This window comes from Amaranthus tricolor, chromosome 6, assembly GCF_026212465.1.
Source record: "Amaranthus tricolor cultivar Red isolate AtriRed21 chromosome 6, ASM2621246v1, whole genome shotgun sequence".
Lineage (NCBI taxonomy): Eukaryota > Viridiplantae > Streptophyta > Magnoliopsida > Caryophyllales > Amaranthaceae > Amaranthus > Amaranthus tricolor.
Genome location: NC_080052.1, coordinates 22,355,556 through 22,417,789, shown reverse-complemented (window position 1 = coordinate 22,417,789; position 62,234 = coordinate 22,355,556). Strand labels below are relative to the sequence as shown.

Sequence of the window (62,234 nt, the reverse complement as noted above, 5' to 3'; positions counted from 1 at the left end):
GGTTCGACTTATTGAAGTCTCGAAACACTTATCAAGACTTGGCTTGATTTGGCCCCAACTCCTTTGTTGGGCCAATAAGGGGGTCTGACTTATTGAAGTCTCAAACCATTTATCAAGACTTAGCTTGGTTTGGCACCAGCTCCTTTGTTGGTGTAAAAAGGGGGTCCGACTTATTGAAGTCTCGGAGCATTTATCAAGACTTGGTTTGTTTTGGCTCCAACTTCTTTGCTGGGCCAGTAAGGGGGGTCCGACTTATTGAAGTCTTGAAACACTTATCAAGACTTGGCTTGATTTGGCCCCAACTGCTTTGTTGGGCCAATAAAAGGGTCCTAACTTATTAAAGTCTAGGACCAATTATTAAGACTTGACTTGATTTGGTTCCAACTTTTTTGTTGGGCCAATAAGGGGGTCCGACTTATTGAAGTCTCGGACCACTTATCAAGACTTGGCTTGATTTGGCCCCAACACCTTTGTTGGGGTAAAAAAGGGGTCCAACTTATTGAAGTCTCGGAACACTTATCAAGACTTGGTTTTATTTGGCTCCAACTTCTTTGTTGGGCCAGTAAGGGGGTCCGACTTATTGATGTCTCGGACCACTTATCAAGACTTGGCTTGATTTGGCTCCAACTTCTTTGTTGGGCCAATAAGGCGATCCGACTTATTAAAGTCTCCGACTACTTATCAAGACTTGGCTTAAGTTGACCCCAACTCCTTTGTTGGGCCAATAAGGGGGTCCGACTTATTGAAGTCTCAGACCACTTTATCAACACTTGGCTTGATTTGGCACCAACTCCTTTGTTGGGTAAAAAGGGGGTCCGACTTATTGAAGTCTTGGTGCACTTAACAAGTCTTGGTTTGATTTGGCTCCAACTTCTTTGTTGGGCCAGTAAGGGGATCCGACTTATTGATGTCTTGGATCACTTATCAAGACTTGATTTGATTTGGCTCCAACTCCTTTATTTGGGTAAAAAGGGGTCCGACTTATTGAAGTCTCGTACCACTGTCAGGTTTCACATTGAAGATGAACAGTGTTTGCCAGAGCATTTATGGTCTTATAAATGCTCACCTACCCAATCATTTTCAACACTTTTCAAAAATATTCTAGTGAGAGAAAATTCCAAGCAAATTCAACTTGAATTCTAATGAGTGAGGCTCTAATAGTTGGCGATTTTCTGACAGATTTCATACTTGGTTAATTTTATAACAGGTTTACCCTAAATTTTTTTTAATTTCTCATAAATTTCTTGAATTCTTGTTTATTCTTCAATTAGTTCTTGTTGATCTTCAATAAATTTCTTTTTTTAATAGCCTTTGATTTTTTAAATTTTCCCATATTCCCAATTTTGTTGTTTGATTGTACACGTCGCTTGGTGAAATGAGAACTTCTAGTATAGACCAATTGTGTAATGAAATGTCCCAACTTAACATAAATAAAGAGCCCGATAATAAATCTTTTAAAAAGAAGAGTGACGAATCTGATAAGTCGGATGATGATAGCCCTAGTTATCAAGTGAGTCTGCATTATAAATCAATTTCGAGCGATGACGAGTCTCATACCTCGCCCTTTTATCCCCTGGAAAAGTAAGTTCCTTTCCCTTGGGAAGTCTCTTTAGCGTTTTCCTCAGGACACTTGAGAATTGATCCTAAACTTTTTGAGGTGGTACATGTAGATAAAGAGAACATGACGGAACAAGAATGTTCACCAAGCCGAAAAAGCACAGAAAAGCCTCCTCCACACCCGTTTTACATTCCTGACGGTGGCCAGCTAAACTACTTCATTGATTTTCTGACTATAATTTTATTAGATAGTGATAGGAGGAGTATGGCGAGGAGATGGGGCTTACTGGATGGTTATGACGTTGTTAAAGCCGGACTATATGACACAGTTAGATATCCGCCTTCAGGTTGTATAGTAGTTTATGATCCAACTTTTAATTTAGACATAAGATTTTCCCTTACATCTATTCGCACGAGAAGTTTTGGAGTTTTTGAATATCACCGTTGTGGAATTATACCCAAACGCCTGGGGTTGTATATACTATTTCGTTCTTATAAGTAGAATTATGGAGTTAAAGCCTAGTCTAACAGCTTTTCGTCATATTTATCGGGCAAGACTATGCAATTCCCAGAACCATGGTGCTGGCTGGGTTACTTTTTCACATAGAAGGTCGTTTAGACTTGTAGGATAATTGCCTGACAGTCAAAAGGGTTTCAGGACAAAATTTGGTTTTGTGTCTCATACACACGGATGGAACTTCAAGACCAGTTATGATATATATCTAGAATTGGAGGAATTCAACAACTCGGTTTCCGTTTATAACCACAATGAAGAAATAATTGTCAACTATGCTAAGATGACAGTTAAACTGGCCCAGAAACCAGTTCTTGTACAAAGAAACTGGATCCCCAAGAGAATGGATTTCAGAAATAAACTCCTTCTTTCTGCATATGACATTAGTTTGAAGGTTGATACGAGTAAGTGTCCCATGTTACTTTTTTCTCTTATACTATGACTCGTTGCTGACTCCGCCTTTTTGTAGAAATTGTAAGGAGCGAATTACGAAATCGCTATAAAGATTTAATGGCAAAATTTTGCAATGAGGGCCATGGCTGAGGCGCTGAAGACTGCCAATCCACCACCACCCTTTCCGAAACCCCCAATAGTAAGTATCTTTGAGGTTGATTTCCTTGTCACGGCTTCAAATTTGTGATTTCTTTTCTTTTACCCTTACAGGACTCGATGACTGTTACAGAGGGTATCAAGGAGGCCCAGAGTCATAAGGAGGATCGGGTTTTGCTTGAAAAGAGGAAAGAGATTCCTCCTTCCTATGAGCTTTCCAGCAGGGCTGAGCCTGCAAAGAAGAAAAGGAGAAAGGCCAAGTCTAAGGCCAAAACTCAAACAACAGCGCCAACACCGGACAATCCGGTTATTGTGGAAGATGAAATAGAGGATTACACGTCGTCAAAATCCATAGAACATGTTTTTGAAGCTGTCCTAATTCAGACTAAATTTCCGGGTTTTAAGATTCGGGAGCCCGAGGTTGTTGTTCTGGGTCCCTCTACAAATAAGCCTTCCTCATCTGACAGGAAAGGGAAAAGGGTCCTCGAATTTATCTGAGATTTTTGCTAGGGAATCCGAGACATTAAACGACGCAGCCTGGGAAGCTGAAGAACGAGAGCAATGGGTCAAAAGGTTGATCCTTAGTTGGAGGCGCGAGCAATGAAAATAGATCTTGAGTCTTTATCTTTAGAGGCCCCAATTGTGCCTAAAGTCCCTGAGAGATCCACTTTTTCAGCATTTTCTGTAACACCCCGTATTTTATCGGGTTTTAAAAATAAACTAAATAAATAGATATTATTAAATTAAATTATTTTACATAGATAATTATAAGAAATAAGGTAAGTTAAGTTTTAACGGTAACGTGTTTTACCGCATACGTTGTTATCGCGTAGCGTTTCTTTTCTGTTCTTTAATAATAATAATAATAATAATAATAATAATAATAATAATAAAATGAAAAAATAAAAAATAAAAATTAGTGGGAATGGGGAAGGGTGGCCGGTTGGAGGGAGTAAGGGAGGAGTTTTGTAACTCCTCTCATAAGTGTGCATTATGGCGCAATTAATTGATTTCTTTTAGTTGCCTTTTTATTCAATTTCTTTCATCATTCCTATCATTTGCAAGTGAGAAAAAAATCAGAAAAATTTTCTCTTCTTGCTCCTTTATTCGGCTACATTAATATTTTTTTAAGGTTCTTTTGTTGTTGGAGTGGGTGTTCAATCCAACCTTTTAATCAAAGGGTAAGTTAGATTAAAACAAAGATTTTATTTATAAAGTTGGGTTGTTATTTATAAATTTTACTTATAAAATTTTCTATGATGAAATTTATTTGTTTTTGTTATTCCATCCAATCTTTTGATCAAAGAGGTAAGTTTAGTTGAATTGTTAATTATAGATTTTATGTATAATTTTTCTAAGATGAATTATATTTTATGTATGATGATATCCTATGACTTTTAGGAGGATTGAGTATTTTTTTTTATAATTTTCTCTAATAATCCTTTAATAAATTTTAATTTGTTAAAAGGATTAAGTTATGTTTATTTTATAAAAAAAAAAAAAAAAAAAAAAAAAAAAAAAAAAAAAAAAACCTTTCTTGACTTATATTCTTTAACAAAGTTTAAATTTGTTATAAGAATTATGTTTATATTGATATTTAAATAAATTTCTTTTACGATCTACATTTCTCTAACTAAATTTCAATTTGTTAGAAGAAATTTAAATAGTATGGATCAAGTAATATAGTTATCCAAGAGTTTATAAATCCTTTAGCAAAATTTGATTTGCTTGAGGGATTGTGTTTATATATATTTCTTGATTCAAAAAGGTGATTTGGTTTTATGATTCTCTACAAAATTTTAATTTGTTAAGAGAATTAAGTATCTAATTTAATTATCATAATTTATGAAATTTTAAGTTTTCTTGAAGGATCTTGTGGATGGGCATGTTTTTTTTTTTTTATTTTTTTTTATTTGATGGCTTTTATGCTTTGATGATGGGGTTTTGTGTATTAATATATGTGTGGAAATATGAAGTGGTTTGTGTGATAGAAAAACTTGTCTTGTTTGTTTTATCTTAGTAGTTGTGAAATTGATCTTGTTAGATTTATTTTGGTCATAAGATTAAAAGGGTTTAATAATTTGAATAATGTATATGTAAAAAAATATATAATAATAATAAAATAATAAGAAATTTCGGACAGCAGCTGCTGCCTCGGCATTGGCGCCCGATCTGAAAAGGTTGGGCGTGTTTCGTTGTTGTTTTATGTACCCGATGTGTTAAAAACTCGTTAAACGCTTAAAATAATTAAAAATAGTAATTGGATATTAGAAATTATGAAATTTGGTACCCAAGGTAATTGATGCGTTCTGGACGCAGTGGTGAAGTCGGATTTTTCATTTGAATTTTCTAAACTGTCCGAAATGGCCATTTAATTTTCTGGTTAAAATTTAAAGTTTGAAACTATTGAAAATTGGATGAAAACATTTAAAATTATCAAGTCTTAGTAATATCTTAGCAGTATGGAATGGATTAAATGTGTAAACACGTTCTAATACGTGATCGTTTTGTGTGTATGTTATTTAGGACCACGATTCATAAGAGGGTGAAATTTCTGTCGTGCTTGAACATCGTTTGTTTGCAGCATTTAAAGGTACACGCTTAATCCATATTGTTTAAGTGGTTGTGCAAGTAGTGTTGATTCATTTATAATCAAGGCATTGTAAATCACATAAGGATTAGACATCTCAAATAATTTGAAAGAAGTTACTTGGAAGTTGAGGATTTATGTGTTTGTTACCCAAAGGGGTTAACGTTTTGGTTTGGATTATTACAATTATTGTTCGCATGACAGTTTTGGATCATTACGCTCACCATGGGGGTATGCATACTTTATCTCTGACGACCCGCACAGGACGGACAACGTCTTAGGTCGGTGGTTGCCTTGGGATTAGCTCTCCCAAGTGTATTCCTCCAAAAGGATAGGAATTTTTTTTTATTGAACGACCCGAACAAGATGGGGTACGTTACAAGTTGGGATTATCTAGTAATGAATGTATTAGAGCCTTTGCATGCTAGGATGAACACATTGCTTGTATTCAACCTGTTTGACAATTGTATGTAGTCTCTAACATGTATTGCAATTTTTCTTTGGAACTTGCTACTTGCTGTCATACGACAACTAGCAGGTTGATTGCAGGTGGGGACTGGAGTAAGGACTCAACCTAGGACCCGTTATCATCAAGACAACGTTTTCTTATGTAATAAAATAATGAGTAGTAGCAATTTCAATTATGTAACAATATTTTAGTTCGGTTTCGTTCTCGTTTCGTTATTTTTGCTTAACTCTATTTAGAGGCCAATAGGCTCTCGAGATGTAAGATAGGATTTTCATAAGTTTGCTACCATCGTATGTTTTATTTCTGTTTATTCATATTTCTTTATCGATGGAACGTTGACGATCCTAGAGAAGATGTTTCTTTAGTGTCCGCTATGTGAATCGGGATCATGTTTTCATATGATTTTCCGAGTCACTTAAGTCGGGCCGTTACATTGGAGCACAAATGTATGGATCTCTCGGGTAATCTTATGACTGAAAAGGAGACTTTTTTGGAGCTTGCCTCGAAATTAAAAGCCAAGGAGCCTTTGATGGTCGACATTGAAGAGCTGCTACGATTTACTCCTCCTCCTTCTCCTCTTAAATCTCCATCTCTCGTGTCTATTGCTAATGAGCAAGCTTATTGATTCTTCTGTCGCATTATTCAAGGGCCTTAGTGCCTTGTATTAGAGTTTAATGTGTTGTTTCTCAAAACAATTATTTTGAAGTAAGATGTATATTAACTTTTTAGAATTATTATATATGATCATCATGCTATATTATTTGCCTTTGTTATTGTTGATTGCATAAACTTGGTTAGGGTTCCGACTTTTTGATGTTTCGGACTCTAAATAAAACTTATGCCTTGGGAACATTTGATTCTCCTTGAGCCTTCAAGGGGGTTCCGACTATTTGATGTTTCGGACCCTGGATAAAACTTAGGCTGTGGAGAAATTTGATCCTCCTTGACCTTTCAAAGGGGGGTCCGACTTTCAAACTAGGTGAAAGTGTTGGACCATGTTGTTATTGAACAAGACCTTGCAAAATCAAACATTGCTAAATAACGATCATATTATATGCTTCAAGTAATTGCAACTATAGAGTTTGAAAAAAATTCTAAAACTCAAAAGAAAAGAAGAACATAGGTTCTTCCTTATTGTCTATTAGCCCCTTGCAAGGGGTTGTTCAGATATAAAACCTTTTGAGGTGATCTCCATTCCAGGGTCTTTTTAAGATTTTTCCCTCAGAGTTTTCAAGTTCGTAAGTGCCAGGCTTGATGATGCGGATAATTTTGAACAGACCATCCCAGTTGGCCCCTAGCTTTCACTTTTCAGTGATCTTGCCAGTTTCTTCTATTTTTCTGAGGATATAGTCATGAAGTTGCAGTTGTTTGGGCTTGACCATTCTGTTGAACTAGCGGGTCATCTTTTGCTTCTGTGCTAATGAACGTAAGTGTTGGGTTCGATGGATGCTTAAAGCGGAATTTCAGGAAACACTTCCCTAACATCTATCTCAGGATCATAAACATAATCAGACATATGAATCATATAAAAGGATTAGTCTATATTACCTTTGTAGCGTGAAATCCACGAAATTAACGCGATAAGATAATATGGAGAGCCTCAAACGTTGCTCCTCTATTCAGTCTACCAGAATCAATTGAATACCAACGTTTGCTAGAACGGAAGAGTATTGTTTCTCTTGCTTTTACTGGTTTTTGTTTCTGTGTGTGTGTATGAATAATTGAGAGTGAGAGTTTAAATTAAAAATATCATTAACACTCACACCCCCATTATCCCCACTTCTCCACTACTAGCATTATATCCTCATATAATACTAGTAACCTAGGTCAAAAGAAACCGATTCTTTTGTTAACCTAATTGGATCGCAAGCCCATACTCCTAATGGGCCCGAGTTATTTATCGTTCAATTGATTCTTTTGTAAGACCTTATAGGATTAATTATATTAGTTGTGGTCCAATTATTATTGACCCACCAATTATATTTATTCTCTAGCAAGCAAATATAATTACTAATAATAATTAACTTTATTATCTTCATAAATATCCTATATATTTATATTTAGTAATTGTCGGAAATGTCTACGGACATATTCCTTCAATCTCCCACTTGTCCGAAGACAATTGCACAATTATAAATTCCTTAAGCCACTTAATGTGAAATTTGACAACACAGTGTTATTTCTCAAATTATGTTTCTTGATCTCTGAGTTCGAATTGTTCAACTAAGGATTAACCATTTAATCTTATTCCGCATGGCCATGCAATTTTCAATTCTCGCTCATCAAGAGGCCTACACACCAATCCTATCACATAGGAGGACTTATTCATTCTTGTATGACCATAACTCCCACTCAATTCTTAGCCCACCTGATCACTGCCTTTATAGCCTCCTTTTACAGCACGACGTTTAACAGCGTCAAGGTTAAACTAATTATTTCGTAGTGATTAAGACATACTCATGTCTAAGGAATCCACTAAATATAAGGATTCGATTCTGCCCTTTCGAATCAGATTAGGTCAAGTCTCAATGCATCAGGTATGCATCCATGTAATCGATTAAACATCTCTATGTTTCCATAGCCCATGGAACCGAGCTATCAATTAATTACATGCTAATCTTTAATAAACCACTTATGTCCAATTTAGTGATTTAGATTAGGGACATTATATAAATTGTGATTTCAGTTCACTTATAGGGTTCCATTATTGAAACGTTTCCAATAATCCTATTGAAAACACAAATTATATGGACATTTTATTTAATACTAAACCAAGCAATTAAATAAGAAACAAACTATTTATATTATTGATAAACATTCCAAACATATGGTAAACATAATTCTTTATAATTGTAAACATGAAGTAAACAACCTAAAGACATTCTCCTATATGCTTAAGCCCCATGGACCTAGTATGACACTCATGCTTCGGCTGAGGGAGTGGTTTAGTCAACGGATCTGCTATGTTATCCGTGGTATCAACTCTACTTATTATTACATCCTGTCTTCTAACAATTTCTCGAATAAGATGGAATTTTCTTTCAACATGTTTAGATTTTTGGTGAGATCTAGGTTCCTTGGATTGAGCAATAGCACCTTCGTTATCACAATACAACTTGATGCCATTCTCAATGCTAGGAACTACACCCAGTTCACTAATGAACTTTTTAATCCAAACAACCTCTTTTGCTGCTTCAGCTGCTGCTATGTACTCAACCTCTGTTGTAGAATTTGCAACTGAACTTTGCTTGGAGCTCTTCCAGCTCACAGCTCCTCCATTCAGACAAAATATGAAACCAGATTGGGATCGGAAGTCATCTTTGTCAGTTTGGAAGCTTGCATCAGTGCATCCAGTGACAAACAACTCATTAGCTCCGCCATATACCAGAAATTTATCCTTCGTCCTTCTTAAGTACTTGAGGATATTTTTCGCTGCTATCCAGTGTGCATCTCCTGGATTGGACTGGTATCTGCTGCACATACTCAAAGCAAATGCAACATCTGGTCGAGTACATATCATAGCGTACATGATTGATCCTATTGCAGAAGCATAAGGAACATTATTCATACGCTTGAACTCTTCTGAACTCGATGGGCACATAGTCTTGCAAAGTTTAATGCCATGTTGCATAGGAATAAACCCTCTTTTGGAGCTTTCCATTTTGAACTTTGTGAGAATCTTATCTATGTAAGTCTCTTGATTTAGTCCAATAAGTCTCCTCGATCTATCCCTATAGATCTTTATTCCCAGTATGTACTCAGCCTCTCCCAGGTCTTTCATGGAGAAATGACTTTTAAGCCATTGCTTGACCGACTCAAGTATGTTTTTGTCATTTCCAATGAGGAGTATGTCATCTACATACAGGACCAGAAAAGTGATATTACTCCCACTTAACTTCTTGTATACACAAGATTCCTCTTCATTTCTGAGAAAGCCAAATTCTTTGACTGCCTCATCAAATCTAAGGTTCCAACTCCTTGATGCTTGCTTCAATCCATAAATGGATCTCTTAAGCTTGCATACTTTCCTTGGATTTTTCGGATCTTCAAAACCTTGTGGTTGTGTCAAGTACACATCCTCTTTTAAGAACCCATTCAAAAAGGCAGTTTTGACGTCCATTTGCCATATTTCAAAGTCATGAAAGGCAGCTATCGCAAGGATTATCCTAATGGATTTTAGCATGGCTACTGGAGAAAAAGTTTCATCATAGTCTATACCATGAATTTGTTTGAACCCTTTTGCTACCAACCTTGCTTTGAAAACACTAATGTTTCCATCCTTGTCTGTTTTCAGTTTGAAAATCCATTTGCATCCAATGGGTTTTACCCCATCAGGCAAATCAACCAAGTCCCAAACTTGATTTTCAGACATGGAATCCATTTCAGATTTCATGGCTTCAAGCCATTTTTCGGAGTCAGGACTCTCCAAAGCATCTTTGTGACTAGTAGGCTCTTCTGATTCTAACATGGTTATTTCAGAGTTTTCTGTCAAAAGGAAATCAATATATCTTCTTGACGGAATTATTGTCCTACTAGACTTACGTAGGGGAACAACAAGAAAAGTTTCTGCCTCATTAGGTAGAGTGACTTCGCGTGGATTTTCTCCACTTGGGGCGGTAGGAGGTAAGTGTGTTGAATGCATTTCCTCCTGGGCATTATCATGCTGGGGCGCCTCTGATGAGGTGTTAACCTTATCCATTTGTTGCTCATCTCGAACTTCTTCGAGATATACATTACTCCCACTTGTTTTTCTAGAAATAAATTCCTGTTCTAGAAAAACACCATTGCGAGCAACAAATACTTTGTTTTCGCTTTGGTTGTAGAAGTAGTATCCCTTTGTCTTTTTTGGGTAACCCACAAAAAGACATTTGTCAGATTTAGGTGTTAGTTTATCAGATATTAAACGTTTTACATAAGCTTCGCAACCCCAAATCCTTAGAAAAGACAACTTCGGAACTTTTCCCGTCCACATCTCATATGGTGTCTTTTCCACTGCTTTGGTAGGTGCTCTATTAAGTGTGAATGCAGCTGTATCCAATGCAAATCCCCAAAATGAAATAGGAAGATCAGCAAGACTCATCACTGATCGAACCATATCTAATAGAGTTCGATTCCTCCTCTCAGTGACGCCATTTAATTGTGGTGTTCCTGGTGGAGTCAATTGTGAGAGTATGCCTCGATTTTTCAAATGATCATCAAACTCGTGAGACAAGTATTCACCACCACGATCGGATCGTAATGCTTTTATTTTCTTCCCAAGTTGGTTCTCTACTTCATTTTGAAATTCCTTGAACTTTTCAAAGGACTCCGACTTATTTCTCATGAAGTAAACATATCCATATCTGCTTACATCATCAGTAAAGGTTATAAAGTAGCTGTAACCACCCCGAGCCATGGTGCTCATAGGTCCACATACATCAGTATGTATGAGAGCTAAGAGGTCATTGGCCCTTTCACTTGTACCTGTGAAAGGTGACTTTGTTTTTTCCCATCAAACAAAACTCGCAAACACCAAATGATTCAAAATCAAATGATTTTAGAATTCCATCTTTATGAAGTTTCTCTATGCGTTTTGAACTTATGTGGCCTAATCGACAATGCCATAGGTAAGTGGGGTTTGAATCATTTGTTTTACGTTTCTTGCTGTCTATGTTATAGATGTGAGTTTCTAAGTCTAGCACATACAACCCATTTAATAATTTAGCTGAAACATAGAACATATCATTTAAATATGCAGAACAACAATTATTCTTAATAGTAAATGAAAAACCTTCCGTGTCCAAAACCGGAATTAAAATAATGTTCTTGGTGATGGCAGGAACATAATAACAATTATTTAGTTCTAAAATTAAACCAGAGGGTAATGTTAAAATATAAACTCCAACAGCTAAAGCAGCAACTCTTGCTCCATTTCCGACTCGGAGATCCACCTCACCTTTGCTCAAGCTTCTACTTCTTTTTAGACCCTGCACATTACTAGTAATGTGAGACCCACAAGCAGTATCAAATACCCAAGAAGCCGAAGTCGCTAAATTAATTTCAATAACATATATACCTAAAGATAAAGCACCAGACTTTTTTTCTTCTAGATAGACGGGGCAGTTCCTCTTCCAATGGCCAATCTTGTGGCAGTGGTAGCACTCATGTAGTGCTGCTACTTTAGCCTTTGGAGTAGCCTTTGGTCTGGGAGAGGCATTAGTGGTAACTACCTTACCATTGCCATTCCATTTAGGAACCCCTTTCTTCTTGAACTTTTTATTCTTTCTGACCATGAACACATCTTTCAGTGCGGGTTCAGAAGGTAAGCTCCTTTCAGCCTGAATAAGCATACCATGCAATTCTGGCAAGGTTGCTTCCCCTCCTTGCATGTAAAAATTTAATCTGAAAGCATCAAAAGTTTCTGGCAAGGATCTGATCACAATATCAGTGGCCAGCTCTTTGGGATAAGGAAAACCCAACTTTTCCATGACTTGAAAATGCCCTATTAAGGCGAACACATGGGGTCCGACGGGTTTTCCCTTGCCCAGTTTGCATTCCAAAAGTTTACAATTAGCTTCAAATCTCTCTAATCGAGCATTCTTTTCGAACATTGTTCTAAGTTGCTGGATTATTGTGTAGGCATCAAGATTGTTAAAACGTTTTTGAAATCATGTTCCATGCAAGCAAGCATCAGACATGTTACTTGCACAGAATTGGCCTCGAGATTTTGCCTAGCTCTTTTCTCTGCAACTGTTGCAGTTTCTGGCAGGGGTTCAGGGAGTGGAGTGTCAAGAACACTTCCCTTCCTTCAGCTCTGAGAACAATTCTCACAGCCATTTCCCATTCAAGGAAGTTGTTTGCATTCAATTTGTCTTTTTCCAAGACACAGCGTAAGTTAAAAGCAGGAGTGTTGTTGTTAGTTGAACCAGACATGATTTCTACAACAATGTAATAAAGTAAAATTAATAGTCTATCAATAAGCAGTAATTAAACAAGTTTAATAATTTATTCAAAATTTTAAAATCCCCTTTTGAATAAATAACAACTAAGATCCTCTCCCACTACAATTAAACGAACTTTGGCCCTGCCTTTAACTATAGTAGTTAAGGTAACTAAACGTTTTACTAATTATAACTAATTATAATTCTTAGTAGATAGATTGATAATACTTGTTCAATCCTATCTCTTAGTTTCAAAATCCAAAACTTTATTTTTGATGATTTTGTTGAGTGAAACCAAACATGAACCTGTAAATTTTCAAAAAAAATTTACCCCATATCCCAAGAATTATGAGCAATACCTCGCTTTGGCAGAATGTATTATTCATTATCAAAGGCTTATAGGTGTTGTTTGGAAAAACAATAAAACTCAATATTATTTATGGGGATTCAAGTTAATTAACATGGTTAATATTAAGTGAACACATAGCATATTTAACCAATACATTAACTTATGCAAGCAAAGACCAAAATAAAATAAACGCTCAAAGCAAATAAAAGATGATCTAGTATGGCCCCTAAAAAAAAAACTTCATGAAGCTTCAATGAATCTCCATTGATCACCTTCCTTGAAACTCCTTTCATTTGTGATTACATACTTTGAATAATAAAAAAAAATTAACGATGCGCAGATCGTATTTAATTACATTCAAAACAAACGATTCGCAGATCGTATATACTTACATTCAAAACAAACGATTCGCAGATCGTATATACTTTCCTAATTTTATATATAAATTTTGTTTTGGGCCATACTAGTCATCACATGTCAAAATAATATCAAATATTATAAACAGCTTTAACTATACAATATATCAAACTAAATGGTCATAACAATTAGCATATAAAATATTCTTATGTTGAGTCAAACTTAACTAATTTAAGTAAGAAATTTTTAGGGAAAAAAAAACTGTTTAAAATTCAATTAAAACTCTATAAATAGTTATATGCACATTAAAAAAAAAAACAAAAAAAAATTCCAAAAAAAAACGAAGCCGCATACTCTTGAATAAGAGCAAAACCAAAGTCTGGAACCATCTTCATTATTTAAAAAAAAAAACTTCATCCTTCATGTTAATGGAAGAAGGAACACAGAGGCTCAGAACGGAACCCAGCAGCCGCCAGCAGCCGCCGGCAGCCGCCAGCAGCCCGCCTCCCTCCGGCCACTAAGCCACCATAGACAGCTCGTGGCCTGCGCATACATCCTGGTTTGTTTTCGGTTTTTCTGTTTTTTTTTTTTTTTTTTTTTTTTTTGATGAATTCGAACATATTCGAATTGATATACAATCTTTGTATAGAATTGCTACAAATTTTAGCGAAAACAAGTTTTTGCATTTAAATTTCAATTTAATTGAACAAATTTTGTGTTTTAACAATTAAAATTGAATTGGGGAAAAAATTAGGGTATAAGCATTTTCGATCCAAAACACTTGAATACCATTACGAGAAACACAATAACAATGAACAAATTTTGTGTTTCATTTCATTGTTTGGATTTCGTGAATAATCAAAGCCCCAAGACAATTAACACAAATATCGAATCTTCATAAAAAAAACTGAATTTTTTTTTTTTTTTTGTTTGATGAATTCGAACAAATTCGAATTGATATACAATATTTGGCATGAATGGCTTCAAATATCAGGAAAAACAAGTTTTTCGCATTTATATTTCAATCCAATTGAAATTCAATATTATGAATAACTTTCAGACAATTAACATAATATATCTTATTTTCATGAAAAAAAAAAAAAAAAACGGTTGTATTACTTTTCAGAGAAATATAGATCATATGAATATTATGAATTAGGCTTAGCTGATACCACTGTTGGGTTCGATGGATGCTTAAAGCGGAATTTCAGGAAACACTTCCCTAACATCTATCTCAGGATCATAAACATAATCAGACATATGAATCATATAAAAGGATTAGTCTATATTACCTTTGTAGCGTGAAATCCACGAAATTAACGCGATAAGATAATATGGAGAGCCTCAAACGTTGCTCCTCTATTCAGTCTACCAGAATCAATTGAATACCAACGTTTGCTAGAACGGAAGAGTATTGTTTCTCTTGCTTTTACTGGTTTTTGTTTCTGTGTGTGTGTATGAATAATTGAGAGTGAGAGTTTAAATTAAAAATATCATTAACACTCACACCCCCATTATCCCCACTTCTCCACTACTAGCATTATATCCTCATATAATACTAGTATCCTAGGTCAAAAGAAACCGATTCTTTTGTTAACCTAATTGGATCGCAAGCCCATACTCCTAATGGGCCCGAGTTATTTATCGTTCAATTGATTCTTTTGTAAGACCTTATAGGATTAATTATATTAGTTGTGGTCCAATTATTATTGACCCACCAATTATATTTATTCTCTAGCAAGCAAATATAATTACTAATAATAATTAACTTTATTATCTTCATAAATATCCTATATATTTATATTTAGTAATTGTCGGAAATGTCTACGGACATATTCCTTCAGTAAGAGTGCATTTCCTCTTGTCTTAGGAAGTAGGTCAAGATTGACCCTCTTCTCTGCATCATTTTCTTCATATGAGTAATAGGCGATCCTTGTAGTAGGGATGCCAATTTCAACAGGTAGGACGACTTTAGAACCATACACTAGAGAGAAGGGTGTATGTCCTGTTACGTCCTTCACTGTGGTTCGCTGACTCGACCTGTTGCTTCCTTCAAGGCAACTGCTCATCCAAAGTTCTTTTGGTTCCTTCAACTTTCTTATTGATACCAGATAGGATGATTTTGTTGCTGACTCGACCTCGCTATTTGTTTGTGGCCTTGACAAAGAACTCAATCTTATTTGAATTTTGAATGTGTCGCAGTATTCAATTGTGTTCTTACTTATAAATTGTCGACCATTATAAGTTATGATGATTCTGGGGATGCCATATCTCGTAATTATGTTGCGCTAAATAAATTGACATACCTGCTTGTCAGTGATGGTACTCAATGGCTCAACTTCCACGTACTAGGAGAAATAATCTACGGCCACAATTATGAACTTCCTCTGGCCTTTTGCAGGGGGGAAGGGTCCCAGTAGGTCTAGCCCTCATTTGTCAAAAGGGAGCACAGTTTGGATCGTGGACAGATAATTTGAAGGCTTCCTTGGAACTTCAACGAAAAATTGGCACTTTTGACAAGATTGACTTAAGATTCAACATCTTCTTTTTGAGTTGGCTAATAGTATCCACTTCTTATGGCTTTGTTGATGATTGTTCTGACACCTTGGTGAATGCCACATCCTCCATGGATTTCTCGGAGAATATTATTTTCATCTTCAAGAGTCACGCACTATAGCAGAGGATGAGTGAATGACTTTTTGTATAGTGTGCCTTCGTGGAATTCGAACCACTTTACTTTTTTCGAAAACAGGGGAACAAGTGCCGGATCATTAGGCAATATTCCGTGTCGAAAATACTTAATGAAGGGATCCATCCAAGTGTCGAATCTATCAACCATGATGACTGATTGGTTTATGCTTGGATTAGGTAAGATTTCCCATGTGATGTTGCGAGCTTTAGGACCATCGGCTGAACTAGCCAACTTGGCCAATGAGTCAGCCTGAGCATTTTCTGATCTGGGAATATGTGATATGCTGAATTGCTCTAGTTGCTCAACCATGGTTTTCACCTTTTGTAGGTACATTTTCATGCTATCATCTTTGGCTTCGAACTCGCCATTGACCTGACCCCATATCAATTGTGAGTCCGAATAGGTTGAGAGTATTCGAGCTCCAGAGTTGCAGCAAATGTTGATGCCTAAAAACAGTGCTTCATATTCCGCCTCATTATTTGAGGCCAGAAACTCGAAGCATACTGCGTCTTCTATCTTTACTCCAGCTGATGAAATGATTATGATGCCTGCTCCACTAGAGGTTCTGGTGGACGAGCCATCAACATATAGTTTTCACTCTTGGTTAGGATCATTTGGACCAATCAACTATTCTGGAGGATTGATTCTTCCCTTTTAAGATCTTTTCAAGGGTTGGCTTGTTCTAACTCGGATAGGGTGTGACTGAAAATATGGCTTCAGCTTTCGGCTAGCCATGACCACAACATTAGTGACCTTCTCGATTTCACTGTATCCACGATATGCATGACTGATGTAGTATATAGGGAATTGCTTTCCCTCTCTCTCGGCCAATAGTACGGCACTCAAAGAGTAATCGGAGATGACCACATAAAGGAATAAAACTTCCCTAGCAATTGGAGATACCAGTTTGGGGATATTGGCGAGATACTTCTTGAGCTGCTGGAAAGCTTCTTCTGCCTCGGGACTCCATTCGAAAGTCTGCTTCTTGAGAGTCTTGAAGAATGGTGAATACTTATCGGCAGACTTAGACATGAACCTTCCCAATGCAGCTACACAATTAGTCAGCTTTTGAACTTCTTTGACAGATTTGGGAGATTGCATGTCAAGGATGGCTTGAATTTTATCCGGATTGGCTTCGATGCTTCTTACATCGACGAGGAATCCTAAGCATTTTCCGCCAGCTACCCCGAAGACACATTTCTCTGGGTTAAGGCGCATAATTTTTTTTTTGAGGGTTGAGAATGTTTCTCGGAGATTATTGGCATGATTCTTCACTTCTTTGCTTTTTGTTATCATATCATCAACATAGACTTCCAAGTTTCTTCCAATTTGAGCATTGAATACTTTGTTTACCATTCTTTGATATGTTGCTTCTGCATTTTTTAGTCCGAAAGGCTTGACTCTATAACAATAAACTCTGAAGCTTGTGATGAAGGCTGTGCGTGATTGATCCTTTTTAGCTAGAGGGATTCGATGGTAGCCAGCATTCGCATCCATAAAACTGAGAAGGGCATGTCCAACAGTAGAATCGACTAGGCGATCTATTTTTGGAAGCGGATAATCGTCCTTGGGACACGCTTTGTTCAAGTCAGTGAAGTCAACACACATTCTCCATTTGCCATTGGGCTTTTTTACCAAGAAGACATTCAAGAGCCAATTAGAGTATTGACATTCTCGAATGAAGTTGGCTTTGAGAAGCTTTTGGAGTTCAACTTTAGCTGCTTTCACCCTTTCATTGCCTTAATTTCTCAGCTTTTGTTTGACGGGATTGTAACCAGGTCGGATTTCAAGTTTGTGGCACATGACTTCTTTCGGGATACCAGTCATTTTCGAGACATTGAAGGCAAAGATGTCTCGGAATTCAGAAATTACGCCTAATATCTTTTGTATTGTTTCTTTTTTCAGGTTTGTGCCTATTTTGATCAATTCGCCTTTGCCCCAAAGGTCTACTTCATATTTTTTGGCGGATTCTGGCCTTTGGGGCGGAGTTTGTATATTTAGAACATAAGCTTCTTCGAGCTTCCTCTTTTCTCCACATTCTTGAACTGGCTCGCCATTTTTCAGAGTATTGATGAGGCATTTTCGGGCTGATTTTTGATCGCCTCGCAATATTCTACTTTGGCATCATCCCTTTCGTACTGCAGGAGCAACTGATGAGTAGAAATGACGGCCTTGATTTTGTTAATCAATATGAGCCCCATAATGGCGTTGTAAGAGAATTTTATATCTATTACAGTGAAGTGGACTGCCAGACTCCGGCCTTTATTCTTCTCGCTGACCCTTACTAGAAGGACTATCATTCTAAGTGGAATGACTCTTCCACCCCCAAACCCAATTAGAGGTCTGTCGATGGGCCGAAGGTGTTTTTCTTCGTACTTCATATGACAGAGACAATCCATGGTGATCAAGTTAGTTGTGCTTCCAGTGTCTACCGGAACACGGCGGACTTTCATTTGGCCTATTTTGAGAGTGACCACCACCTGGTCGGTGTGTGGTTGTTGTAGGGGTATGCTCAGTTTCTCATCGAACTTCATCTTCGAACAAGTGGGATGCTCCTTTGGTGGACCTTTGATCAACGTATGAATGTTGTCTCTTGCCGATTCAAGTATGGGAAATTCTTCTGAGAAGATCCTCTCTATTATATTGATCACACTATTAGTTGCGCTAGAGTGATCCTTTGTTTCAAATTTTTTCTCCAGCTCTGTTTTTTTGGTATTCTCGGTTGTCCGCGCTGTACCTCCTTCCTGATGAACCACAGTAGAGAAACCAATTCAATTTCCCTTCATCAGCATACTAGTCAAGAATTCTCTTCAATTCACGGAAATTCGAAAGTGTATGCCCTTGTTCCTTGTGATATTCACATCATAACTCCATGTTTCTTCGGTTTTGCGGTGTAGGGATTGCTGAAGGAGGAGGTAGTTCATCTTTGATGACATAGAAGATGTCTCTTTTATTACGGTTAAATCTTGCATCATAACCGTCATCTATGAGTTCCCGTGGTGAGTATTTCCTTTCTCCTTCGAATCTGTTGGGACCTCTTCTTGCAGTCTGATTTTGACTTTGGAGTTTCTCCCTTTGAGTCTCAGCCATTTTGTCACTCTTCCTTTTCTTAGAGTTAGGATCCAGTTGATGGCAGATGTCGGAGGCGGTGACAAAGCTTCTGGCTTGCTTCATTGCCTCGGAATAGGTTTTAACTTGATTTTCCAAAAGCTAGAACTTCAACTTGTGAGTTTTCATGCCGTTTATTAAGGCTGACACATCAATAAACTCTTCCAAATCGGTTACTGCCAAGACTCTATCATGGAATCGGTGAAGGTAAGCAGACAAGCATTCTCCTTCTTGTTGAGTTATGCTCAGCAGGTGAAAGTTAGATTTCTTCCGCCTCTTGGAAGCCATAAAATGGCTAAGAAACTTAGCTTCGAGCTCGGCAAAGCTATTGATGTTTCTATTAGGAAGCGAAGTATACCAAGTCAAGGCTAGACCTGTTAAGGTAATGGAAAAGAATATGCACAAGAGTGCTGGGTCTGTGGTATACAATACCATTAGATTCTTGTAAGCTATCATGTGTTCTTCGGGGCACTAAGTGCCGGAGAAGGGAGTAATTGCTGGGATCATAATCTTGGCGGGATTTGGTGTGGCTAAGATGTCCGCAGATAAAGAAAAATTTAGCAGCATAGGCGCTTCATTTCCTTGAATGGGACATCGAGGGGCGGGTGAATTCGCCACGTGGAATGAACTGTTTTGGTCCTTCGTTTCTTAGGACCTCTGACTTCTCCTCCTATCCAGAAAACTTTGGACACTATTGCACTTTTCCTGTCGAATTTTATTGAGATGAGATCTCATGTCTCTGCTCCTTGATTTTTTGGAGATGTTGACATGAGATGTTTCTCTTCTGAAAAGAGTCTTTTTGGAAGTTTCAGCTTTGGAGTAAGATTGATGACTCTCCCCCATAATGTGGCGCTCAGATTCGGGTGTAGCCTTTTTGTGATCAGCGAACATAGTTCGAAGATCCGGGATTTTTTGTGCCATGGTTGCCAAAGTGGCATTCAGTTCGGTGTTGCTATTTTGTTGGGACGGATTTTGCTAGGCCGTGACATTGAGTAGTTGCTCCGCAAAAGTTTGTGAAAGATTATTTGCAAGGATGTCAAGATCCCGCCTTGTTACAGCTTGATTTTCACGATGAGAAGTGGAAGTGTCTGTGCTTCGAGCCACAGATGCTTCCTTGGTGTTAGTTTTTCGAGGTTTTATTGGAAGTTTGAGGTTGAGTAATTTGGGAATATGGTACTTATCGTCCCCACAGACGACGCCAAACTGTTTCTGCTAAGAAATTGTCGAATTTGTAAAGGGGACTTTAAGAGAGAAGTACCTTTGAATTAAGGGAAGTGAGATGATCTGACCGCCACAAGTGGTGTATCTGCAACCACAAAGAAAGACTAAAACGAGGGCTGATGTCCCGGAAAGCCCTCCGATGCTTAAATTAGAACGGAGAAGGTAAGTAATAAGTGTAAGTATGAGTATGAGAGTAGAATTACGTAACCTCATTTCTATAGAAGAATGATCTATTTATAAGAGTTTCAATATAAGAATGGTTACTGCTGGATGGTTATTTCTGTAGTGCTGCCTTGAGGAGCGTGTAACCATAAAAGTGATATAGTGGGATGCGGTTATTTGAGATAATGGGCGGTTACCCATAGAAGTGTCTTTATTTAAGATGAAGGTGAGTAAACTGCTGTGTAATGCCTGACCAGGATAAGCATGCGATTTTGACCATTATTACATTGACTTTATAGGTCAATAGTAACTTATACTTTTAACTCTTGACCCATTGGCAAAGGATATCTTAGACATTTCGAGTATATGAAATTTCTAATCCCCAACAGAACCTATTTAGCTGGAATAAAGAGTAAACATTAGAACAACTACAATCCATATCTTGTAATTTTTGTTTGATTTGTTAAATTTTACTATTAATTATTCCCACATTGTTGTTGTCTTGTTGTAAACTTGCAATTGAAATGAAGAGATATTTTTACTTATAGAGCGGTTTACCATTTTTAATTGCGTAGATCTCTAAATTAATGAGTTTCATATGGTAAATATGATAGGAGTAAATGAGTAATATAATAAGATGAAGTAATTGATTGAAATTTTACTTCCAAGTTATCAAAAGTTTGAAGTTCAAGTCTCATTATTTTAAAATTTAGGAAAAAGAAGGTGGTTTTGACCTCTAATATTCTCAAGCATCCCAAAAGGATTTTTTTTTCGATTTTTATATGTAATAGTCAAATGTTATTTTTTTTATTAGTTTGCAAACAATTCTAATTTGAGATGTCCGCCTTACTTTATACTCCTAGTATTTTTATTCTAAGTGATATCTTCTACACTTTCTTTAATTCCTTATTATCAACACATTTTCACTTTTCACTACTTTTTATTTTATCCATATAATTAAATTGTCTCTTCCGTATACATTTGAGTCATGTGCAATAATGTGTAGTTGCTATTTCATGGGGGGAGAGAGGGAATAATTGATTTTTGTTTTAGCTTATACTTCTTCCGTTCCCGGAAGAATTTCCCATTTGTCATATTAGGTTGTTTTATTTGTTATTGTCATAAAGAATTTTTCTATATAAATCACAAATTTTGGACAAAAATTAATATTGTTTATCATCATTTTAATATTTTAATATAATATTTATGTTCAAACATATCTTTCACTAACTTTATTTTTACTTTTTTAAAATCTTTTTTATGGTCTCCACATTTTTTCCACTAACTTTATAAGAATATTTTTTTATTAATTATCGTCCCCATATTTTTACCACTAACTTTTTCTTTTGATATTAAAAATGTTTATAATTCATATTTTTTTTCCTTTAAAATTTATTATTCAATAACATAATACAACCACTGTCTAAAAGATTTTATTTATCTTAATTTCTCACAATATTCATCTTAATTTCCCACAATATTCATTCCTCGTGAAACTTCATAAAGGTACAGTACGGAGGGAGTAATATGATTTGATATGGTGCTATTACATTTTTTTTCCTTTACACCTCTACTTTCTTTCCCATAATAAATCCATGATTTTATTTAATTACACTTTTTATTTTAAAATAAAACAACAGGTTAACTAATAGGTGGCTAATTGGTTTCCATTTTGAATCAGAGAAATGATGATTGATGGTGAGCACTATATGAATAACAAGAAGCAATAAAGTTAATTGTGATAGCTATCATTTATAGATGATAAATGATTAAACAATAAAACATCCCCAAAATCTGCAAATAATTCTACCAAAAGATGCAAATTCAATACTTTCTGCCATTTCATATTAGTGGTAACATTGACAAAAATAATAATATTCATTCATTACTTGACAAAAACAATACTATTCATTCATTATTTTTAATTTGTGATTAGTTTTTAATTTATAGGTTAAAATACAGTCAAGAGAAATCTTGTTTGATTCGTCTCATTGCAAAGATTATTAATATCAAATTTTTATAATTTTTTATTACATATAATTAGAGATATTAAAAATTAAATTAGTATATTGAACTGCGTGAAAAATACTTTAAAGTCCGTAAACAAACAGATCTGTAAAGCTGATTGAACAGACAAAGATATGATGATATAGATTAGAACAAAATTCCACCAAAAAATCAAAACAATTATCAATTTATTCGAAACCGTGTAAACAGTAGATTACAATTCAATAATCTCCTTTCAATAAATATACAATTCAATAATCAAAAACCAGATCTGGATAAGGGAGATTCGGAATTTACAATCAACAATTGATATACTATGAAAGCCGATAATAGTAACAGCCATCTCGATACCATCGATCGCGATCGACCACGACAATTGCATAGATAGCATAAATCATTCCAGGAATGTACCCTAGCATCGTCAACAGCAAGCATATCAAGAATTCACACTGCAAATCGTTGACAAATTTGTGAGCAATTGAAATTTCTGATGAAACTAATTTTATTAATCATTGAAAATTGAAATAGAAACAGGTAAAAGAGCTTACAGTGCAGCAACCATGGCGTAAGCAGACACCAAGAGGAGGGAGTAAAATAGCGATTAAGATTTCGCAGAAGATTTCGCACCTTGTTGCCATTGTTAATAGGTGTGAAAAATAGTTGTGGAGGTGATGAAATGAGGGTTTATAAAGTGTGGAAACTTTTTCAACTCCTTAATGACGAAGAGTCATATTAGAGGAGGTCGGGTATTGATTGGATGTGAATACGTGATCTTTAATAGTCATTACTCGCTATACCAAATAAAATAGCGAACATTCCTACCAAGTGCATTGTTACACATTAATGGTCTAAAAGATAAACTGCCATTTCACATCATTATCATACTAAGTGTATTTGATTTATAATATTCAGTGTATTCTATTCATAGGAATTATAATCAAGGTCTGAAAAAAAGAAAAACAGCAACTCATATCCATAAAAAAAGAATTGGCCAAAATTAAAGTGAAATAAAATTTAAAGTTAAAGCTCTAGCTCCATGATAAAAGTAAATTGCACTTATACATACGGTTCACCTTCCAAGTAAAGTTTCTAAATGGAGCAATGGTTTTACTTGCAATATGAACTACTGTTACATGTAGTGATTTTCATTTGCAATAGTTATCAATAAATCCATATTAGCACAATATGACATGAACTGCTACTATGGATAGTGGTTTATCCTCGTAGGCACCCGTTGATAACATTGTATTCATTTCACCAAATCATGCATTTCGTCTAATCATCTCCAAAAAAATTGCACTTTATTTAAAATATGCTCTAGACGTCTAGTGATGATGGTGTCATATCAACTTGACGTCGATATGTCAAATCACGTGAAGAAGATGATGAGATAGATCTGCCTACAACAGCGGTAGTAGATTAGTAAGCAACGTTCATGACTACCTCGATCGATTGCCTTAGACCAAAAATCCCCTGCTAGCAAAGGTCTAATTGAACACCCACGTGCGAAGGCCATGGCTCTACGACCCAACAATAGTCCGACACCTATGTGCTACAACTACACTAGTCATATGAAGAAGTAACAAGTTAAAAGTAGCACACAAAACATAAAAATGTCTCGAATAACTTACCAAGAATAGGACTAACCACTAATGAAGACCAATAATCATCTAAAGGTGGTCGCCTCATGGGTTTATCATGCACAACCTCGAGATGCATTGACACCGAGCCATATTTTCATGGTCTTTCCACATACTCTTTCTTTGATAAATAGTCAATTGCTAATAAATAATTTTTACCAAATATATTCCTAAAAGACTTAAAACAATTAGCTTACTAGTCAATAATATCAACAAGTCAAACCAATTGATATTTTCTGTTAACGACGATTAGCCAAACAAGGCCGCTATTATAAAAGTTGAGATACTTTTTTCACTAATTTATATTGAGGGTAGGCCATCTCACTGTAAGAATGTGAAACGATTTTAATTGAGTCAGTCCAAACTATTTTTAAAAAATTTGCTTCCTGTACAAATATGAATTCAGATTTTATTTTTTAATACTTTTTTAATAATGGGTCTTTTATATAGACTCGTTTTACATTTTACAAAAGACGATTTTATACAACACGTGGTTAGGGATTTGTTTGTATTTTCCTCTCCTAAAAAATTCAGGCCCCCAGGTAAAAGGAATCCTTTGAATACTTTTGGTTGTATTGCTGAATCCTGATTTTGTGGCTTTTCAAGGTTAAAGAGCCTTTTCACTTCGCTCACTCTCAGTTCACTCACTCAATTACTCTTAACTTTTCTGCTCAATTGTTCTTGTACTCTGTAAAACCTAATTTTCAATTCAGTTTGCAACTATGAATTTCGAATTTCGTTCAACCCTAAAAAAATCTTCGACATCCGATTATCATTCACCTCCCTCAAGTAGTTTTCTCAACCCTGACAACGTCTCTTTCTACACTTACCAAGCTATTCGAGGTACTTTTCATTTTCTTTCATTGAATGTTCTTCATTTATCTTATTATTTATACTTGAACATTGATGATTTTATTTTTTGATTTTTTGATTTGTGTAGCGGGGTTTACAAATGCAGACACAATCGCTCGAGAAATTGAAGGAAACCCTAATGATATGCGGAAATATCAGAGGGAACTGGAGAAGGAGAGAATTCGGGCTGAAATAATCGCCGAAGAGGTTTATAGGAGGAAAATTTTGGAAGATGAAGTCAGAAGAGAATTGATGCTTGAGAGAGAAGTTGCTTTCAGACGAGGACTTGGTTCGTCGGCAATGCCGTTTCAATCTCGGATTCCATTGATGATGAATTTTGATGACCACATAGGTGGTAGAGCTAGGTTTCAAGGGTCCCAATTGATGCCATTTCAGAGGGATCCTGTTGTTGCTGGGAACGGGAATGAACTATCTTTGGGTGTGAAATTGAAGGAGATTAAGGCTTTAAAAAGACCTGCTTCTGCTCTAGAAGGGATTAAGGATAACATTATTCTCTTGGTCAGTATTTTTAATTTCTTTCATTGTTCTTCTAATTGAAATGATCTTTCGTTCATGGGATGTAGAGCCGGCTCTACCTCATGAGCAGCATGAGGGACAACTAGAACTTTACAAGACCGACATTTGTGAAGTGTAAAAAACATGAGTGTTGCTTGCATTCTTGATAGTAGAACACTTCACAAGACTAGGACACATTTTCAAATCGTTCACAAGACTTTTGATGTGTAAAGCGAGTCTTGACTCTAAGGTTAAAGTGTAAAAGCTAGAAATAGTCTTTTACGAGTCTAAATAATAAAAAAGTGATAAAAGTTAGCAGAAATCTAATGTCACGTACTCAGATGATTGGAGTGTGGATATGTGGATATTCACACCTTGAGTGAATCACTAATGTGGTTTTGATTTAATGTGTTCAAGGTGTTCGACAAAATAACCTTCTAGTTTAGATATAAATAGATGGTTCAACTATCAAACTAGAATGAAACCGGAGGAACAATTGCAACCTGAAATGATCTCTGATATCCATTGATGGATACAGACCAAGAATCTGACAAATTATGAGGGAGACACACTCCACAGTAGTCCACAGTCCACACACGAAGGAGAGAGTGAAAATTATGTTTATATTTTGGAAATGGTACTTTTATTACCTCTGGTGGGAAAGAGATGTGATAAATTGGAGGATTGTTTACTTTAAAGTGGAATCAAAAGTCTCTCTTTACCTTACATAACAACCGTTATGTAACCTGTTTGAGAGTTTCTGCGACGTTAAATCCCGTTACCAAACTAGAAACTCCGGTCTGAAAATTTTCCGGATCGGACCGGACCAAACCGTTTTACAATGGTCCGGTCTACGTTTTTTTATTCTTATATTTTTATCCAAATTAATACATGTATTTATTCAAATATTTCACCCCTATAATTAATAACTATAATAATTTGTAATTAGTAGATAACACCAACATCATTTAAGTATATATTGCCATATAAAAATAACTACATCTTAAAATATCTAGGTAGCAACTTAATTTTTTAAATACAAAATTATGATTTTCGACCATAGTACGGTTTATGGTCTGAAAAATAAAAAAAACCGAGACCAGACCGTAAACCGTAATTTAGTTTGAACAAAAACCAGACCAGACCATTTAAACCATAGACCAGACCAAATACTAAAATTTCGGTTTGGTCCGATTTCGTTTACGGTTTAGACCAAACTTTGTTCAGCCCTAATAACGGTGCATGAATTTTCACATTCAAAACAATGCGTTGACCGTTGTGTAATGTGTATCATTCGTTATTTCATCGTTACAACGTTCTTTGTCTCCCGTTAAAATTCCATTAAAACCTATTAACTCCAATTATTACGATCACCTAAATTACATTTGCTCATAATTTTAGTTGTTTGACAAAATTTTTAACTAATAAGTTAATTGATTGTACACTAAATTACCTTATGGCTCACATAGTGCAATTATCATAGCTATGAGCATATTATTGCATAATAATAGTAGTTCATCAACAAAATGCAATTATAAGTTCAAAACTCTCTTTATGTGATTTTTTTTCTTCAAAAATTCACATTGAATTGGTCGCAATTCGTCTTATTAACCCATTATCTGCATCCGTTTCCGCAAATGCATCTGCAATTGCGATTTTTTTCACGCTTTGAACTTGAAAACAAACTTGAAAACAAAAATTAACAAACAAGCTCTAAGCAATCAAAATTGCACAAGTGTATTATAATATTAGTTTTTTAGAATAATTTGATATTGATAATTAGAGATGTGGAAAGTATGCTTTGGTAAGTGTACAAAGAGAAACAATGAACTAATGAGAACATATAGTGCAAAAATACGAAAATAATCGCGGTAACGGAACAATGATGCAATATTAGGAGTGACGCGGTTATCGTAACGCCTAAATATCGATCGAATAATAAGATATCCTTATGTACGACAAAAAACATGAATTTTTACACCTTTACAGCGTGAGAAATATCGATTTGCTTGTTTTGAAAACCTTTACAATGCGGCAAATGTAATGTGATGCAACCTTGTTTTTACATTATGGTGTGATATGATCTAAGTGCAAAAACAAGGTCGCATTGTGGTATATAGGGTGAATTGTAAAGGGTTTCAAATCTACCTAATTGATACTACATGTATCGTGAAGGTGTGAATAAAAACATGTTTAAGGTTGGTTCAATGGATATCTCATGACTTCGACTGATTTGACGGTGCAATTGTGTCACATTTGTTATGCATCACCCCCAATGCCATGACTGTTACAACATCAATCACCATTGACACCACACATTTGCACTATGATCATACCACATCTACCACACTGCACTACTGAATCTCACCCCGATTTCCTTGGTAATGAACTCTATCCCTAAACACTTAGTTTCATCACGAAATTCAAGTTCCATTCAATGCCGCTTTTCAAGTTGTAATGAATTATTTGGAACTCTATGTAGAAGAAGTTTTGAAGGTAGGCATGTATTAGCATGGACATCGGTCACTTGGTGCGAAAAATCCACAATTCTACTCTTTAATACCATATCATCTTACCTAGTAAATCTCGTAGCAGGGTTCGAGGATAAAAGACAAACATGCTATACCCATAACCTTTCCAAAGAGAGGGTTGGATGAATGTTGTCAAAGAGCTCCAAATGAAGGGAATCCTGCACCGATAGCGCTAATTAGTGCCAAGTACGCAAAGGGAAAAACCTATAGAAACCAACACAAACTAAGTAGTCCCTTTTAATGTAGTATGGGTATTGTATTAAAACTAATTTCGATAATCCTCGTCTTGCTAGTTATATACTATTCTCCATATTTTCTCGAACGCTGTAGTCCTTTTTAAAGTCATTGTAATGCCGAAAAAACTGTTTTGTTTGTCCACTAAAAAGGGTGGGGGCAATTAATTTAGTAGGCTATAATATATTTAGTTGTAGTTGGTACACGAATATCACTAATAAGTATTCAACAAATGGGCGGTTTATGTACCCTGGTGAACATTCAATTTAAAACTCTTATCACTCTCCTAATAGAGTAGTGATCAATCGGTATATGCTTGTTTAATCCTATGCTAGTTTGCACTTTTCATATTGTGGAAGTATTTTGAAGGAATAGAGCATACGCAGTAGACAGAGTGGATATCGGTGCATTCTGCATGCGCTTTGCTTGTTTCTGTCCATTTTTTTCTTATCTGTAACAAAGTAGTATGCCTTGTAGGGTGCACATTGGGCATGCTCTTAGTAACTTGTTACTTCTCAATGAGATTAATTACAGAGGTTCCCTTTTCTATCTTGATTTTACTTGAATTTGTCTTTCCTGCCCTATGTTTGCTTGTAGAACCAATTGGAAGTGTGGAACTCCCTTGTGCCATGACCTTGGCAGTGCTGTTATGCTGTCATCATTACTCTGTGTGTTTTCTCTAAGCACGTTGCGTGTTCTGAGCATCAATGCAGGCTAAGCCCGATGTATCTGACTTGAAGCGTAAAGCTGTTACACCACCAACTGTATCTCCTATTGACCAATCTGCTGAGCCAAAGAAGCCGAAAACCAAAGAAGAGTGGAGTTGTGCTCTATGTCGTGTTACTGCAACAAGTGAGCGAGCGTTGAATGATCATCTTCAGGGGAAGAAACACAAGGCGCGAAAGAGTGGGTTGAATTCGCGGAGAACAGGCTTTGGTACTGGCCCGTTGCCGATGACAAATAGTACTACTAGTACTATTAAGCCCATCATAGTTCTTGGCATTAGTAGTTCATGCTGTAAGGAGAAAAACAATCTACAAGATGGTGAATCATCATTGGGGCCAGTTGACAACATATCAACACAAGAAATCTCAGGCACTGAGGCTAAAAAATCCTATGAGAATGGAAAAGTTGGAGAAACAGATATACCTCAAAAAACAAATGCAGATGCCAAACTGAAAAATTTTAAATTTGTGTGTGAAATATGTCGAATTGGAACTCACTCGCCGAAGGTACTGAACGCCCATAAGAAGGGAAAACGACATCTAGCCAAAGTTATGGAGGTTAATAAAACCAACGAAATCTCAGCTCAGAAAGTCGAAGTTGAGACAGAAGAAAAGAAGGAAGTGGATATAGAAAGCGAAGCAGTGGAAGTACCGGAAGAAGGTCGTTTTCGTAATGTTAGCGTTGAAAAGGACTATGTTAATTTGCTTGACACTGTCGAGGTCGTTTCAGTCGTAGCAGAAAATGAGTGACAATAGTCGGGTGATTACTAGTCGAGTTGGTTAGATTGCTGATCAACTAACTGTTGTGTAAAATAAACGATGGTAAAGAAGCAAGCAAGACTGTGAGGGTAAAACCTTCATCGAAATGCAATTTCACAAGCTAAACTGTAGTTAAGCACGGTAAATTATTAGGATCTTGTTAAAAGGGGCATCCTGAGCTGAAGTCTGCTTGGTTTTCTAGTCAGGAACTTGTAACTAAATTTAACAGACATATTATCTGAAAATTATTAATTATCTAAGATTTTTTAACACTTTAACCAAAATTTGTGGTGACATTTAACTATAGACTCAACAAGGGGTGCGCTTGGTTTGGGGAAAAATACTGAGTGATTTGGCTGATTTGGCTCATTAGAATTGAAAAATAAAAAAAATCTCAACTTTTGTTTCTTAAAATTTAATCTTCAAAATAGTATTTATATAATTCGATACAATTTTTTTTAATTTGGTAACTTCAAACTTTGTTTTGTCAAGTAAATATATGCATTAAACAAATTCAAAAAAATTCCACAAGTTTTACAGAAAGAGCTAAATATCCAAAAATACTTTTATATACAATTAAAAATCTCAATAAAGTTCAAAAGTCAAAATTAAAAAAGGTGTTTGTCGAAACTACTATCCTTGACTTAGTTGGAAAGAAAATTGAGTTGTAGATGAGATAAAATACAACTGAACGATATAAATGACTGGTTAAGATGGAGAGATACTAGAGTAGGACTATTGTCAAAAAGATAGAAGGGAGTAAAATTAATGACAAAATAAAAGGAAAAGTGTTGCAAAATGGAATGGATAGTGAAAGTTTTCTTTTTTTTTTTTTTTTTTTTTTGTTCAGAGCCGCCTTGAAAAATTTTAAGATTTTGTATAAAATTTTTATTTTGCGTCTTATTTATAGTAAATATATTTATTTTTTTAATAAACTTAACATATTTTTTTTTATTAACTTTTTTCATATATGGGAGAAAGAAAGAGCCATGTGCGGTTGATCACCTTGCACACCCTTAAAGAGCCCTGTTTTTATTATTTGGTTTGGCTAGAAAATTAAAAAGGAAAATTTCAGTGCATGATAAAGATTCATCTCTGTAAACATTTTCTAAAACATTTTCCTCAAGTTTCCTCCATTTTTCCATCTTCAATGGAAGTTGCTTAAGAATTTTCCATCAAACCAAATAAGATAAATTAATTATATTTTGAAAATAATTTCTATGATCGAAAAACAGTTTACATAAAAAACATTTTTCACAAAACCTTAAACCCTAAATGAATAAGACGAGCAAATCTTGTCTCAAATATGGTCTTCACCCCAAGATGAATGATACGCCATATTTCTCAGTGATAGTGCTACATGACATGTCTATTAACTGATCGTGGTAAATTGATAATTTTCTAAAATATAATCCCTACAAATCATAATTTTTAATTTTACACTACTTAAATTTTAATTCTCGTTCTATTATTCATATTCAACGGTATTTTTTAAAACCGTTTTTATAAATTAAAACTATTTCAGATGACACTTAAAGCTAATTTACAAACCACTATATAAGATAAATAAACGAATCAAAGCACAAAGATAAAATTTAAAACATTAGTAAAAATACCGCTGATAATTGGTGTTTTAAACCTTCTATAAAGGGTCTAAAACATTGTCAATTCATCATGATGGTAGTCATAGGTTTGGGATTCATTAAGTTATTCCTGAATGTTCTTAAAAAACTTCGTTACGTAATTAGTATTTTCTAAAAAGGATAAAAATGTGCACGCCGTTATTCGTGCTGCCTGCTGGAATGACTTTCACTTGCAAGAAGCCTTAAATTTTTCAGTTACGTATTTACGTGCAATCCCTTTAAGCTCATAGACGAACGGAGCAAAAATACAAAATGATTTTGAAGACCCTATTTATTATTATTATTATTTTTTTTTATTGACATTGGAGCCTAAAAACAAGTATAGCAAGTAAAAGGTTGGGTTAAAGTAACTTTGAGTAATATTTGAAGTGCTTAATTTACGAGGTCCTATATAATTAGGCACTTTGCATATGTTAAAAATTGCTCCTTCTCATGTCAAAATATATCATATTTTGAGTTTGTAGATGTTTCTTTCAACAACTCTATATACATAAACATGTACACGACAAGTTTGGCCTTCATTTTTGATAGATCTTACTTTGTTCTCAGACAAATCGGATTTCAAGAAAATGAGAGATATACGATGACCTTGCACAAGTAGATTTTGCAATAAGATGATTGACTCTTCATGTCGAAAATATGAATGTGGGATATGTCCAGAGAAGGATTATATTAATGTAGTGTTTGGGAATAAGTATTTTATTTTAAATTATGAATTTTAATTATGAAATCATAAATGAAGAATTTGAGAATGACAAGATTTGGATAGTCATTCTCAAATTCTCACCTTCAACTATTTTAAAATGATGGTAAAATTTAATCCAAATTTAAATTTGAAAATTTTTAATTTATCAAATAATAAATTTAAGTCAATTTCAAATTTTCAAATGAAATCATTATTCCCAAACATGATATAAAAGAATTTGCCCTTGGCCAAATGACTCATCTAAGTGATGATGATGTTTCACTTGTTTTGTAGGGGTTCTTCACTATGGCTATTCAAAACATATCCTTTTATTACCAACTACTCTCCTTTTAACTCATGAATTAGCAACATGTTATATTTTAATTTATTTTTTTAATTTTATAATATTTTCTATTTAGAGTTATCCTTGATCTCTTTAATTTCAACCCTATAAAATCTAAAACAAGATAAATTAAACCAAATACACATGCTTCGTAGTCTAGCTGAAACAAGATCTGACTGTCCGTATCACTATCATTGTATGTACTTTTTCATAATCAATAATTTCTAATTAATAACCGTAATTTGTAAATCACTATCAAAAAACCAAAAAATAATAATAAAATAAATAAAATTAAAAAAGATAAATTAAAATCACAAAACTCTCACCCTATAAAATCCTACCACACAAAAATGATTTCTTAACTTTATAAATTACCTTTTCTTACCGAGACTTCCACTAAAAGAGCAATAGTATGGTACGCATTTAAGTGACCCAAATCAATTGGGTACGCTACGCATTTGGGTATTGAATGACCCACAAAATCATTTCCGATAATCGATAAAGATATTCATCATATTACCGACGCATTGGTGCGACCAAACTCGCCGGCGACGGAGATATGAAGCCAGAGCCACCGCCATTCCAGGAGGCCAATCGTTGCGACGTCTGCAAATGTAGTTTCAATACTTTTCGTCGCCGGGTATTTTTTTTTGTTTTCTTTTCGAGATTCTTTTATTTTTCGTTTATCATATATCTTTGATTAAATTCTACTTCAAACTCATATCAAAATACTCTACTTAAAATCATCACATGAAAGGATTTTGTTGTTTCTATGTTTGTTTGATTTGCAAATTATAGGATAATTTTACAGCTGCTCATATGAGTTAATTTTAAATTTTTAATGTTATCCTTTTAGCTATTTTGTTCAAATTGTTTGGGTGATTCTACAGTTTAGGTCTGATCTGATCTAATTTTGATTATTCTCACTGTTAGTATGATGTTTTAGTATGAAACGTAAATGTTCCTTTTCTCAGCGTTTGGGAATGTTTGGGGTTGAGTAAATTGATTCAAGGGTTCAAACAGGAGTTGAACTGCGAGTGATGTAATTGCGTAAGGCTAAGGATGGCTTTTTCGTGAGTTTTGATTTATAGTGGAGTAAAATTGAATAACCTGTCAAAGCGTATGTGTTGCTTAGATGTTTTGAAGTTGGTGATGATCATTGGGTTTATGTTTATGAGTTTGATGGAAATAAAATTGCATTGTTGAATTAAATAAAAGTTTAGGGCATGTGTTTATGGGTGTTATAGGCTATTAGGCTTATTGATGGTAGAAGTTCTTTTTGATTAAGTTTAAAAGGGGAGATTGACTACGTTGTTGAAGACTAGTGATTTTTTTTTTTTTTGAAATGTGTCTTGGTTATTTTCCTTTGGTCTTCTCATGCGTTCTTTTTCTTGCAGCATCATTGTCGGTGTTGTGGGAGGACCTTATGTAATGAACATTCATCTGATCAAATGGTATGGACCTTATAGTGTTAGTGCTCCTAGTTAATTCTCTGTTTTTTCACTTGTTTTTTGTTGATTGATTTAATTTTCTTTCGTTTTTTGTCGATAATTACTGTATTTTTCAGCACTTGCCACAATTTGGCATCCACACTAATGTTAGAGTTTGTTCCGATTGTTTCAACAACTTTTCCAAGTAAGTATTTTTCCATCTTTATATTTGGCTTTTGCGAGTGAATTTTTCCTATCATGGGGTTGTGAAAGAGGAACTCAATCTTCTATGATCTATTTCCCAGTAGGAATGTGTGACATAATAGTTGATAACCTTTAGCTATCCTCATTTATCCAATCAATCTCTACATGTATTAATTTATAAGGAGTGTGCTCCTTCATTTCAGTTATATTTAAAAACTTAAATTTTCATAGGGTCTGTGTTTATAAGATCTTGGATTTGCTTTATATATAAGGTCTGTTTAAGACTCCTCATGGATCATGCACATGCCTTACAAAAATATTCAAGACAGCTTATTTGAGGGGTGTATAAATCAAAAGGGCTCTCTCACCTACTAGACTAGTATTTTGGAATGAGTTCTGTTGTTTGATATATAATATTTGTATCAAAGCCAACTAGAGTGGTGGCCTATGGAGTGATGGCCTAGCCCCTTGGTTAAGCCATCTGCTTCATGTGACCAATTTGGCTAATGTAGCTGTGAACAAAGAAGTCATTGGGCCTTATGGGGGTTAAATTTAATGGATTTGAGTCCACTACAAGTCATGAGACTTCTTTCACATCGGTTGTGTGGCTAATTGACGAGGGGTTCATAGATTTAATGAGCTTTTTCACGTATTGGACTAGTTTTTTGGGATGAGTTCTCCCATTTGATCTGTAATTGATGTAAATCTAGTTCTGGGTGGTTGATCGCCGACAGGTTCAATTTGAATTGCTTCCTCATCTCAGTGCAAACTCCACTAAAATTTTTTGTTGGTTGATCGACATCTCCATGATCCATTCATTTTGACTTTGGATTGCCATTATTCTGTATTGTTGCTTGAGCTTCCCAGAAATATTTAATATTATTTGGTGTAGATCAGTGGATGACAAGCTGGGTCCTTCGGCGGAAAGAATCAATTCTATCTCAGAAGCGGTTACAAGATTAGATGTGAACGGGGATTTAGATCACAAGACTAAGTCAACATCTCTACAACCACCTGTACCAATGATGCCTGAATGCAAATGTGGTATGCCTTTGTGTATTTGTGAAGTTTCACTTCCACCCGCTCCAGCAGCTTCTGTGCAGGTTCTGCAGCATTTAATGATTTTGCACTTGCGTTTTAGTCATATGATTTCCTTGCCGAAATTTGTAATTTTTCTTTCCATGTGTTGTAAAGCAGACTGCTGGCAGTTCATTAGCATCGGATTCGAGAACAAAGAAGACAGATGGCAATTCAAGACCAAGACGTTCTACTCAAGATATCAGACAAGGGTATGGTATACACCTGGCTTCACATGGAGCTCACAAGTTAATTTTGCTTTGGAAAATTTAGATAAAATAATCCGAACCATTGCCTATCTTATCAAAATATTTCCAACTGACAGTTGATCCATCACAATGTTGACTTTTGGGTATCCAGTATCCTTCACGAAATAATGTTACATTCTTTTAGCCTACTGAATGTGGGTTAACTGAACACGTCATTTGCTAATTGACGAATTTTTGTTTCTCTCTCTCCAATCTTTTGTAGTTAGAACTTCGGCATTGTTGTTTCCTCTTCTCTGTCTCCCAACACCCCCCTTACTCGTCCTTTTCCACCACTCTAATCAAATAAAAACATAGTGTATGTAGGTTAAACAACAACCTTAATTTCCCCCTTAATCCTTAATCCTTCAATAACTTGTGTTATTGAACTAAAGATGGAATTCCCATTTGTAAATGCACTAGTCTAATACTAGAATCGAATAAATGATTGATTTGTTTAAACTCTGCAGATTTATGCAGCTGGACAATCATCCATGTATCAATAGTCATATACTATAAAAAATACAATATAAACAGAAGTGTGAAAGGACTCCCAACTGCTAAAGGATGAAACACAGACTTAGAGTTTAGATAGCTAGCAAACTGCTAAAGCTTTTGCTAACCTAGCAAGTTTAGCTAGCTTGTGCCTGAAAAGAATTGACGTGACGAGAGAAAGTTTTTTTTTGTTTTAATTTTTAATCTAATTGTAATTTTGTAGTTTTTTGAGGTAGTTAATGAAACTCACCATCTAAAATGATTACGAGAAGTTTTCTTAGTATCATTCTTTGTGTGATTAATGTTTGACCGTCCTTAGTGACCGGATGATTCAACTGTCTTTTCGTGTGATTGTTTTTTCTTTGGAATGGAGAGAACCTGATGCATGAACTGTATCCCTTCCCTCTACAATCTAAATTAACCTTCTCAACTTGCTATATCTTTTCCTCTCCGCATTTCTCTTCAAATCAAGGTTGATGAATGATGGAAACAGTTCACTTGCAACTACATAATGTTGAATGTTTGCTGTTCAAATGTCAGTGTTGGTCCATCAGCTAGCGGTTCGGACAAACCTTTGGCAAATTATGAAGCGAATGGGGAGGTAAATATCTATTTTTTGGGCGATGTACGCACAAGTTTGCAGTGAAGCTGACATTTCTTTTCTTAATGTGGCTTAAACTGGGTTTTACTATGCACTTATTTGTTGTCAGGGCTTAAGAGAAGCTATTAAAAATGGTGACCTTGCTGGAGTCAAGGATCTTCTGAATAAGGTTATTATTTGCTTACTTTGCTCCCCAATTACTGTGTTGTGTTGGTTTCAACTGAATAAATTCTACTTTTTTGCAGGGCGTAGATTCAAACTACTGTGACAAGCAAGGATTATCACTATTGCACCTGGTAAACTGTTTTGGGATGCTGTCTCTTCCAATTGAGAGCATTTTTCAATTCGAAACTGGCTAGTAGTGATTCTTTTTTATATTTAACTTTCTGATATCAATTTTTTTCATACAGGCTGCAGTGTTTAACCAAACAGATATAGTTTTTACCCTCATGGATCATGGTGCTAGATTGGACTGCAAGAATTCTCTGGGTAATCCTCCTTGTTATATGAATGGTTCTGTTGCATTCTAATAATACTTATGATCTGGAATATCTTGTTGAATGGTGTGGGATATCCTCTCGGATGGTCTTGAAAAATTTATAAAAGTTAAGTTGTTCAAAGTCGTGTCCGATCTCTGCATATCTACCTACCAGCTTAAAACATCTATATGTAGTTTACTGGTTCAAGCTACCTTATTTTTCTTTTTGCGGTGTATCTCAAAAGCCTCAAAGGTTTGGAGAAGAAAGATTAAGATTTAAGACATGTTTTCCTTTTCCTTAATGATTTTAGGCGTGTTTGGATCATGGGATTTTTTTATTGAGTAGAGTCAACAGACATCAGGTTCAAAGTTTCGTGCACATTCGTTTGGTTCTTTGCAAGAACAGTCAAAGAGAAGGAAGATAGGAAATAAATGGGAGGACGAAGGAAAATGTGACACTGTTCTTGAAAACTAGAAAATAGTTTCCATTTTGGGAAATCTGTAGCTGCGAAACACGCTCAAGTACAAAGGAGAACTAGTTTTCATGGATATGGATTTACGTGTAGAAGTAATATCAATGAGTAATAAAGATTTACACTGTTAGGATAGCAAATTTATATTAGAATAGAAAAGAAAGAAAGGGAAGGAAGGAAGAGGAAGGGAAGGGGTAAGGATGGAGAATGCATCTTGTTTGTTTAGAAGGGAAGGGAAGAGAAAAGAAAGGAAATGAATGTTTTCTCTTCAAACTTTTCCGCTTTAGGAGAGATATTTTTTTTAACAAAATTTATCCATGTTTTCTCTCCAAACCCCTCCCCTCCAAATCTCTCCCTTCCCTTTTTGTTATCCAAACTAGGGATACTCCATCTTTCCGAATCCCTCCTCTTTCTTTTCCTCTATTTCTCTCTATTCAAACACAATGTTAATCAGCTGAAAAGCAAAGTTACAATATTTGCAGGAGAGACGCCATTGGACTGTGCCCCAGTAACATTGCAATACAAAATGAAGAAAAAGATAGAGGATGAATCGGCGTGACGAATATACTGGGATCCGAGTTTTGCCACTTAAAAATTGCTGTATTTCAAACCTTTGCTGTTATTATGAACTACTAATGAACAGTAATCAATGTTGGGTGGAGTTTTGGGCACTCAACAAATTCAGAATAATGCTTCATCTGTTTCCCAACTTTTCTGTAGTAGTGTACTTCTGTATGGTAGTCTACAAGGTTGTGTTTTGTTAATATGCAGCTGACTGTGGAATTTATGTACCGTTGTGCTTTAATTTATATTTTGTTTGCTTTACATTTCTGCTTCTACAATCACTATTTTACTTTTCTTTGCTTTCTAATATTGTATCTTCATTAATGGTATAATGTATCACTCCCTTGAGAATTTGGTCATACCCATATTAGCCCGAGCATATACAGCTTTCCTCGAGAGGAATATGAGTTTGATTCTCGTTGCCATCCTTCCCTCCTTCTGTGCCTATTCTGTAACCACAGTACTTATTTGCAATTTTATGTATTACCATCCGAAGGAGTGGTAGGATTGACGGTAATAAAAATTTGTGAATAAAAATACTTATTTCAGCAAAAATATTTTTTTTCAACAAGAATAATATACTATGTTGCTTGAAAATTCACATTAGCAAAGTTTATCATTATTTCCAACAAGAATATCTGTACTCGTTATGACATCACTTATTTCAACAAAAGCTTCTTTTTCCAACAAGAGTAACATAAAAGAGAATTGTGCCCCGAGGAAAATGTGAAATAAATAAGTAATTTTAACAAAAATAAATAAATAAATAAGCTTCCGTTAAACTTAATTCTAAAAATAAGTGTCTTTATGTCCGAGCCTAAGATTAGGTATATTTACAGTTACTAGCAGCGAATAAAAAAATTAGTCAAAAAAAGTTAAAATTATTTGTTTGCAGTTATTAACTGCGAATAAACAATTTTGACTAATTTTTTTTGTTCATTGTTATTAGCTATGAACATAACTAGCCTTAGATTTGAATATAAAGATGTTTATTTTTTAAATTAAATTTATTGTTTATTTCTTTTATTAAACATACTTATTTGTTTCAAATTTTCTCATTTCAAGTAGTGGTAGACTTATCAATTTTTGATCCATTGCGAAATTGAACCTAAACTTCACTAATATCTCTCTCTTATGTCATTCTTGCGCGTTTAAGTTTTTTTCCCACCTTTTTCCCATTTTGTCGTTTTTTCTTTTCTTTCTGTGCGTTTATGTTTTCTCTTACAAATCTCTCGTTATATTCATTTCCCTCCACGAATTTCAATTTCTCCAAATTTTGACTAAATTCACCTAAAAATATCCTGATTTTCGTTTTTTTCCAAATGTTATCACCATTTTGTTTCTGGGACTTTTTTTTTTGAAATCCCCCTTTCAATTCACATAAATCTTACATTTTTCAAAAAAATACAAGTTTTTCATCGTTGATTCTGCATTTAACCTAATCTGAGAATCGGGTATCTAAAACTTAATACTCTTGAATTGTTTTTTGTGGCCAATTTAGGGTGGAGAAAAAAATGCGATTGATTTAGTAGATAATAAAAGGCAAAATTTGCAATCAATGGCTTGTTCTATAGGCAAAGGATTTACTAGGTTGTATAAAAATGACACAATTTCATATTCTTTTCCCAGAAAAATCTCTAATTCAAATTATTCTCATAGTTCAAGAATCAATGTTACCGACAAAAATGGATTTAGTTTAAAGAGTTGTGCTGATTTCGAGGATGAAGTTCTCAACTCGAGCAGTGAAGATTTAGATTACAAAATAAGGGCATTTAGGCTTTCTCAACAACCCTTTACAGAGGCAGAACTTCTTCTTCAGTTGCAGGAAGAGAAAACTAATGGGGTTTTGGATATTAATGGTGGAGCTTGTGAAAGGGGAAGTTCTACTGTTTTTTCTGATGGAAATTCATTGCCTGAGAAGATCGTTGTTGCTGTTGATGTTGATGAAGGTATAACTTATATCAATTGTTATAGTCTTTTGTTCACATTTTGTTTGTTGGGTCTTGATTGCTGTTCTGGTCTATGTTGCTATGAATTTCGTATTAATGTCAGATTGGGGTAAATTTCCTAGATTCCGATTTTTATGTGAAATATTTTTACGATTTTGAACCAAAATGAAGTGTAATATGTCTTAGGTGTGGTTGGAAATATAGCTTGTTGAAGAATATATAATGGTACAAATAGATGGTTGAGTGGTTAAACCATTTAATGCTAGTATTTGATAAAATTAGATGGTGGAATTAGATGCTTATTATAAATTAAGTTAGCGGATCCCATGGGCGTGTTCAAAATTGATAAAATAAGCCGTATAAATCAATCGATAAAATTAGCTAGTCAAATCAGCAACCCCAATAAACTATTAGCCATTTGTCAAATAGGCAAATACCCCATAATCATGTCTCAGTGTCAACTACTCCAATAGTTATCAGTCGTTTACCAAATATCCAAATGCCCCATAATCATGTCTCAGTGTTAAGGATCTCGGGGGCTTGAAGTGGAATGAATAGTTTGAGTAATGTGATCTTACCTTTGTTGGATTGTGAGGTATAGCCTATAGGGAACATATCTTGATCAGGTATTATATATCAAATGGTGAGTGGGTAGGTTGGTTTTCCTTCTATTGTTTCTGTTGTACTTTCGCGAGTTTATAGAATTGCTTCGAGTCGATGATTATAGAATGAAAAATAAATTCAATTGGGAAAGCCTGCATTGCATTGTTGTTTAAAGTCTTATTATACATGAGTCCATTAGAATGATAGAACTACATTTAAATGTAAAGGTTAACCGCAATAACATGGGTGTCTTATTTTAATTTTTAGGTTTTTAGTAAGTTTGGTTGGATATTCAGTGCTTGCTTTCAAGTTTAAGGTGGTATCCTGAATTCAGTTATGTCAGCTTCTGATTATGTGTTTCTGTATGAGGTGCAGTGCTGGGGAATTTTCTATCAGCTTTAAACAGATTTCTTGCTGACTGCTATTCTTCAATTCATTCATTGTCTGAATATCATGTTTATGAGTTCTATAAGGTACATTCTGAGGACTTAAGTGCTTTCATTGTTACTTCTTCCTATTTGTTTTTCAGCTCGTCTTCTATAAGACCGTCCCATCATGAGACGAGTCTATATAATTAGTCTATTTGTATAATTGATTACGTTTAAATTGTAAGTGATCACTTAAAGACGATAAATGTACATAAGTCAACCCAATAAAGATGATCTCATAATGAGACCGTCTCATTTAAGGATTTGAATTTGTTTTTTTATGGTTTCTCTTTTAGTTTAAAATCATATTGCTATCAAGTAAATGTCTTTCCTTGTACCATCCTACTTGTCAATCTGTTTCTCATTTCTACTTTGCATGTCTTGTTTTTAGGTTGTCTTTAGATAAATTAAGAGGTCGTTACTCCTTTGATCTATGTAAATTACTAGCTCTTGATGTATACTAGGATAACTGGATATTGGTTGCTTCTTGGGGATGGTTAGTCTACTTTATTACAAGAATAAACATGTCTTGTCTACCAGGATTCAAGCATATTAAGATCCATACTTTTGGTCAAAATTCCACATGGTAATATCGAACTTTCAAAAAACGCCACTGGTAGTACTTTTGTAAGATTTTTCCGCATGATAGCATCCAGTTTATGCCTTATCTAACTGCCGTAGCATTTTTCGTTAAATTCTTGTCAATTTCCGTTTAATTCACCTTTTTGATGTTTCTACCCTTATTAAGTATTGGTTTTTATCTTTATAATTTGACCTAGACCATTTTGACATTTCTACCTTGTGGAATTTCCCAAAATTAATTCTCTGATTAAGTGTCCATCTCTAATAGAGCCAAATATTTCTAGTTCTTTGATTTTGGATTAGCATGAGCTATATCATTATGACTTGATAAATCATGTGCACTTCTTATTTATGTGAAGTTGCGAATGCTGTTAATTTTCAAGGCTCAATTGAAATCAACCTCATTGTTTTTACAAGAAAAAGTTGTGTACATTTGACCTTTAAATAAGGCCTACATAGAAGTCACTAAAGAGCATTGGGATAATAAAATGCTGTATCAATTGTTTCATTAAATCACCTATATGACTTGAATACTTTAATTCATGTGTATTGTCTTTGATTGCTATCTCTTCTTTTAGTTTTGCTACTCTTTTTACTACCATAACATGCTAATTAATAGTTTTCAAGACCTTATGCTTTTAACATTTTGTTGCAGATTTGGAAATGCTCTCGTGATGAAGGTATTATGACTTTCCTAAAAGTCTTAGTAACTTTCCATGTTTTCGTCAAACCTATTCAAGTGTTTGGTTAAACCTTTTTACTATGGAACCTCATACTATAGTGAAATCTTAAACTCACCCCAACTTTCTTGAACCTCATACCATTGTGCAAAAATACGATTTTGGTCACAGTTGCAGTAACAGTCGTAAAACGGATTTCATGGTCTATGCGGATGAGAGCATTATATATTCCAGTCGCGGCAAACTCAAAAACCCCTATGACACGGTTGCGATACGGTGATGCGGCCTTGTTTATGCACTATGCCTTGGACCTCACCCTTCAGAGAGTTTCTAACTCCATAGTCCAATCCTCTCTAGAATCTAGTTATTGGTCCACCCCGTGTATAGTAAAAGTTGATCCTTCAAAAGTCCAGCCCATTTAAGACCCGATCTGTTGAAAACCCGTCTAAAATAGGGCAGGCCCGTGGGCTATATTATGCTGAAGCGGTGAAGCCCCAACATTTAGTCCAGTATTCTTAGAGGGATGGTCTGCATGACAATATTGGTTTGCCTTCATTGTGCTTCGTTTTGCTCCTTTGCAGCTGATATCCGCGTTCATGAGTTCTTCAAGACGTCTTATTTCAAGAACGGAATCTACCCACTCCCAGGAGCTCAAAAGGCTCTCAACAAGCTATCAAGATATTTCAGCTTGTCAGTTGTCACGCATGTATTCGGTTCAACTTTCTCCTTATAAAACTTTCATTCACTTTGTCACGCGATGTGATTAGTTAGTTGTTTTATGTTCTTAGATCTCGTCAAAATGTTATTAAAGATCACACAATCGAATGGCTTGCGAAACACTATCCAGGAATGTTTGAGGAGATTCACGTCGGTAATCAATTTGCTCTGGATGGAACATCGAAACCCAAGTCGGAAATCTGCAGGTATGCTTGTTTTTGCTTCTACTTTGAACCGCACTCTTATGAACTTGTCGTCTATTCTCAATATGTCTCTTAAGGCCCCATTTAAGTGCAAATCAAGATCTGTGATCTGGTCAAACGAAGTCATTTGTTTCTTTTATGAGTTATCATGCCACTTTTGTTCGAGAAATCCAGGGTTCTCAACCAAGCAATGATGGAATTGGTTGTGATGTTTGTTGTTATCAGGTCGATTGGAGCGAAGGTGTTGATTGATGATAATCCAAGATATGCCTTAGAATGCGCGGAAGTCGGTGTAAGAGTACTACTTTTTGATTATGAAAATGCTTATCCTTGGTGCGCGACTGGATCTAATCGACATCCCCTAGTTACTGGGAAGAAGTTGAACACAATTAGAATCTTGGATGTTTTCATCGTATCTATAGCATAGCACTAGGGTATCGGGTTTTTGATCCCCTTGTTTGGATAGCAAAAAAAAAAAAAGAGAATTTGAAAGAAAGGAATTTGGAGGATTAACTCTCTTTATTTTGTTAACATTCAAATTTCTCCATAAGAGGAAAGATTTAAAAATTAACTTGGGGTAAAATTGAAAGTTTATTATATAAAGGGTAGCAACACAGTAAAAATGATGGCGAACTTTAGTAATGCCCTTGTGCTTTAACATGATTTTCCCCTTTTTGCAAAACCCTAAGTCCTATGGAAACGAGATGATGTGGCTTGTGCCTGGTGGTCGGTGAGAAACAATTCTTTCATTACTAATTGTTGTGAAAGACGGTCTTTGTAATGGTTCGACTTATTAGTAAGTGTTTATCATATGAAAGATAGGTTTTTATCATATGAATTTTTGTCATACGAAATATAGGTTTTTATCATATGAAATGTAGGTTATATAAAATATAAGTTTTTAGCATATTAAATATAGGTTTCTGTTATATGAAGTGTAGGTTTTTATCATATAAAGTGTAGGTTTTCATCATATGATATGTAGAGTGTATGTATATATAATATATGTATATATCATATTAAACGTAGGTTTTTATCATATGAAATGTAGGTTTTTATCATGTAAAATTTAGGCTTTTGTCATAGGAAATGTGGTGTATGTACTGATGTACATATAATATAAGTATATACTATATTAAATGTTGGTTGTTGTAGGTGTTTTTGTTATCTAATGTAGGTATTTTTGTTATGTACTGTAGGTGTTTATATGTCCATTTTAGTATGCAAAAATACTTATATAACTAGTTCAAAATGCCTACATTAACTATTCAAAATGCCTATTTTAGTATACAATACCTACTAAAACTAGTTCAAATGCCTACTAATACTAGTTCAAAATACCTACTAAAAATTATAATAGGTGTTTTTGTAAAATTTGTGTGCGTAGTAGGTGTCTCGTGAATTGTATTGAGCTTTGGGAGTCATCTCTCAAAGAGACGATTTCTCAGGATACCACTTGTTCTTCCTTTAAATAAAACCAATCTTTTTTTTTTATTCAGATTTATTTTATATATTGCGCTAATGTTTAAAGAAATATAGTCAAAATCTAATAGTGTATTTCATGATATTAATTTTTATAATTTGTAGTTATGCATAACTCAATATAAATGATCAAAATAACGCATTGAATTGCATAATAAAGTGACATGTAGCAAATATAATGAAACGGATGAAATATAAGATTGAGCACGTGAGACTGAATGAACTTATTTCTCTAAGCAATCACTTTAAGATTCTATAAATGATCATTTTTAAGACTATAAATATTGACCACTATAAAACAATAAGTGATCATTTTAAGGTTATTTTAACATTGTAACTAATCACTAAAATTATAAGTATACATTCCGTCTCATTTGAGGATTTGTTAAAATGGCAATCAGAGTTTATAAATGTACGAGTCGAGACAAGCAGTTCACTCGAGCTCAACTTTATTACAACTTTGTATTAAAGTCGGGTTTATACAACTGTAAGGCAATCGAGTGTACAATATAGTAGCATAATGAAATCTTCAATTAAGATTTTGTACACTTAATTACTACCCTGTATTAAAGTAGGCAATGTTCTATTGTTATTCACGCCTCTTCATCCTTCAGGTCATTACAGGAAAATATGATTTTTAAGTATCAAAATAAACTATTGTTCACAGAACTGGTAAGTAGCTTTGTTTAAAGACCTGGGCATGATTCATCGGCTACGCTTTCTTATATGGTTTTTGAAACCATGTATCCGTATACTGATTGAGATTATGTTGTACATAATTAGTAAATCTGTACTCTGGAGGATGATACTTCAAGAATGTTGACTCATTCCATCTTCTCCAATAAGTTGATGCCATATGCTTGTATTATATCGAGCGCTGCAACCAAATAAAATTTTGTGAAGCTGCTTGTTTTCCTTGAGCTGACATCAAAATAATAAACAGTTGAACTATTATTTGCACTACCAGTGCATGGACTGTCAGCACATGATGCTATTGCCTAATAAGAGACTCAAATTTACCTGGAACATAAACTTCTGGTTCAATTGGCCTCAAAATTCCTCTGGTCTTGATCTTGTTCGCTAGCAAGAGCTGCAATCGTCCAGCCAATGGAATTAGAGTAAAAAGATATTTCTTTCAGCAGTGTACGGAAACATGTCACATGATTCACCAATCTCCTTGCGAATCGCAAATAAAAAGTGTATTATGGTTGGATTTGGGTTATTTTAGGGTTATTTTGAGCAAATCATGAATTCAAAAGCGAATTAAGTGGCGAATCATGTTACACTGGTATGGAAACTTATGATTTATGATTGATGAATGATTTTACCAGGGCTCCAATCGCTGCAGGAATTCCAACAGTCAGCGCCATGGCGGATGTAGTTCTTCCTTTTTCCGTCTTTCCAAGTTCCAAGAGTGTTGCCTGATGTATCTCTCTTTCTTGAGATTTTGGGTATTCTACCTCTATTTCATGATAAAGAAGGACCATATCCTGATAAAGACGTGTTATGTTTTACTATTCATATCAAATTCATCTTAGATAAATTTTTGAATCATAATAAGCAACAATGAAAACAAAAACATTGTATAGACCAAAACATCCAGAATCGCCTGTATAGGCTATTGAAGCATCAACTCAGTATCTTTTTTCGAAATAGAAACAAGGTTTCACTAAAGCAAGGAAATATCCGTGATTGATAAACTAGTACCTGTTCCATATTAGAATAAGCAAGCTTTTCTTCCATGCGAAGACACGTTACATCAAATGCGTTCTTGCATGTAGATGGTATTAAAGTTTCCTCAAGCAGTCCCAGGAATCTAATTCAACCATATGAAATATATCAACCACTAAAAATTTAAAGAGGGTTTTTTGAGTCCAAATTCAAATGTTAAGTATAAACTCACAAAATTGTCCTTGCAGTCTTCATGGCAACTGCTTGCTGTTTGCAATGTCCGAGTGATATGATCCTTTCTGCAATACCAACCTCTTCATTCATAGATCCGGATAAAGTCTCTTTCTCGATACCAAGAAGGCTAAGTGTGAACGTTTTAAATGAAGGACTCTGGGATCTTTTAAGAATTGCTTGGGCTTCAGTGTGAAAGAAACCAGTCCTTGCTAATGTTCCCATTATTTCACCAAAACCTGCAAGAGTTTAAGGACATTAGTTAATTTTCGAAAAATTATACTCTACACTTGCTATGATATGTTTTCAAAAGTGGTATAGAAAACGGTCAAGATTCAAAGCAAAAGTCACTGCCATGCCTTCATAACGAAGAGTTCCTCGGAAGATTGTTGATGCTTCATCTCCAATTTTATAGATGTCTCCATAAACCAGAGAATCACGGTTCGGGAGTACTTCAAGTGCAAATGCTGGAAAGTATGGTAGCCGGAATCTCACAGCCGAATCATAAAGATCATCTCCTGTAAGTACCAAAATAACGAAAATAATTAAGCAGCAAAGATTTTGATAACTTCCGATTTCTGATGTACAAAGCAGGGATGTGACAGATATAATCTTCATGAAAAGATCCCCTCTATTTTTTGGTTGATATATTCAAAGAAATTTCAAGGTTTAATGTGTGAAATTTTTTCAGAGAGATTTATGAATTTTTTCCTTAACCGTCATTACGTTGACCAGCTACTTGCCATTTTTTCTTTTTTACATCTACAAGGTTGGTGAAAGTAACATGATTCACAAATCACATAAATATTGACTCAAACTGCAAATTGATGTACCAGTTATAGAAACTTACCACTAACTTGTATAACTTCTCCATGAGATCTATAGGTAGCAGGATTACGCCCAGCTCTTAACGCACCAGCAGGGTTCCAACTAAATGCACGAATAAGGAAGAACAGCATCAAATAGTGGGAACAAACTACAACATTTTTCTAGAATTAATTTAATAGATAACTGTTTTGGTTCATCAAATGTGTGTTCAGCAAATACTTTTCAAGTAGTTGTCAGCATTTAGACAGCTGAAGTTGATTAGTAGTTATTAGAAAAGCTCTTGCTACTTTTTTTGAACAGGCCAACAGAATAAACAGGCCTAAGTTAAAAGGTGACCAATGATTGAAGAGTTGTCAATTGTCTTCGAAAACTTGTCAATGTCGGAGGTTTTATCTTTGCGTTGTTTTGTGCCAAGGCTGGTCTTACTTCGTGTACTTAGATTTGAACATGTGAGAGGGAATGAAGTTTTTCCATGGTTACAAGAAGACTTCAACGTGTCATTAGAAGCCGGAAGATCTATTTTGCATTTATTGAAGTTTGTATAATGCAATGTAGAAAACATAATTTTGCAACAGTACAGGAGTTGCACGAATGTACAATAAAAAAATGCCGTATCGATTAAGCACGACAAAAAAAACTGCATATTATTATTTTCTCAAGACAGGTCATTTGGACCGAGAAGCTGTATTACTAACATAAATAAGCAACAAAGTACACTATCAATTACAGACAGGTCATAACATTCTTTGTTATTCTCAAACCTCCATGTATATTTTCATCAAATGAATTAAGCATCCAGAACAGAAAATTTCTTCTTTCCTAGTATATATATATGAGATAAAAACTTAACAGTTACCTGAATTTATAAGCTAATGGATTGTTTGCTGCAGCTGGAGATGGAAGGCCCCCACAATAAGAAGTGAAAGAACAAACTCTGCCCCCTTTGGCATGTGCATCATTGATCATTTTCATTGCCATCATGTGATCTGCATCATTAGAAGTTTTAAGGAAGATACATTTCAAACACAAGAATATGAGTCTAAAGCAAAGTTCATCATCATCATCATCATCATAATATCCAGTATATCCTGGTCATAGAAGCCATGATCAAGTTTCAGGGAGGGTTAGATGATGGCAATCCACACCCTTATCCAAAGAGATACGGAGGTTGCGACCAGAAGACCCTCGGCTCAAGAATGACCACACTAGTTGTGTATAGTGTTTGAAATCAGCAGTTTAACACTCAGGAAAATGAATATATTTGTGTAAAGCTCCTCTCATATGGCTTCTATAATTGAACCTTCCATTAGTCCCATCAAAAAAATACAAGTTGAATTTAGAAAGACCTTACTAAGTACTAACTACCATACTTTACTTCAATCTGCTGGGATGAGGGAGGGGGTGGAGGATCACTACAAACTGGCTTACTCATATGATCACGACGAAGCATTTAGACCAGCCATGGACCCTACAGTTACAGAGAGACTTTTCCTTTTCATTGAAAATAAGTGAATATTCTTAAGTCTACTAGTTTCACAGCACAAATTTCAGAACATTGATGTGATTACCTATTCCAGGATCAAGGCCCATCTCTCCAAGGACTGTTATGCCAGCTTTCTTTGCATTTTGGTCCATCGTTGACAAGGAGCCATCAACATAGCTAGCAGTAACCAGATTCTTCCTATGCTGCATCACAAAAATAAAAGAAGTTCACATCCTTGTTGGTAACTTTACTTGAATTATTGAGCATACTTTGCTAATAATGGGACCTATCAAAACGATCTGCCGAGTCGGTTCCACGTTGGTCGTGTTTGATCCAATGGTCCATACATTTTTTATTATTATATTATTCTTATTTTAAAAAAAGGAAAAAAATGTAATTATTTTGGTTAGAATTCAAATATTTAGATTTTTAAAGTCATATTGTGGAATATTGACTCAAATAATAAAAAATAACAAACAAAATTAGTAGTTGATTATAAGTTATAACTCAATAAAGTAGATGTAGAACATTTCTGCAAAAGAAAAAAAAAAGTAGATGTGGAACTCAATTTTTTACCAAATTAGAGGAAAACAGGTTGGGTCAATCTTGGTCAAATTGGATTTTCGGTCAGGATTTTGACAGGTGTACTAGCAATACTACACTAATATCAATATCATCATCTCATATAAGAATAGGAATTGCAGCATTGCAACAAATGTTCAGAAATATGCAAAGCAACAAAAAATCAAATAGCTCGAAAGTACCTCAATACATGCCATTGCTATTGCAGCATGGCAACTAGGAGGAAGTAGACTAATAACGACTTCGGCCTGTGATTCAAAACAAAAACTGCTTCAGTTTTTTTATTATAAATGAGATCACAAAAAAATGCTTGTACTATGGGCCGCCTTTGTGCATCGACAGAAACATTGAGCTATCTATTTAAAATTTCTAAAAACAATGGTAACCTAAAAAGTTTCCTTCATGTATAATTTCCCAGAAAATTTTGATGCTTTACTAATATGGTCTCCTTAACATAGGCTCATGTCACATTGTTTAAGATATACCTGCGAAACATAATTGTGCAGACTTTCTTTGTCCGACACATCAAGCTGCACAGCAGTTGCATTCGGAATATCTTGGATGACCTACAAGGGAACAAATAACAAAAAAAATTAAAACAAAACACCTGATCCAAAAATATACAGAAAACATAAACATAGTAATTTCATATTCTATAAACGAGAAAGAAAACACTTAGAACTGTTGTACCGTTACTTAAATCTAAAAATACCCCACATATTCCAATGATACCCCATATTCATTTCACGGTGTTCTCACAGAGTCTTTATATACACCCCAAAATTCATCAAAATGCCTTCCTCGGATTTACAGTCCAAAAACACAAGTTTTATCTTATCATCCCTGCTTAATCGTCCAACATAGGTTATGGTGTTTTTCTTGGTTTGTCTACCTTTACCTATCGAGTACGTCTATGGAGATTTCCAATTCTATTAATGATCAACATATAATTCTAAAGGTCCTGACAAAAACATAATATGGGGAAAACCTAGAGCAACCTGTTAACACAACCAAATATAAGTAACATGTTTTACACCTAATACACCTACATAGAATTAGTCGTAATAATTCAACATTATTATATCAAAATAGAATCCTACAGCCGCTTTGAAGCTTGTTTCGAAAGGCTGCGCTCATTTTTGACAGTATTTAATTCATAGGAGTATCGAGAGAACAGTTTTCCACAATGCACTAGCTAGTAAGTGATCATAAAAATGTTTCCGAAAATGTTCTACATTCTCTGAAATGCAAATGACTAAAACGCCAACATCATTGATCCATAAGGGTCCTATAAAGAAACTTTGATGATAATTAGTAACAAACCTCTTCTGCATCTTTTAGATACAGAGATGCAACAATCACTTGTATATCATCTGGCACAGCAAAATTCACATCCATGCAGTTCTCAAACAATGGGCCAAATGAAAGACTTTTAAATGACACTAAAAGCTCAGCAGCTGGCCGGCATACACGTCCAGCACCAAGTATTAGTACAGTTGGTTTTCTTCGTGTCTCATCTATACTTTCAAAACCATTCTCATGGATCTTGCCAACAGTGAGTGCAATTTTATTAATCCCATGTGCTTCCTTCTTAGTGGCAAGAGATGTTAAAGAATCAATAATTTGGTCCAAGACTGATCTATCATCTGCTCCAACCTATCACAAATGTAACCAAAACAAATGTAATGGTCACTCATTAATTTCCTGACTTAAAGGTAAAAGAAAAAAAAATTTAAGATGTAATCGAAATTCAAATATATTCTTCAGAATCAGCTATTTCTAGTTCTAAAAGTGTTTTAATATAAAGCAAAAGTAGGTCTAACCTTTAAAAGTGGGATTACCCTGAATAAGTCCATTGATAAATGGTAAAAAGAATACAGGAAAAGCGGTGTTTTTGTGAACTAGTTTTTAAATTGTTTGCATTACTCTGACCAGTGCAAATTGCTCAGGTCTTTGCCTAACGAACTCACAATGTTGGAAAAAATGAAAATGGCTACATGATTTATTACATTTCAAAGGTTGGCAATCAAGGTAAAAAATTCTATCAAACAGACGGTGGGAGAGATCTCTCACCATATTGTCAGCCAATTCTTGACAATGATGTTCTAGTTTAAAACTAGCAATATCGATTTTTTGCATAGTTCATTCTTTTCAACAAATTTTAAAAACTAGTTTCTTGTGAATACGAAGTAAAAGGTCTTAGGATACTGTAAATGGATGTAGGATTCTTGGATTTTAGAAGAGATTATTGTAGGAAATTGGTGTAGCTAAGATGCATATGTGAAGGTGGATGAGTGAACATACCCTAAAAGAAATTAGAAAAGAAGACATAAAAAGGATCTTGAGTTGAACAGTCAAAGATAAAATGAGAAACATTTATGTTAGTTTGTTCATACCCAAAGAAGGTCGAAAAATAAAGTGAAAGATTGAAACTTTGAGTACAAAAATGAAGAGGTTGGCTAAATTGAAGTAAATCACAGGCATAAAGGATGTGAAAAATTAGGATTTGCATAAGCCTATGAATTGAATGACGTGAAAATATATGCAGATGATCATTGAAATCGGTTTTTATTAGTTGTAGATTAGTATCGTATAGGAACAAGAAATATATAATTGTTTTTACCGAAGTTCTCTTATGTTGATTTGTTTTTTAGTTCATGCCGACCACATATGTTTGAATTAAGACTTTGGTATAGTTGTTCTTGTGGATGCATCAATGTTGAAGATCTCAAATTCCTTACAAAATATTAATGCCTAGAAGGTTTATGGAGAATACTAGTAAACAAGATACTAATATATTGACAGATGAGATTGATGAGGTTTTCCATCTTGAAAGATGTGGTTAATATAGTGATAAAGTTTCATGAATAACTATAGCAAAAAAGGATCAACCAAAACAATTCCAAACTGAACAGCTTAAAGGCTTTTGTAGAAAGAATCTTGTCTCCCTAAAACACTTTGGTTTCCAAGTCTGCTGCAGAAAACTAATTTAAAAAGATTTAATTGACTAATATACTTAAACAAAAGATGGGGTTGGAGTGGTTCGGAGATACATACTTCAAGTTCTGAGTATGACATGGCATCAGTACTCTGGCCAACATGACATTTCACTAAGCGGAAGGAGCCACCCGCAGCTTCTATTTTATCCAAAGCCTCATTTATCAAAAAGTCGTCAAACAGATGACCACTCAAAGATACCTGCAAAATTTTAACAGGTTACACACAAAAAGAAAAACAATCACTGAATCGTTCGTTTCAAAAGGTACAAACATCATTCCTATGGAACCAAAGATCAAAAATGGAAACTCTCAATTCAGTGAAGCAACAATGGTCTTAGTGAACAGCAATCTACTTAATTTCATGTCGTAGTTTTAGTCTTTTGTCAGATGAATAAAGGAAGACATTAAAAGCTTTATAACGTAAAACAAATGAAAAATAAATCTAAAGAATTACCAGTAGTGTGTGTGTTTTCTTGTTAGGATGAGAATCTGGCAAATTTTGAGATAACACACTGCAATACAAAATAGATGGTGTTCAAAAAATGACTCCTTGACTAAGATATGATCCAGCCTAAATATGGGGAAGGAAGAACCATGTAAAAACTTCTACAGCCAATCATATTGATCAAAGACACTAAGAATCATAAGCTTACTCTGAAGCAGATTCCCGCATACGAGGAATATACTCATACAGTGATGTAATTGCTCCCTGATGAACTATACAGGCTTGTTTCAGGTGTGGTGGCAATTCCTCAAAATCTTTAGTGGATGCCAAGTGACCCATAAATTGATACAAAATGTTTCCAAAATGTTGAGAGGCCTTCAATAAAGGCACACATTGTTAGTGAAAAAAATTTCAAAACATAGAACTCACAAGCATATTCACTATTCAGACCAGAATGCACCAAAAATTCTAAAGCAAATCATAACAGCAACCTTTAAAAAAGAGCTATTTAAGAAAACCTAATTGCAGTACCTCTTTGGCAAATTCAGTAGGAAGGATGTCAACAGCTGAGCAAATCACACCACTACCCTCCATGTCATAATGGTACGAGTCTATCAGTGGATCATATCTGCGTACAGAAAATTCTTATATATGAACATTTTATGTTAAATTAACCGCCACAATGTATTTATCTATGTATTACATATCTAGGGTCTAGTCTACAACATAGTGCAAAAACAAGGCCCTGTCTCTAAGTCGCGATCGTATTGTAAAGGTTTTTGAATTACTGTGACTGGCTGAATTGACCATGGAATCATCCACATTGGCCACAAAATCCATTTTGCGACTGTGACCGAAACCGTATTTTTGCATTATGGTCTACAAGCAAGTAGAAACAGGAATTGCATCAAATATACCAGAGTAATAATACTTATCATAGTTTCTATCAGTGTTTTAGACAGAAATAACATCAGAAAAATACAATACAAACAGTTTCCCAGAATCTTGTCATCTTGTCAGTTACATGAAAGTTGAGAACCAGGGTTTACTAAAACTTAAGCCAGAATAAAGAAACACAATGGCAAACAAATAGATTTGTGTTCCCCAATTTGAAAGACACTAAAGCATGTTACCTAAAGAAGGGCGAGTCAATTGTGGTGGATTGGTTGACAAACTCAATGGATCCTCCTAGATCACATGTTATATCGGCAATACCAATAAGAGGACACCTTTTGTTAATTACATCTTGAAGTTGCTGGTTAGTCAACAGCCTAGGGAATCTTGGCTCCCAATACATGCAATTGACTGCTTACAAAAAAACAAAATAAAAAAAATAAAAGAGCCAATTAATCAATAAGACTTCCAAAAACACATTCATGGTGGTGCTTTACAATCATGCATAGATGGAAACCGACATAGCGTGCTTTCGTATTATATCCAGTATTCTTATAAGCTCTGTTATCTATAGTGTGCTTTCGTATTATAAGAAATATAAGTTTAGATACGGACTAATAACTTTAAACAAGAATTACCTATTACTCCACTCTCCCACTCAAATTGCCACATTTTCTATTTTAGTCCGCCCCAATAAATTTGCTCCATTTCTTTTTTTGGATACGACCCCACCACTTTCACTCTATAATTTGTCTTTTATTTTTAAATTCCCACTAGTTTAACCCATTATACCTGACTCTTTAGTCTCTGTGCCAAAAGTAAATGGGAAAAATGGTTGGGACGGAGGGATAAGTTTTAACAAGTGTAGACTAAGTTCAATATCCAGCTAGTATAGAAGTGCTGATGGGTTCAAGAAAAACCACAAAGAAAACACTTTTGATAAAAAGTTAATTTTTTAAACATATTAGTGTACTAAAATGCGCGACATTGTTTATGAGCAGAAACAAAAGAGATTACTTGCTACATATGAAAGAGATGAAAATTTGTCCTTATTTAGTTTACAGAATGATTATGGATATATTTTTTTAACCCTGATCCCTTCCTTACCAGAATTACAAATATGCAAGTTCAATGATATATCTGAAATGCACTCACAAACTGACAGCTCAACCACATACTACAATTTTACATGAGTGTAAGGCATGTTTCCTTCTATTGCATAAACTAGCTTTGAAAGTTTAACTAGGAAACAAATAACAATTCATCCTATAGCTAACAAATGCTGAGCCATAAAACGGATTTAATTTCATGACTCAGTATGTAAGATTAAGCATCTCATAACATTTACATTTTGAACAAAAGAATTTAGCACATAGTTGACATTGAGGATAAAAAGTGACAAGTTAAATTGGATATGAGCCACACACCAATAACAGAAGCAAATGGAGCAATTCTTTCATGAAAAATTGGAGAATAATGCTCTGGATGTGAGTAGTAGTCCTCCTGGAAAAACATATATGTAGCGTCAAAAATGTACATTTAATAGATACAATGATCAAAAGGCTCAAAAACATGTTCAGTCAAAGTGAGAAATTACTTTGTTGAAAGTTCTATTAGAATCTTTGGGTTCAACCATATCTTTACTCGTTACAACACAGCCATATACTTTGAAGATTCTCTTCGAAACCCGAGAACTTCGATTTTGGCATCCTACCTGAAACATTTCAAATTTGCTAAATATTTGTAGAAGCAGCAGTAACCTTAGATTAAATGATGTTTGGCTTAAAAACGACTAGTGGAAGAAAAATCTAACATTACATATTTATGATATACCTAATTATCATTTTTTTGTCGTAAAAAACTAGCGATATTAAAACTATAATTACAAAATTATGATATAATTAATTATAACTTTTTGTCATAATACTAACTCTGCCTTGCAAAAGGTCCGCAGCAGATGCACATCCAAGGAGTGCTTTATTGTCGTAAAGCTAACATTGTTAAATTAACCTATAATATCTCCTTAATTCTCTCCCACATATTCGTTAGTACCAAATATGCTCTGAACATTTGAAGAGAGAAACCTATAATATCTCTTAAACGTCGGGAAGTCTGTTGACTTGTAAAACAATAAAACAAACTTTTTATAATCCTTAAACAAGAAAGATATAAGAAATTGCAAATAGGTTCGTAAAAAGAACAAGAACCTTAAAAAAAACTTGTGTTTCTTTATTTGAATTTTGAAACAATAGTCACATTTACCGTAGTGGGATAGTTGCACTTTCTTGTCATGTTCCCTAGAATAATATTACTTCATGCATGGATTTCTTACGATATCACAAATAGATCAGCAGAACAGTATAACTCCAACTTACCGTTTCAAATAGCTCCGGAAGTCTGCTAGGATCCACAAAGGTATGAGGAAGAAGCTTGAAGATCTCTTGTGCACCTTGTGAAACTGTAACAAAGAAAACCGATAATTCGTCTACCAGTAACATCAATCAAAAATGAAAAAATTAAAAACAAGCTCAAGTGAAACCCAAATTCACATATAGTAAAATATATCAAAGGTATTGAAGAAGTATGGTGCAGAGCAGAAGATTAAGAGTGCGTCACGGGTCACAAACTAGAGACAAAAATTATTAGGATCAAAACACAGCCATTCTGTTGTAAACTAAGTATTTGCAAGAGATTTTTAAAACTTGAATACATCTTGTATTATTGGAAGAAAAAAATTTCAACAAAAATTGACAAGGCAAAGAAATACCATTTCCATTTCCAGTAAAGACAAAAACAAGAGGACAGATCCCAGATGGCAGTCCTATTGTAGCAATCTCTTCACCCACAGATATGACAGCTGCCTTTGCAGAAGCCAAAGAGGGATACATGTAAGATGAACCCAAGGAGAGGAAGGGCGTTGAATACCCAAAACTAAGATAACCTGTAATATTATTTCAAAAAAATCAAGACTAGAGATTCGACCTGAATATCATCCATAAGACAGGTAAAAAAATGTTTCATTCTACACATTTATACATAGCATTTAGCAATAAAATAACACAAATTAACAAATGAGACCGTCTCACGGTGAGATCTCTATTGGGCTAACCCAATGTACACTTACGATCTTAAAATAATCACATAAAATGTTAAAGTAATCAAAAGTGATCACAATGTATAACGTCACTTGTAACATTAAAGTGATCGGTTACAATCATAAAATGATTAGTGAAAATGGGCTATTATGAGCACGTCTCATGGTGAGACGATCTCATATAAGACTTGTTGAACAAACAAATGAGCAATAATATTTAAATTTCTCTATGGATGAGTGAACTATACTTGAGTACTTGATAGCACCCACAAAATGGATGATGGAATAAACTTAATTATATGGGCAGAAGTTTAGTGGAGCTAGTTGTTTTCAGCACAGTTTTTGTTGAGAAGTCCTAGAGAGCTATATAACTTAGATCCATCATTGAAAAAGGTGTGCATTTCATACAAACAGACCTGATCTTTTTTTGAGTATTTTAACAAATCAACCAGAAAATAATTTGTTCACAACAATCTCATGCCGTTAAGACGCATGTTCAATGACCGCTAAACCCCCATTTGCTTCCTTCAAGTTGACGAACAATATCCGTGCCTTATTGTAAATCTAGTCTAGAGCGATACTAAATGTATGATTTATAAAGTTCAAAACACTTATATCAACTCTGACACTTCCAGAAATCAAAATGCACATATCATCTTTGGCGCATACAAGGCTTAGCTGCATCAACCACAGACATGCAGATTTATTGAAGTCTCAGTTTATTGATGTGCAGACAAGAAAATATCAGGTCAATTAAGTGTAGGGTACTGAGCCTCTAGTTTGTTATTTGCTGATGCAAGTTCTTGCTACATCAAAAAATGAAATAAGGCATAGAAACTTGGAACATTAGAACATCCGTCCTAAGTCGGCAGCAAAACACAACCTAAATCGCTCAAGGTATTGAACCGGTTTCGTAGGCCTTCAACCAATATTTAAAGGTTTGTTTTGCATCCATTTATAAATTAATGGAGACAGAAAGGAGGAAATCAAAGGGATAAAGTCTAGAAATTGAACAGAAAGAGTCTCCTCAACAAACTTTTAAACACAACTGAATTTCATTTTCTTCTATTTTTAAATTGATTTTCTGCACATAATGTATCCTGTACACAATCAATCCCAACTATCGCAAGTGACTCTAAGTTGCATTCCGGGTTCATCCTCCATATCAAACATAATTCAGTTCCAAGTAAAAACAAATTATAGAGAAAAAGGCACATACGTTGTCCTAAACCATGCATAAAGTCAACCATTCCAGCTCTGCCAGCAAAATTTCCAAACGCCAGCAGCCTTTTCCCATTGTCTCCGACTATGAGCTCATAGTCATACAAGGTTGCCCTTTCTGCAAGAATCTGCCAGAGACAATACAAGCTGAGGCAGACATGATAATCCGATAACAGCCTCATGAAACAAACGCATATTAAACAAACCTTGTCAAGCAATGGCATGTTTTCTTTCTGTGCTTTGTGGGTATGTGAGAAGAAAGCATAGGCTCTCTCAGGAAGGATATTCTCTAGCTGTAACCAAACAAAATTATTTCATTTTCACTAAGGAAACATAAAGTGTACGCATTCGAAAAGTCAAGCTTCATACAAAATACCTTTGGTTGCTTAACACCCACAATAAGACCACATTCAGACAGGTCATCAGATACCTCACAGCCAACCTCTTCATACAGTGCATCATGATAAATTCTCTTGGTAGATGGCTGAACGATTATCCGAGTGACATTAGGTTTACCTTTTCCACTATGTAGAAGGCGAGCACAATGAGCTGGTGTTAAAGGTGCTCGTCTTTCCCACTTGTTACAAGTCTCCGAAAGAATTCCAATAACTCCATTTCCATGCATAGTGTTTGTAAACGTGACCTCTATGTTAAATCAGACAGGTAAATAGATAAATTCTTAGATTAATTATTAACTTTTTTAACCAGTATATACATGGGTGTCATAGGAAGAAGTATTTAGGCATCAAATACCAATATCTTCAAAGATCCAACATAAAAGCCAGTAATTTTCCAACAAATAACGTTCAATGTTCAAGTAAAATTAATTGTGAAGCAACTGCATCATAAATCATAGCTAACAATCCAAACAGTCCAAAGAAAACAAAAGTGTTCATTTTCACACATCATTTACATATGCAAGCATCTTAGAAATCAATTTTCTTAGAAGCAGGAGACCATAATCACCTAACCAGCACTCTAGCTGCCTAATCTAACCAACCAAGTCACATGCATAAACGTATTCAAGTTTAAGTGCCAATCACTAGTTGATCAACCTAACCAAACTACGACAGTAATGCACAATCCTTACAATACCAGTTAACATAACCGAGTTGATTAAACTAGCAAACCAAACCAAACTACTATAGTAATGCATATCCGTTAAGAGCAAGTATATCCCTTACCATATAACATATAATATCCCAGTAGATTAACCTAACCAAACCAAACTACTACAGGGATGGATATCTGTCAAGAGTATTATTATATCCCTTACATCACTATTTACTATTTAACATAACCCAAATGCTTCAACATAGCTCCAATCTAGAACACATGGAAAGGGTTGTATACGGATCAAAGTTAATTTTTAGTTTGATTTTTATGGTTTAGACTGCGACTTTTAAATACTTCAGAGTTTAAATAGGAGTATGATAAAAATGTTGGTTGATGTTGTATTTATGAATTAGATACCAATTACCTCCACTCTTTACGGTAATAGCGATAGAAACACAACACATTTCACTCATGTTGGTGTATAGATATCAACTGTAGCTGAACAAGAAAGAACCTCGGTAGAGCTGGTTTATGGGGTGGGTCGGCCACTTGGTTTGCGGGCTAGACTATATTTAGCGGGTCATTAGCGAATCAGCTTATTAATGGGGCGGGTCGTTCATGGATTTTGTTATAGTGGGTCAGAAATACATTTTTAAATGGACCAAACATCAAACGATTTTGTCTATTTCCTAACTTGATTAGTTATTTTACTTATCAATGCATGAAAAATTTGTGTTTTTATTTCATCAACTTGATAATGATTATGCCATTAAAATAATGGCCCGTTTAGTAGTCGGTATTAAATGGTCGAAATGGTAATGAAAATTTAGAGTAAATTTGGTGCGAAAATCACTTAACAAGTTTAGGGCGGGGAGAATCTAAGCATGTTCAACATGTTCGACCTCACAGAGTTCCAAACAGTTAGGGGCCATAATAGTAATTTACGTAGTATATTTTTAAGTATTTAAAGATATAAAGTTGTTATAAATATATTCATCAATTTTTGCTCCACCTTTGGTTTAGGGTCATGCTTGTTGTACTTCAATCATCTTATTTCTTCACAAAATTCATTCTAATGCATACCATTTGCAGGTGTGATATTAGGTGACCATGAAAAGTTATGAACAAAAGAAATTTTTTATTAACTTTCCATTATCATAAGAATGACATGAAACATTTCATCAAAATTTACACTTTAAATCATTTCTATAACTATCATTACTAATCGACAAATCCAATTGTTAAATTAGATTATGTTATTAAAACAGTAGTATTATAATATTATAACATTAATTAACCAAGTAATATAGCAATTATAATACGATAAATGACTCATTAATGACCCGCTTTAAAAATATTTGACAACCTGCATAACCCGTCCCGCACCAATAAAACATTTGATGACCCGTATTTAACCTGCCCCACATCCGGTCCGAGCCGCCCACCAACCATGTCTAAACCTAGGCAAAGGTTTTATGCATTCCTTATGTATGATATAAATGAGAAATGGAGCCGTGGTCCTATTTCAATTCGGTGGATGAGAATATGACCCTAAATCAATTACTCCTATATTGTTTCAATTCAATTATAAATTATCATTTCATGTTTGTCGACCAATTTTAAGGATCATTGAGTGGAGCGCCGGACCTTTTAGTGTACTAATAGACAGAAGTAATTGTAATAATTCGGATTCACAAAAACACCGTAGGGAGTAGGGACGAACACAAAAGGAAGAAGAAGATGGCAAATTATATATGTAGACAGAAGAAAAGGCTGTATATATAAAAGAGGAATGGCCTGGATTTTTAAATTTAAATAATAAAATTCAAAAAATATAATTTTCCTTTGATTATTTAGAAGGAATCAACTTTTTTAGGTTATGAATATCAAAGATTTAAATTAATTTCATAATTTATTTCACTATTTTAAGTCTTTATCTTATATAAATTTTAAAATTGAAAATTAATCCATAATAATTTGAATTTAAAATAATAAAAAAAAAATTATTATAAATTATTTACAAAATAAGATAATAATAGGAAAAATTTAGGGTAACATCACGAATTCTATAGTCACAAATTCACTCAAATGCATAAATAATAAAATCATTTTTTTTTTGTTCCTTGTCCCTCACTATCAACAATGTCTGAGAGTTAATTACCGCCGGCCTGATCAGCCGTTACACGAAGAAACGCCCCCAATTCTCTGCTCATTAGAACTTTCCAAGCCTAAGCAGACATATTTTGTGATGTCAATTACAAACAGTGGCATTAAAAAAAAAAAGGAATTCGATTAATTTTAGGATTTCTATGATCAAACATTTTACAAGTTATAACCCACAATAATTTTGATTTTGTTTAAATTCTCGAATATTCTTCACCTTTTTGAATCATCACTTAAACGAAAAGGATTAAAATCGCTACTTTTTGTGCATGTTCGGATTCTATAGCCTATTCGGAATCAAAAGAAAAATTGAAAGAGAAAAGATAGGAAAACACTTACATGCAAAAAAGCCGATTCAAACTCTTGATCTGTTTTTTGATATAAAATTGCTCTTGATCTTGATTTTGATCACAAAAATTGAAAATATTGGACTCGAAAATCCAGAAATTATTTCTGTTTTTCAATCGTTGGGAAATAACATGCAAAATTCCAGAAAACCTCAGTTGAAACCCAGAAAATCGAGAAGCTTTTGTAATGTGAGCAATTGTAAGCAAAATAGTAATACAGAATTTGCAGAAACGTAGGAAACACTATCACTATTTCGCTATTTTGATTGATGATTTCATCCTTATCTTCAATCTCATACCAATTTATTATTTTCATAGGAGTATTTATACTTTAATAGTAGGAGAAAGCAGAAAGGTAACGAAATCTCCTAATTGGTGCAACAGATTAGAATTACACGTTCCATGCGAATAGTATATAATTCGCTACATTGATTTTTTTAAATATATTTATAGTTTAAGTTTATTTCATATCTTACTTAATGTGTAATAAAAAATAGGAAAAATTACCCTGAATAATACGAACTTTCACTGATTTTTTTACAATAATACGAACTTTCAATTAACCATGAATAATACGAACTTTGAT

General features: G+C 34.6%; 6 protein-coding genes across 9 annotated transcripts; 4 read left to right on the top strand and 2 right to left on the bottom strand.

Annotated features, from left to right (window-relative positions):
- Positions 1-2,169: 2,169 nt before the first annotated feature.
- LOC130815251 (uncharacterized) lies at positions 2,170-3,280 on the top strand. 2 transcript variants are annotated; one of them, XM_057681651.1, is made up of 3 exons: positions 2,170-2,475; positions 2,541-2,663; positions 2,735-3,280. In XM_057681651.1, exons 2-3 carry the CDS (start codon positions 2,598-2,600, stop codon positions 3,116-3,118), a joined length of 450 nt encoding a protein of 149 aa, XP_057537634.1. In that variant the 5' UTR covers positions 2,170-2,475; positions 2,541-2,597; the 3' UTR covers positions 3,119-3,280. The 2 variants fall into 2 exon arrangements, with proteins under 2 accessions (XP_057537634.1, XP_057537635.1); XM_057681652.1 differs by having other exon boundaries at positions 2,170-2,663.
- Positions 3,281-22,653: 19,373 nt separating this feature from the next.
- On the bottom strand, positions 22,654-23,307 carry LOC130815104 (UPF0057 membrane protein At4g30650-like). The gene is made up of 2 exons (XM_057681455.1): positions 23,044-23,307; positions 22,654-22,944 (listed from the first exon to the last, which is right to left on the bottom strand). The coding sequence occupies exons 1-2, from the start codon at positions 23,131-23,133 to the stop codon at positions 22,810-22,812; spliced, it is 225 nt and encodes a 74-aa protein (XP_057537438.1). The 5' UTR covers positions 23,134-23,307; the 3' UTR covers positions 22,654-22,809.
- A 1,393-nt stretch (positions 23,308-24,700) lies between these two features.
- Positions 24,701-30,103, top strand: LOC130815146 (uncharacterized). Of its 2 annotated transcripts, none has more exons than XM_057681512.1 (3): positions 24,701-24,978; positions 25,076-25,506; positions 28,982-30,096. In XM_057681512.1, the coding sequence occupies exons 1-3, from the start codon at positions 24,858-24,860 to the stop codon at positions 29,741-29,743; spliced, it is 1,314 nt and encodes a 437-aa protein (XP_057537495.1). In that variant the 5' UTR covers positions 24,701-24,857; the 3' UTR covers positions 29,744-30,096. The 2 variants fall into 2 exon arrangements, with proteins under 2 accessions (XP_057537495.1, XP_057537496.1); XM_057681513.1 differs by having other exon boundaries at positions 24,709-24,978; positions 25,094-25,506; positions 28,982-30,103.
- A 2,710-nt stretch (positions 30,104-32,813) lies between these two features.
- LOC130815243 (uncharacterized) lies at positions 32,814-38,251 on the top strand. The gene is made up of 10 exons (XM_057681638.1): positions 32,814-33,063; positions 33,821-33,877; positions 33,991-34,058; positions 34,950-35,160; positions 35,255-35,346; positions 36,415-36,475; positions 36,585-36,644; positions 36,721-36,771; positions 36,886-36,964; positions 37,909-38,251. The coding sequence occupies exons 1-10, from the start codon at positions 32,983-32,985 to the stop codon at positions 37,983-37,985; spliced, it is 837 nt and encodes a 278-aa protein (XP_057537621.1). The 5' UTR covers positions 32,814-32,982; the 3' UTR covers positions 37,986-38,251.
- Positions 38,252-39,182: 931 nt separating this feature from the next.
- Positions 39,183-44,834, top strand: LOC130816175 (uncharacterized). Its single transcript, XM_057682833.1, has 6 exons — positions 39,183-39,939; positions 40,918-41,015; positions 42,208-42,232; positions 42,814-42,922; positions 43,021-43,155; positions 43,378-44,834. Exons 1-6 carry the CDS (start codon positions 39,549-39,551, stop codon positions 43,577-43,579), a joined length of 960 nt encoding a protein of 319 aa, XP_057538816.1. The 5' UTR covers positions 39,183-39,548; the 3' UTR covers positions 43,580-44,834.
- Positions 44,835-45,015: 181 nt separating this feature from the next.
- Positions 45,016-62,008, bottom strand: LOC130816174 (alpha-aminoadipic semialdehyde synthase). 2 transcript variants are annotated; one of them, XM_057682831.1, is made up of 25 exons: positions 61,641-62,008; positions 58,459-58,727; positions 58,289-58,375; positions 58,081-58,210; positions 56,535-56,708; positions 56,143-56,225; positions 55,365-55,481; positions 55,195-55,270; positions 54,007-54,178; positions 53,405-53,501; positions 53,082-53,248; positions 52,883-52,940; positions 52,487-52,627; positions 50,753-51,085; positions 49,915-49,995; positions 49,612-49,677; positions 48,933-49,050; positions 48,221-48,350; positions 47,387-47,466; positions 46,896-47,054; positions 46,538-46,775; positions 46,342-46,450; positions 45,963-46,124; positions 45,655-45,724; positions 45,016-45,555 (listed from the first exon to the last, which is right to left on the bottom strand). In XM_057682831.1, exons 2-25 carry the CDS (start codon positions 58,705-58,707, stop codon positions 45,500-45,502), a joined length of 3,153 nt encoding a protein of 1,050 aa, XP_057538814.1. In that variant the 5' UTR covers positions 58,708-58,727; positions 61,641-62,008; the 3' UTR covers positions 45,016-45,499. The 2 variants fall into 2 exon arrangements, with proteins under 2 accessions (XP_057538814.1, XP_057538815.1); XM_057682832.1 differs by having other exon boundaries at positions 45,016-45,511.
- Between the last annotated feature and the right edge of the window lie 226 nt (positions 62,009-62,234).

What these genes read in the sequence shown, in the direction of transcription:
- LOC130815251 (XM_057681651.1), top strand. Translation starts at nt 2,598, where the DNA reads ATGAGGGCCATGGCTGAGGCGCTGAAGACTGCCAATCCACCACCACCC. An exon ending in CCTTTCCGAAACCCCCAATA is followed by an intron (nt 2,664 to 2,734) that starts GTAAGTATCTTT and finishes TTACCCTTACAG; the next exon opens with GACTCGATGACTGTTACAGA.
- LOC130815104 (XM_057681455.1), bottom strand. Translation starts at nt 23,133, where the DNA reads ATGGCAACAAGGTGCGAAATCTTCTGCGAAATCTTAATCGCTATTTTA. An exon ending in TACGCCATGGTTGCTGCACT is followed by an intron (nt 22,945 to 23,043) that starts GTAAGCTCTTTT and finishes AACGATTTGCAG; the next exon opens with TGTGAATTCTTGATATGCTT.
- LOC130815146 (XM_057681512.1), top strand. Translation starts at nt 24,858, where the DNA reads ATGAATTTCGAATTTCGTTCAACCCTAAAAAAATCTTCGACATCCGAT. An exon ending in CACTTACCAAGCTATTCGAG is followed by an intron (nt 24,979 to 25,075) that starts GTACTTTTCATT and finishes TGATTTGTGTAG; the next exon opens with CGGGGTTTACAAATGCAGAC. An exon ending in AGGATAACATTATTCTCTTG is followed by an intron (nt 25,507 to 28,981) that starts GTCAGTATTTTT and finishes GCATCAATGCAG; the next exon opens with GCTAAGCCCGATGTATCTGA.
- LOC130815243 (XM_057681638.1), top strand. Translation starts at nt 32,983, where the DNA reads ATGAAGCCAGAGCCACCGCCATTCCAGGAGGCCAATCGTTGCGACGTC. An exon ending in TGTTTCAACAACTTTTCCAA is followed by an intron (nt 34,059 to 34,949) that starts GTAAGTATTTTT and finishes TATTTGGTGTAG; the next exon opens with ATCAGTGGATGACAAGCTGG. An exon ending in GGACTGCAAGAATTCTCTGG is followed by an intron (nt 36,965 to 37,908) that starts GTAATCCTCCTT and finishes CAATATTTGCAG; the next exon opens with GAGAGACGCCATTGGACTGT.
- LOC130816175 (XM_057682833.1), top strand. Translation starts at nt 39,549, where the DNA reads ATGGCTTGTTCTATAGGCAAAGGATTTACTAGGTTGTATAAAAATGAC. An exon ending in GAAATGCTCTCGTGATGAAG is followed by an intron (nt 42,233 to 42,813) that starts GTATTATGACTT and finishes GCTCCTTTGCAG; the next exon opens with CTGATATCCGCGTTCATGAG. An exon ending in CTATCAAGATATTTCAGCTT is followed by an intron (nt 42,923 to 43,020) that starts GTCAGTTGTCAC and finishes TTATGTTCTTAG; the next exon opens with ATCTCGTCAAAATGTTATTA.
- LOC130816174 (XM_057682831.1), bottom strand. Translation starts at nt 58,707, where the DNA reads ATGCATGGAAATGGAGTTATTGGAATTCTTTCGGAGACTTGTAACAAG. An exon ending in ATCTAAAAGATGCAGAAGAG is followed by an intron (nt 49,996 to 50,752) that starts GTTTGTTACTAA and finishes GTTCCCTTGTAG; the next exon opens with GTCATCCAAGATATTCCGAA. An exon ending in AGGAACTCTTCGTTATGAAG is followed by an intron (nt 46,776 to 46,895) that starts GCATGGCAGTGA and finishes AAACTCTTGCAG; the next exon opens with GTTTTGGTGAAATAATGGGA.